We start from the raw sequence: 60,948 nt of genomic DNA on the forward strand, positions 1-60,948 counted from the left end.
CAGCGCCTCACCAGGATGGGCTGTACTCGTAGATTCTTCCTTATGGCGAGGCGCAGGACAAAATAAGTTGCCGGGTGAACACTGTAGCTGCCTACCCAGGGTGCACAGCCCCAGCATGTATAGGCACTTCGTCAGGCATCAGCCTCGTAGTAAGGGGGTAAAGCATAAGACTGATAGATATATTTCTCTTTACCTCCCAGGAGGAGGATAATGCATTAGTTGGCAGATCTACTTAGCGACTGAAAGAACGCAAGTTAGATTCCCGAACCGGTCAGACTTTGGGTCACAGTTCATTTCCCGTTTGTCCTTGTCCAGCCAGCAGTGGGGCCTCACACCGGATACCTTAACTATTACGAGTCGTGTAGTAAGGCAGTGGTTCTTTGCCTGGCACGCGATACATTGACGTTGTGGATGCATTGCTTACTATACTCTTTTTTTTACTCTAACTTAGCCTAAAATTGCCATCTCTACATCCTAAATGCTGAGTTGTAACGATGAACACTGAAATATGATGCTAGCCACGAGGAAGTGCTGTGGAAAGGAAGTATAACCGTAGCAGTGTTTCTTTCTGCCGTTATGCTACGTAAAATGAGCTGGAAGAAGATGAAAATCCATCCAAAGTTACGGTTTTAAAAAATATCTTCATCATCATCATCATCATCATCATCATCATCTCAGAGCCTTGCTACCTCCTAGGAAGCCCCGAGCAAAGGATGGCCATGACAGCAAGCACTTCAAAATTACCTGTATTGCTGAATGTCATTGACGCTAACAAAGAGCCTGCACGTGGTGGCACTGCGCATCCTGGGTGGAGCAGCTGCGGCATCCACCCGGACCTCCTCATATTTCCCTGCTACTCACCATGGAAGCGACCCTTGTCCGACCCTGGTGTGGCGCTGTCTACCACAAAGGGGCGCCGGGTCTACACGCGGTGTCTAATTATACTGTACTGTACCTGCAAGACGGCCACACAGAAGCAGTTGTTTACCTGTGGTCGATGGGTTTGCTCGGCCATACAGATCAGGGTTATGTATTATTTTGCAGATTTTTTGGAGGGCAAATGCTCAGACGAAGTTGCGTCCATGGTGCCACCTCTCCATGCCTTCCCTCGTGCTACACGGGCATCAGGTAGCGCTCATGACTGGAATGTCACTCAGCCATATTGCAGAACTTCTGCCTATCAGAATTCTATCATTCCCCGAACTGCATCTCTCTGGAACTCGCTTCCCCAGAGTTGTTTCCCTCCAAACTTCAACCCACAGCTGTTCAAGCCCAACTGCTACAGATATTTTATGAACAGAGGACACCAGTAATCTGATGTATGGATTATTTTTTTTTATTCATTTGTTTTTCCTTCCTCCGTTCTGTTATTTATAAAAAAAAAAAACAATAACAGCTTGAAATCAGGTTAAGATCATTACTACTATTCTCATCACTGAACCACTTTACTTGTGTGTGTGTGTGTGTGTGTGTGTGTGTGTGTGTGTGTGTGTGTGTGTCAATAATAACATGCACGGGCCTGATGGAATCCCTCTAACCACGTCTAATCTGAACTACTTGCACTGAACCTACCCATATCCAACCTAATTCAACTTCAACTAACCCAGTCCAACCTACCCATATCTAAACTGACCTAATTTAACCCTGTGTCATCTAACCTATCCGTAGCTTGGCCTCACTGAACCCCGCCTAACCTACAATGTCCTAATCCAACTTAAATTATCCCAACCTACCCCAGCTTAACAAAATCTCACATAACCCAGTCTAACCTAAATTAATCCAGACTAACCTAATTTAACGGAGCCTAACCATACCTAAGCCGACCTAATCTCACCCAGTCTCACTTAACCTAACCATACCTAACCTAACCCAACCTAGCCAAGCTTAAAATGACCTAATCCAACCCAACCTAACCCATCTTAACCCAATCTAATATAACCCAACCTAAACATATCTAAATCGACGTATTCCAACCCCAGTCCAACCTAATCCGTCTATACCTAATCGAACTGACCCAACTCAACCAAAAATGGCCTAATCCAACCAAACCCCGCCTAAAGTGACCTGACCTAGCTTGATATTGGCTTTCTGCTTTCCATTGCTTAACCTTTTCGTGCGGTCTGTGAAAGGCTACGGATGTCACACTCAAAGTTTGGCCCGTTCTGAGTACAAGCGGTTTTGTGTGTGTGTGTAGGTGGAGGCGTTCATTTTATGCTATTATTATTATTATTATTTTGTGAAAGGTAAAGTAGTAAAATTTCACACTCTGCTAATAAAACTTTTGAAACGGGGTGTGAGAAAATGTTTTGTGTTCTCACGGGATACGATCTATCAGTAAAGAAGAGAGAAACACTGCGGGGCGCATAGCCTCACTCACCCTCCGACTCCACCCACGCGGGTCCCTCTGTGCAACCCTCCAGGCAGCGACTCTTTCTCCTCTCAGTATCTCCCGACAGGAGTGATGGACCTGGTTCGGCCATGAGTTGCTTGGCTTTCCCCTTGGCCTCCTCCTCCCAGGGTTAACTCTTTCAAAGATTACCCTGTGAGCAGGAGCAGCCTCAGGAAAGCGGATATCGTGCCCATATAGCTGGAGTTGATGCTGATGAATTGTGTGGATAACAGGCCTCGATTCAGTCTCACGGAGTAGTCGCTTGTTACGCACCCGGTTGTACCAGCGATATCCCATGATCCTGCCAAGACACTAGTACCAAAGGAATTAATCTCACATGGGATACGAACATTATACAAACCTGACTTAAAACCAGTACTGTAGAGAAGAACTGGAACTTAGTAGAAATCGACTGTCTGCTGTAATGATTCTTGTGTAGCCTCTCTCTTTCAATCTATCTATAACCAGACACCTTAATCCCGTAAAGGATGACCTCAGAGAAATCGCCTCTATGTCGCCCTGTCCCCTGCCTTTTTGTGTAGTAAGTAGGCATAAATATAAGTCGTCTCCTTCTTGTTCTTCTAGGGCGGTGTCGACAATGCTGATACACCTGAAAGAAAACACAGCGAGTTGGTGAGGACGGTGGCGCAGTCAGCACAACAGCCAGGGATGCGAAAGGAACAGGCAGGGATGAGAAAGGAGCAGCCAGAGGGTAAAAAGGAACAGCCAGGGATGAGGAAGGAGCAGCCAGAGGGTAAAAAGGAACAGCCAGGGAAGAGAACGGACCTGCACCAGCCCAGCATTAACGCGAGAAACCTCTATAAGAAGTCAAGCCTTCGTCTTCTGTGTAAGTAAGTAGTCCCAACCTTTAGTTTGGTTTCACACTGAGATGGAGACCGAGAAAGGGAGGTGTGGAGGCTGAGGAGGCAAATAAACTAAGGGATCGAACTGGTTAGATGGGTTTTGACGGAGGGATGCATTACAAAACGCTGGTACATCTTTTTTAACTGGGCCGTCTCTGGCTTGGCTGTGTCTGAATGGTGACTATGAAGTGACTACGTGTGGGAAAGTGTGCCCATCAGGAGTCGACAGGATTCCATGGGCTTACGTGGTGAATTAATGAGTGTGTAGCCCATTTCCCTGGTCATGCAGGCGATTGGGTCTTCCACTATCATATTTTCTCATATTCCTGGCTTTTTGACCCACCTCGAAATGCCAACGAGACGGAATGATGACGATGATGATGACGGTGATGATAATGATGATGATGATGATGACGGTGATGATGATGATGATGATGATGATGATGATGATGATGATGATGGTGATTTCCTTCTATATTCCTCGCCCAATATTTCATTTAGCCATAATCCTTCCCAACTCAAAGCAGTGACATAAATAGGGAAATGACAGGCGTTTCCTAAGCACGCTCATCTCACACACACACACACACACACACACACACACACTCTCTCTCTCTCTCTCTCTCTAACGACACACCATTTTAAACACCTCCATCCAAGTGTAAAGCGACATTACTGAGAGAGAGAGAGAGAGAGAGAGAGAGAGAGAGAGAGAGAGAGAGAGAGAGAGAGAGAGGTGTTTTGAGATCAATATGAAGGCATGGTGGGTGAAGGGGAGATGTATATTCTCTCTCTCTCTCTCTCTCTCTCTCTCTCTCTCTCTCTCTCTCTCTCTCTCACACACACACACCGAGCAAAATAACACACCCTCTCGCTTCCCTTTCTTAACAGTGTTTTTTTTTAATAGGTAGAACGACGAAGGAAGAAGATAAAATTGGTTCCCATTTATCTCGTTCTAACTGGGAAAAGTAAATCTATTTTATAATTAATTTTGTGTCGTAAGTGAGATTGTTTTTGCTGGAGGAAGAACACATTGGTGGATAGATAGATAGATAGATAGATAGATAGATAGATAGATGACTGGTTGACTGACTGACTGACTGATAGATAGATAGGTAGATAGGTAATTGGGTAGGCAGGTAAGCAGGAAGGTAAATAGCTAGATGCACAGATAGATAGATAGATGGATAGAAAAGAGAGAGAAACGTGAGAATCAGACTTTATACATTTTTCTCTGTGCTGAGGCAGAGAGAGAGAGAGAGAGAGAGAGAGAGAGAGAGAGAGAGAGAGAGACGCATGCGCCTTCCTAACCCCAAGCCCTTCCATGTGTCTTTTAATTAGTTGTCTCTAGTGCAGTTGCTACTCTCTCTCTTCTCTGCCTATCTCTCCATTTGCCTTGCTACCTATCTGATTACCTACCTACCTCTTCATGCTGCCTACCTACCTGACTGTCTGCCTACCTACTCTGCAATCTCTGCCTGCTTCTCTGCCTGTCCTTCATCCTCTGGGCATCTACTTTCTGCCTGCCTGTCTGCCTGTCCTCCACTCTCCGTGCATCTTCTGTCTGCTTGTCTGCTTGTCTGTCTGTCTTTTAATATTATCTCCTCTCTCTCTCTCTCTCTCTCTCTCTCTCTCTCTCTCTCTCTCTCTCTCTCTCTCTCTCTCCATTCGATCAACTCTGAGCATATCAGGACTTGCTTCAGTTACCAGCACTACCCCTACCCCTAGCTGCATACCCTACCTACCTTACCTCTTCTCCACGGTACTACAACTACCCTACGTGCCTTTACATTCTACCGAAGTACTTAGATCAAGGGAACTACAAATACGCTACCGACTTCGCCATTCTACCAAAACTTCACATAGCAGAGATGGCGGACCGAAACAGGAGTCACAAAGCTCGAAAGTACGATAATTTTACATATCTCAAAAGTACGATAATTTTACTTATCTCAAAAGTACGATAATTTTACTTATCTCAAAAGTACGATAATTTTACATAATCTATCTCAAAAGTACGATAATTTTACATATTGTCAATTCACACTAACATCGATAAGATTTTCGTCCTTTTGCAGCCTATTTCCCGTAGCACAGTGGCAGAATAACAAAATACTAAGACTGCATCCTTTCCACTGCACTTCTTCGTGACTAGCTTGATATTCCAGTGTCTTGTTAGGGCATTCAAGATGGAAAGATGGCAATTTTAAGCCTAGTTTAAGTGAACGGAGTATAGAATTTATTTGTTAGTGGTTCTGCGTTTTCTCTACATGCCTCTCCATTGTACCGATTCTCAGTACCTCAGTATCTACCTATAGTAAGTTTGTTATCATATGAAGGAACTGGGTCACTGCCACAACTTTAATATCAAAGTATGGTTGCGTGAAATGCAGACTTATGAGGCAGGAATGAGTCTCCTTGGCCTTGGTGGAGAGATAAATGAGGGAGGAGTTGTGAGTTGGAAGGAGGGCAGGTGGAGGCGATTTGTTTGTGTCCACCCTTTACGGGATTAAAACGTCTAGCAATAAATAGATAGATAGACAGATAGGTAGTTGCTGTTATTGTTATTGCTCCTGTAACCCCATGCTCTTCTAAACGTGAACCCAGTGAACTGCAGACTGAATGTGCTCTCCTGCAGTCCACCATTCTCCTTTAGGGGTACGAGGAGGGAATTGAGGAAAGTTAGTATAGCCGGGCAGTGGAGCCACACAATCACATCGGTGCCACCACATGAAGGCGTCCCTCTCCACCGCCGCGTCACACCCCAGGAGAGAGACGTATTAATTAACAGTGTCTTATGAGCTATGAGGAAAATTCCGCAGATATTTAAAATGCAAAGACAGTGATATGGATGTCGTGAATAAGTAATTTCCTTAACACTTGGGCGTCGCACGAGAGATTGTGTGTGTGTGTGTGTGTGTGTGTGTGTGTGTGTGTGTGTGTGTGAGAGAGAGAGAGAGAGAGAGAGAGAGATCCTGACCTCAGTAAATACCTATAGCGTGGTAGGTCATGTCACTCCCCACCAACTTGCAGAAAAAGAGCAACCTTGACTCCGCATGCGATCTCTCTCTCTCTCTCTCTCTCTCTCTCTCTCTCTCTCTCTCCATTTATATCATTTTTACTGCTCACTCCAAATCAACATCTCTCTCCTGTCTTCATTTCCATTTCCCGTCAGCATCCCTCTACTCCTCAGTCTCACCCCTTTCATGTCCAGCTCTCCAGTGCAAGAGTTAAACGATATTCAAAGTCATTCATGGGCAGTTATTCTCAGTTCAGTTTAACGTGGCATAATTTTACCATCTCTCCATCATGACTGCTGAGTTGTAGCTAGAGAATAACACTAAAATACGATGCTGGTCACGAAGAAGTGCTATGGAAAGGATGCAAGGCCATAGTATGCTTTCAATCCGCATTTGAGCGTGAAATAAGCCGCAAAAGGACGAGAATCTGGGACATGTTTGAGAGAGAGAGAGAGAGAGAGAGAGAGAGAATTTAATACATATGCAGTCGTGTGTAAGGTTCGTGCTTTGTGATTGGCGTAAAACATGCACTCCACGACCACACAAACAGACAGAATAAAAACATTAATTTTCTTTTCCTCGCCACACATGCACACGCTGCTCACACCACCGTTTAATCTGTCCCTCCATGCACTCCCCACCAAAAAAAACACCGCTTAGAATTCACCTGTATCTTGTGTGTGTGTGTGTGTGTGTGTGTGTGTGTGTGTGTGTGTGTGTGTGTGTGTGTGTGTGTGTGTGTGTGTTCCGGGTAAAGGTTTGCTAGGAGACGTAAAGGAAAGCAAAGGGGGCGGGGTCGTAATAGGGAAGGAAGCGTGTGCATTCTGAAAAATAATTGTGGTAGTAGTAGTAGTAATAGCAGCAGCAGCAGTAGTAGTAGAAGTAGTAGTAGTAGTAGTAGTTGACTGTAGAGCGGGGAGGAAACGTTTGTACTCTGAAGGGTGATCATGACAGAGGTAGGAAACGTTTGTACTCTAAAGGATTATTATGAGGATACGTTTACGCTTTGAGGTATGAATTGATCGGGGAAGGAGAATGAGGGGGAAGAGGTAAATGGCAGTACCTGAAAGAGAGAGAGAGAGAGAGAAGGAAGCGTTTGAGGTTTTAGTGAAAGAAGTTGTCGTTTTGCGTGTGTGTGTGTGTGTGTGTGTGTGTGTGTGTGTGTGTGTGTGTGTGTGTGTGTGTAGAATAAGAGGAACTTCAACCCATATATACATTCCTAATCTTCGTACTGGTTTCAGACTGAGTTGTTCCTTGAAATGGCCAACAGACAAGAAGAAACCCAAGGTGGAAAGGAAAAAGTCAGTGTTTTGGAGGAAGTACAATAAGAATAACAGTCAGGAAGCCAGACCCACTGCTGAAGGAGAGGTAAGGGTCATCATCATCATCATCATCATCATCATCATCATCATCATCATTGTTATCATCACCATTACCAAGAACAACACTCCATCCCCACAACACACACACACACACACACACACACACACACACACACACACACTCCCAGGGTAGGTTTCGAACAGGATGCCTTTGACACCACACAACATTGTGACCAAACGCATAATATTCTCAAAAACAGTAGTGATTGAGGGCCGTTTCCACCTCGTCCTCATCCCGCTATTCATTTCAATTCACTTACCATCTTGCATTACATTTGTACACCTTTCTACACCCGTATACAGAGCCCGGGTGAGGACGCGGAGGTACACCTAGAGCTAAGCACCCGTAGTACCAGAACAAACCACTTGGTACGGTACAATTTCAAGGCCCGTGCGTACCAACCTGTCCTTCGGCCTGACCAACTCGTGCACCTTCTGACGCTGCCCTCCGCTGTGGTGCACCGTGACGAACTGTACCTTTATAACCTCACGCACCTCGCCTTTCAAACTCAGCAGCCTAAACAAGAGAAAGGTTGGTGTGGTGGTAGTAGTTGTAGTAGTAATAGTAGTAGTAGTAGCTGCAACCCCTACAGTCCCAGGCTTATCTGAACGTGAAATCTGTGGACTGCAGACGAGGTTGCCTTTCTTCTGCAGTACACAGTCCTTTTTACATTGTGTGTGTGTGTGTGTGTGTGTGTGTGTGTGTGTGTGTGTGTGTGTGTGTGTGTGTGTGTGTGTGTGTGTGTGTGTGTGTGTGTGTGAATAACCAGGCAGCTCCACCGCCTGGTTACATCAGTGTCACCACTTAAAGGTGTCCCTCTCCAACACTTACATGAGATAAGCTGCAAAAGGACGAAAACCTAGACCAAGTTACAGTGATATAAGTATACCCAGAGAGAGAGAGAGAGAGAGAGAGAGAGAGAGAGAGAGAGAGAGAGAGAGAGAGAGAGAGAGAATCGACCTTCCTCATTTTACAGTCTGGCATGAAAGAGTGACGTTCCAAGATGACAGCGAAGATTCAGACGATTTAGAGGGAGAAAAAGGAGGAAGGGTGAGGAGGTTTGATGATGAGGAGGACATTTTGACATCAGAGAGGCTTGCGCTGTTAGACTCCCAGCCCAACCCCTTCAACTTCAGCGAACGAGTCTCCCAAACGGCACGATATAAACTCAAGGTGAGGCTGATGAAGACTTTTTGCATTCTGTGTGTGTGTGTGTGTGTGTGTGTGTGTGTGTGTGTGTGTGTGTGTCTAATCTGTACTAATCCCACCAAACCTACTTATTCCTAACCTTCTTCAATTCGCCTAACCCAACTCAACCTAATCTTACTTACACCCATTTAATGCAACCCAGTCCCACCTAACCTATCCATACCTCTTCTTACTGAACCCCATCTAACCTAGAATGACCTAATGCAACCTAAATTAGCACTAACAACTCTAATTCCCCTTCACTTAGCCCAGTCTAATTCTATAGAGCTTCACATAATCTCACCTGACCTCCCCATACCTAACCTAAATTCCAACCTAACCTAACCTAACCTAACGCAGCCTAACCGTATCTAAAGCGACCTAATCTCACCCAGTCTCACTTAACCGAACCATACCTAATCTAACCCAACCCAGCCAAGCCTAGAATGACCTAATCCAACCAAACCCAACCCAGCCTAACCCAGCCTAATATAACCCAACCTAAACATATCTAAACCAACCTATTCTAACCCAGTCTAACCTAATCCGTCTATACCTAATCCAACTGAACCCAACCCAACCAAAAATTACCTAATCGAACCAAACCGTGCCCAAAGTGACCTAACCTAACTTCATATTGGCTATTCATTCCTTAAGATTCGCTGGACTTGTCTGTGAAAGTCTACGGATGTCACACTCAAAGTTTGGCCGGTTCTGTGTGCAAGTGATGCGTGTGTGTTCTTACCTAATTGTTCTTACCTAATTGTATCTTTACAGGAATGAGTCAAGCTCGTATTGTCCCGTGTTTTAGACCATATTTATCGTACATATCCTTAAATTTGTGAATTGTTTTGGCACACACTATTTCATTCGGTAGTGCATTCCATTGATCAATTGCTCTGTTTGGGAAACTGAATTTCCTTACGTCTTTATCACCTCTCTTCTTATGCAGTTTTTTGCAGTGTCCTCTTGCTGATGCTTCTCCATATGTTAAGTAATCATTTATGTCTATTTTCTCCTTTCCTGATATCACTTATATAGCATTATCATGTCACTTCTTTTCCTTCTCTCTTGTAGTGTTCGTAGATTCAGTTTATTTAGTCTTTCTTCGTAGCTTAGGTCCCTTAAGCTTGGTATCCATCTTGTAGCGGCCCTTTGAACTTTTTCAATCTTGTCTATATGCTTTTTGAGATGAGGACTCCAGACTATTGATGCATATTCCAGGGTTGGTCTAATGAATGATATTATTATCCTTCTTAGCATGTCTTCATTTATGTATGTGAATGCTATTCTCATATTTGCAAGCAGTGTATACATGTTCCGTACCTTCTCGCTGATGTGGTCAGCCGGAGATAGTCTGTTATTGATAATCACACCTAGGTCCTTCTCTCTTTCTGATGTGTATAGGGTTTTATTTCCTAACGTATAATCACAGTCATGTCTTTTTCCACTTTTACCAAACTTGATCACATGACACTTGTCCACATTGAATTCCATTTGCCATGTACTACTCCATTCATGAAGTTAATTTAATTCTTCTTGTAGCTCCCTACAAGAGTCTGTGCTAGTAATTCTCCTTTGTATTTTTGCATCATCTGCAAACATATTCAGATAGCTCTCATTTCCAGTGTTACTGTTTATATCATTTATGTACACTAGAAACATGATTGGTGCCAGCACCGGACCCTGTGGTACTCCACTAGTCACTTTTTTCCATGATGAGTAGTTTCCTCTTAGTACTGTCCTCATTTCTCTTTTTATGAGAAAGTCTTGCATCCAACAAAACAGTTTGCCTCGAATTCCTCCTTGATGGTACAGCTTCCATAAAAGTCTTTGGTGTGGTACTGTGTCAAAAGCTTTCTTGAAATCTAAATAGATACTGTCCACCCATCCTTCCCTTTCCTGTACTGTGTTTGTTACTCTGTCATAGTAGCTCAACAGATTAGTAACACATGATGCGTGTGTGTGTGTGTGTGTGTGTGTGTGTGTGTGTGTGTGTGTGTGTGTGTGTAATCTGCACTAATCCCACCAAACCTACCTATACCTAACCTACTTCAATTCGCCTAACCCAACCCATGTGTGTGTGTGTGTGTGTGTGTGTGTGTGTGTGTGTGTGTGTGTGTGTGTGTGTGTGTGTGTGTGTGTGTGTGTGTGCTACTACTACTACTACTACTACTACTGCCACCACCACCACCACCTCTACTTTTGCAGGATGTGGGTACCCAGACAGAACCCCCTCCCGGCACACACTTCTCCTCCACGGCCTCCTTCAGTAGTATCAGTGACGCTTACGACAGGCTGCAGGAGGGAGGGCAAGAGAGATACCACCTTCTGGATACGCCACCACACACTACAAACACCGTAAGTTACTATAGTGTGTTTATTTTCACCTGACATCTGAGAGATAGAGAGAGAGGATGGAGAGACTAACGAGGAGAGAGTATGTGAGTGAGGTGGAGAGGGGAGAGGGTGTGGGAGGCCAAGGATGAGATGCAGGGATGGAGTGGAGAGGTATATGAGAGAGGGGTGTGTGAGCTGGGAGCAGGGCAGTGAAATGACGTGGGACAGGGCAACATGGAGGCGATTTGTTTGTGGCCACCCCTTATGGGATTAAGGCGTCTGGCAATAGGTAGATAGACAGACAAACCCCTAATCCCCTTTCAGTTCAGTTCATGGCCATGTGTATTCAGACTGCGGGATAAATTTGACTAGTAACCAAGGAGACTCAATCGTACCTCGCAGTATAGGGTTGGAATGAGTCTTCTTGGTTAGCAGTCATAATTACCCTCCATTACAACTACTAATACACCACCAAACGAAGTAAAAGGGGTCAGAGATCTTTGTCAGGTTAGAGGAGTTAGTGTTAGAATGATAGGAATTAGTGTTAGAAATAGTGACGTAGCCGTGAAGGAGATGTGGTTAGCCTTTAGCCACACCCTTGCCACACCACTGGTCCCGTGTTCGAAATTTCAAAATGGGTACGCCTTGCATCAGCGGACCCCTCCAGAATAGGACTCAGCCTCGCATGCTCTCCCCCCTCCACCCCATTTTTGGAGACCTGATTACGCCACTGGTTAATATGAATATTATATGAGACAAATAATAGTTTTACAGGATTATTTTTATAGTCCAGGGACCCCTAATCCATTCGAGAGAAATAAGGTTAGGGTGATGATGTGATGGTGTCAAGATCCATGTATGAGTTCTCGACCGTAAATCGTTCATGCTTGTGACTGAATCTTTTAGGCCACTCCAAGTCTTGAAAGATAGCCAGGTTAGTTGCTGATGGCTCGTGTCCTGTGATTATTAGCTAACCATCGATTGTGGTAGGTGGGGACGCTCACCATCCACTCACTCGATGTAGTGCTGCTCTCGGGTGTCTGCCCATTCCTCTCTTCCAACCTTCTTTCCTTCCATCCTCTTCTGTCTTTCTTTCCTTCATTCTTTCCTTGTTCTTCTGCCGACGGGTGACTTTACACTCACTTTCCTGTCTTTTTTTCCTTCATTGTTTCCTTTTCCTTCTGCCTGTGGGTGACTCTACACTGAGTGACAAGCCAAATGGTTTCCTGTACACCAGGAAACCATTTACTTCGCTGGGTGGTAACCTTATAGCCAGATTTTGGCACCTGGTGGTTTAGTGGGTAATTATTGCGCTCCAGTCGGATTGAGCCGGTGAAGGTTTATATCCAAGGGATGGTTGGGGTTGATTGCTCATGTAATACCACTCAGGGATGAGTGAGGCTGGTCACTCTCATCTTAAATGTCGAGACCAACTGCCGGGCTCCTACGCTCCTCGTGGGGCAATGTAGGATTGGATGATGGATGGATGGATGGATGGTATCGTTACAGCTTATCCTAACAGTAATAATGCTACTCCTTGGCCAGCCTCTGAGTACGGCAAGGGAAGGATATGGTGAAATAGGAGGAAGAGGAGTCAAGGCGTCACTGAAGCTACAGGGTCTCCATCTTGCTGCTCTCATTGTGGAAAGGATGGTCACGCAGAACATCTTTGACCAAATCACACAAGGTACTGCCAGTTGTCACTTTACCTGTCGGAGATTTCTGACGATACTCGGTTCGCCTTACCTTAGCCTAAAATTGTCATCCTTTCATCTTGAATGCTGAATTATAACCATAGATTAACACTAGGATATGATGCCAGTCACGAAGAAGTACTACAGAAAGGATGTAGAGCAACATTATTGTCTTTTTCTCTCACTGAGCTCAGCGAAATAAGTTGCAAAAGGATGAAACCTCAGCCAAGTTAAAGTGAATGACCTGTAGTGAAGAGTGAGACTAGCCTACTTGAAAGATCTGTAAATTACTGCGTAGCCCATTTCATACATTTTCCCCAACTCTTTTCTCCAACTCACACCCCCTTCTCTCCTCTCTCTCATGCTGAACCACGTCATCCCTGAAGACTTCATGTACTGGGAGGACGAGGGAGACGACTACCACCCCGACGAAGGGTCACTGTTGCCACTGTGGAGGTTCCCAAGCGATGCTGCGCGAAATCTGACAGTGACTGAAGTGTGTTGGAATCCACTGCACTGGGACCTGTTTGCCGTCGCTTATACTACTGGTATGTTTTATTATACTTTTAATCTTCATCTGACGGAACTAGACCATTTTCACAAGTCAAATTTTATGTCATGATTGCAAGAAATTCGATGAGCCGTAAGGTGGGAATGAATCTTCCTGGTTACTAATCCAATTTCCCTTAACTTTTAAAAACACTTGGCCATTGACTGGGTTGATTGGTGTGACGGATAGCTGTTAGGTTGGAATAAAGGTGCTATTGTCTTTAATTATTGATTTATTTACTTAGTTGATACGGGTAAAATCATCCATCCCTCTCAGCTTACTACACTGGAATATCTCTTTGCCGTCGCTTACACTACTGGTTTGTGTAATGAGGTTTTATTTTTTCATTCATTATTTACAGGACATAACTTTAAGGTGTTTCAAAGGATTTTTTTCACGTTAAGATGTACTGCAGGTGATGGTGGTGGTGGTGGTGGTGCAGGTGGTGGTGGTTTCGTGTGTCTCTACTCACTGAAGAATCCTGCCGCTCCTGAGAGATCCCTGCCGTCTCCCTGTGGCGTTACAACCGTCCACCTCCACCCAGCAGTAAGGTTCATCACAAATCCCTTCACCTCTAACGGACCTGTTGTTTAACCAGGGATCGCGATAGGGAAGGCAGGCCCCAATTTCTGCCGGACCTTTGTAGCGAGGGCAGGCCTAGATATGCCTTTGTCACCGAGTTACTTACACACTGAGCTATTGTTTAACGTGGGATCGCGATGGGGAAGGCAAGCCTCAAATTCTGCTGGACCCTCTTAGTGTGGATAGGCCTAGAAATGCCCTTGTCACCGAGTTACTTACATACTGAGGGCTGATTAGAAAGTACGCCTGAGCAGTTCTCCTACAGCCTCCAGTACAGTTGCACAGGCATTTCTAGAACCCCTTTGATAATCCCCAGAGGCACTCATTTAGTAGTAGTAATATTTGTAGTAGTAGTAGTAGTAGTAGTTGCAGCAGCAGTAGTAGTAATAGCAGTATTTTGCCCATAGGGTCTAGCAGCAAACGCCTTAGCTTTTCTAGTTTTACGTCATTATTGAAACACTGAACTGGACTAATTATGTGTTGTTTTGTGGTACCATGTTTCAGGTGGTGAATATGGTGGCGTGTGGTTGCAGTGACGGCGCTGTGGTGGTGTACAACGTGTGTTCTCGCACATCACCCATCATCATCACATCAACACCACACGCCGGCAAACACATCATGCCTGTCACTCGGGTATGCTGCCAGACCTTCTTTTACTGCCAGTCACGGTGCTGGGGAGGGCGCCTTCATGTGGTGGCACCGATGTGACCGTATGACTCCACTGCCCAGCTTGACAAACATCTCCCAACTCCGTCCCCATTCCCTAAAGGAGGTTGGTGGACCTCACAGGACGGAGACATCGGCATGCAGTCCACCAGTTCACGTTTAGATGAGCCTCGGATTGCAGCTTCTACCACTACTGGGAATAGGAAGACCTAAGGCTACGTTAGTGTAATCCGATCATTTCAAGGCAGGAGGCCACTCAATGTCTCTGGCAGTTTTATACATGATGAAAAAAGTAACTGAATGGGGAGAGTTTGATTTGTATTTAGAGCTGTGCATGTCTGCTTAAACTGAAATCACTGCGTTGGGCTTATCAAGTATACATATATGAGTTGTGTGTGTGTGTGTGTGTGTGTGTGTGTGTGTGTGTGTGTGTGTGTGTGTGTGTGTGTGTGTGTTTTAGAATGACGATACTAAAACAAACATTTCATCCTTTCCCCAAGAACAGGTCCGCTGGATGGAGAATGAAGTCGGGGGAAATCTAATCGTGTACTCAGTGGGTTTGGATGGTAGAGTGACAGAGTGGCATGTGGTAGGAAACAGTCTTGTGCCACACTTCACGCTTGTCCTCCCACACCTCCACCACACCACCACACCTACCACACACCATGCAGGGTCTGCCTTCTCTCCCCCACATGGTATGGTAACCTTTTTCATTGTTATTTCTTCATATTGCCACAGAGGGACGCCTTTGTGTGGCGCGCCAGTATAATCAGTCTTCTGGAAAATACTACTACTACTACTACTACTACTACCACCACTACTACTACCACACCTCTACCACCTAACCACATTATCCTCCACAAGTGCATCGCATTTACCACAGAGTTACTTACATATTGATGCTGACGTCATTTAGTTTTTTCCTCACTGCCTCTCTTCCTCCACCTACCTTCGACGATCCTTTGACTTACCTGACAAAGTTTCCAATTAAATTCATTCAGGTATTAATGATTATTTCTTTAGTATTTAACAACAGATACATTTTTTATAAATCTAGATATTTTATAATACATTCCAAGCAGATGTATCACAGAAGTAACGATATATTCAGGCCCCTCCCCATAACAAAATCCTGACTATGCACCTGTGGGGCAAGGAGGTTCCCTAACAAGTTTTCCTTAACGATTTATTTTCCAAACCACTCATCAGTATCCTCTGTTTTTTTATTCTTATATATTATTTATGTCAACATAGATGATGAGCATATAACTAACAATCATGGCGCAGAAAGGATCTTGAATTTGGCTCTCTTTTGTATTGTTTTTGTTTTTTTCTCTTGGAAGGAACGGTTTGCGGGCTCCTGGCCTTTGGTTCCTCCTTCCTTGCATTAAAAAAAAAAGAAAAGAAAAGGAAATCACTACTTTTGGTCCTCTTCTCGTTGCAGAGAGAGGGACGTGCCTAGTATTTTCCAGTGACCTGTCCACACTGGTCCTTGGTGCGGATAGCGGTTGGATATACCACTACGCCACGTCCTGCCCTTCACACGCCCTCACTGGCTACCCCGCCCACACCGCCGCTGTCTCCGGCCTGGCCTGGAACCACCACCATCACCAAGTCTTCATATCGTGCTCACTCGATTGGACCGTCAAGCTGTGGCAGTTGGATCGCGAGTAAGTTGATTTTCTCCTTGGTTTGATCTTCCCCTGTCTCTGTTCCTGTAATCCCTGGTTCGTCCGAAACATGAATCCAACAGACTGCAGACCTCATTTACCCATCTTCTGCGGTCCATCATTCTCCATTTGAGGATTAGGGAGTGAGCTGAGGGACGCTTGTAAAATCGAGCAGCGGAACGTCCCAGTTACATCAGTGCCGCCACATGAAGGCGCCCCTCTCCAGCACCCCTCCTATGTCTCCGTGGGAACTGGGGGATTGATTCTTGCACTGTACACAAGCAACCAGTCATATTCCCACACTGAGGTAGAGAAGGGATTTACGAGTACTAAGTTCCCCTTGTCTTGTTTAGGGGCCCATTTCTGACCTTAGATCTTGGTATACACATTTTACTCAGACTCAGCCAAAAACTACCATTTCTCCATCTTCAGTGCACTGGATTCACACTGGGTATGGTGCTAGTCATGAAGAAGTGCTGTAGAAATAAAGTAGAACCGTAGCATTCTCACCTTCGGCTGAGCTGCGTGCAATAAGCGGGGAAAGAACGAATATTTTGGCCAAGTTAACATCAAAGAAGTGTAGTTTGGTAGTGAGTGTGTTTTTGTTTCTGTTCATCCATCTAAATTAACTACCTATCCATCCATGTATATATCTAGCTACCTGTTCATCTTTCTAACAATGTGAATTTTTCCTCTGTCTGTCTGTCTAGCTGTCTATACCTCTTTATCTGTTTCTCTGCCTTGTTATCTCTCCGCATATTCATCTATCCATTTACACATCTGCCTATGAATCTGTGGGCCTGTCTGCCTCTCTAACTAGCTTTAGGAATGTTGGATGGGAGAGGGACACAGGTTAGAGCTGGAATTCTTGTATTTTCTCAAACGTTTCGAGCTACACAGAACACACTCTCTGAAGATGGGTTCTGTGTACCCCGAAATGTTAGAGAAATTAAGAGAATTCAGATTCTAACCTGTGTCTCTCTTCCACCCAACATTTCCACTGTCGTATTGGATCTTCTACATATCTATCTTTGTATCTATCTTTTTCCCAGGTCTCCTTTTATAACCTTAGATCTTGGTAATGCCGTGGCGAGTGTGCAATGGGCTTGGTACAGCAGCAGTGTCTTCGTGGCGGCTACAGAAGAAGGCAGAGTGCATGTGTATGACCTCTTCCACTGCACATCGTACCCGCTGTGTCGTCAGAGAATTTTACACCGTCGGCATATGATGGTCTCCACCCTCGCTATCAATCCGTGCTTTCCTGTTGTGCTGGTTGGTGGTGAGAGGTAAATTAATTAGCGATATTCTGGTCACCGTAAAGAGGCCCAGATTTTCGTCCTTTGGCAGTCTATAAAACGTGGCTCAGTGGCAAAACATGACAGTACTAAGGCTCTACATTCTTCCCATAGCACTTTTTCGTGACTGGCGCTGTATTCTAATGTTTATATCATCTCACAGGTAAGCATTTAACGTGGATAGATGGTAATTTTACCCCTAGTAAAACTGAATAGAATGTAGACGTGACAAGTCTACGTGTCTATCATGAATGCTGTTCTGTATAGCAGAGATTTAAAGTAGAATATGTGGCTAGTCACGAAGAAGTTTTGCAGAGAGGATATTGAATCAGAGTACTCCCATATTCTACCATTAAAACTACTGGAAATAAGCTAGAGATGGACAAACGTTTTCCCTTATTTAAACAGAGTGAACTATACTTTGCCATAATAACAGACATCTGCAATAGTATGTTTTTGGTCAGTGAGTAACAACAGAACACTATCTATCTATCTATTGCCAGACGCCTCAATCCCGTTTGGGGTGGCCACAAACAAATTGCCTCCAAGTCGCCCTGTCCCCCGCCATCTCACTGCCCTGCTCCCAACTCACACCCCCCTCTCTCATATACCTCTCCACCCCATCCCTCCATCTCATCCTTATTAAAATACCAAGTGGACCAAAAAAAAAAATCATTTCGTCTTCTTCCTTTTTCTTTTTTTTTTATTTAGTAAATGTATATTATGACAGAAGAACATAATTCTTCATCAAATACCCCAGACTCCTTAGCAATAACATATGTACTGAATCTAGACCTATTGCATATTGAGTACAGTACAAGGTCCGAGCTATCTCAGTAGAGAGAGGGGGATGAGGGGATTCAAACATTCACTCTTCGTTTATCATTCACAGACTAACAAACACATATTTTTTCTTTCATCACAGGGGCTATGTTCTGGCACTCAAGCTCTCACCAAATTTACGGAAAGTCTACACCACCATCAAGGGCTACGACGAGCTACCCCGACAGGAAATTGAACTGCGCAAGATCGAGAAAATAATTGCTCTCAACGGGGCCAGCGCCGCCTATTTTGAAAATCCCGAAGAAGATAGCGAAGAAGATTCTGACTGTGAATCTGTGTGGTGACTTTTGTCTGCTGCAGAATACGAGTACAATATATGTAAATAAATACTTAGAACACAGTGCTGAAGTGGGGCGCCTTCCCGTAGTGACACTGATATAAATAGGTGACTCTGTTGCTTGCGTTTACAAATGTCCCTAAGTTTTCTCCATATCACCTCTATAGGAGTATCGTGGATTGCCTGAGATAAACAATTTCAGCCAGCAGTCGACTGGGTTCACGTTGCATATGAACCTGGGGCTACAACTACTGCTGCTACTACGGCAACTGTGGATACCCTTTAACTTTTCCATTGTGGTGGTGTACATGGTAGTCCATTTGCAACAGCCTACTCTCTTTCCATTCCGCTAGGCAGTTTCTCGTGCAGTGCGGGGATGGCTTATCAACGCCACGGTGCTCCTCCACATCCTTGTCTCTCTGTCTCTTCATGTAACTCCACATTCACATCAATACCACAATGCTTTTTCATGTCATCGTTTCTCTGTCTGTCTCTCCATGTAGCTCCACATCAACACCACAACGCTCCTTCACTTCCTTATTTATTCGCTTGTCTCTCCACGTAGCTCCACATTCACATCAACAACACAACTCTTCTTCACTTCCCTGCTTCCCTGTCTGTCCCTCCTTGTAATTCCACATTCTCATCAACACCACAACGTTCCTTCGATTCCTCATTTGTCTGCCTGTCTCTCCTTGTAACTCCACATTCACATCAACACCACAACGTTCCTTCAGTTCCTCATTTGTCTGCCTGTCTCTCCATGTAACTCCACGTCCACATCAACACCACAACGTTCCTTCAATTCCTCATTTGTCTGCCTGTCTCTCCATGTAGCTCCACATTCACATCAACACAACGCTCTTTCACTTCCTCATTTGTCTGTCTCTCTTCCCACGTAACCCCATCTAGTTATACCCAACATATGCTTTTGTTGGGGAATTTGTATGTCGAAAATCAGTAAGCTGTATGAGGTATAGTGGGGATTGGTAGAGAATGAAAGGTTGTGCCTCATAAGTGATATTCATTTGCCCTTACCTGCAATAAATTTTGACCTAATTATGTCATGTTTTTCCTATATATTTTTTTCCAGCCAGACAACACCTGCCATTTTACGCTATCTAGGTTACTTTTAATTACTATAGAAACCTATAACTTTACCTACATTTGGCCAAAAACTGCCATCTCGTCGATCTTGAATGCTGAGTAGTGACAAAAGATTAACACTAGAGTATGATGCTAGTCACGAAGAAGAGACTTGGTAGAACTATAGGGCTGGCTTTTTCTGGCACTAAGCTGTGTGAAACGAGCTACAGAAGGACAAAAATCTGAGCCAAGTTTACGTGAAACGACTATTGTTTTCTCGGCCACTTTTTTGTGTTATAAAATTTGCTCCAATCTCAATCTCTCCTCTCCCTTCCCCCAGCAGGTAGAAGGTTAAAGGCGTTGGCCCTCTAAAATGCACTGAAAGAGAGAGAGAGAGAGAGAGAGAGAGAGAGAGAGAGAGAGAGAGAGAGAGAGAGAGAGAGATCTTTTTGGGGGATAGGAAGGGAGTCTGAGGAATGTTTGTATAACTGGGTACTGGAGCAGCTCCTTACATCGGTGCCACCACATGAAGGCGTCCCTCTCCAACACCATGCATACTTGCACACATAATAAAGAGAAAGAAAAATGGTAAATCAATCAACAGGCCTCTAACGAAGCGCTAGTGGAGGGTGGTTTGGTCACGTGGAGAGGATGGAGAATGAGAAACTACGAAGAGTGTGAGCGAAGCAGAGGAGCAAAGGGAGAGGGGAAGACCAAGGTTGAGATGGAGGAACAGAGGGGAGAGACATATTAGAGAGAGGGGTGTGAGTCGGAGGGAGGGCAGCCAAATGGCAGAGGACGGTGCGACATGGGGGCGATTTACTTGTGGCTACCCCTTACGGAATTAAGGCATCATCTTATAGGTAGGCAAAAGATATTTCATGAACAATTGTTATTACCGAAGTCACTCATATCCCTGGTGGCCGATGGGGACGCCCACCATCCACTCACTCATGTAGGCTAGTGCTGCTATCAGGGAACTCTGCACTGAGTTCCTGTTCCCCATGAAACCTTTTACGTCATGGGAGATAACCTTATAACCATATGGCGCATGGTCGTCCAGTGGGTTAATGTGTTCCAACCAGGTGGGATCCGTAAGAATTTCTATTCGAGGACTGGTTAGGGCTCTTTGCTCACATAATGCCACTCAGGGACATTTGAGGCTGGTCGGAGAGAATAGCATAGGGTCTGCCCCCGGGTTCTTAAGCTGGTGATGGAGCAAAAAACAAGTTTAGATAATTATAATACCTGTATTTAAAATGATAATAGTAACTGATGTCTGCGATTAATGACTGTGATTTATACGAGTATACCGTAGTTGAGTCATTGAAGGGCGTAACTAGTCTTCTGCGCCATCTGAGACTTGGGACATTTCTTTCAAATAACTTTGGGATCGCTTCTTATGTGTAAGCTGCATGATGCATTCGTAACTTATTTGGTGACATTGTAGAACTAATCCCAATGTAAAAACTGTCTATTTAACGATATTGATCCGCTCATTTACGGAAGCAGAGACAGTACACGAACGTTTGTTTTGGTCTGCCTGTCAGGGAGGGAGTGTAGTTGGTTGGTAAGTCTTAAGTTAGTGATTTGCTGTGAGAGTAATCCCTTAGGCTGTTCCTTGGGTGTGTCAGGGAACTTGATAGTGCAACAGATATTCGTTGTATATGGTTGGTGAATATACAGCTGCTCTATTGATCTCAACCAAAGTTATCGTCTGTTTGTTTACCTTTGACCAAAAAGAATCCCATATCCTCCTTCAGCCAGTTGTGGGTAAGTTTTAGTCTGATTTGAGGATTTAATTTTGCTGGTAGCCACAGAGACTCTTTCCTACCGCAGAGTAAAGGAGGAAACACTCAGACGAGCCTAAATAAATACACAGGTTAACCCAAATGAGAAAGAAAACACCCACATGAACACAGGTGGAGAAAATAATCTATCTATCTATCAATTGCCAGACGCCATAATCCCGTAAGGGGTGGCCATTTGACTTTGAGTTATTGGTTTTATGGGGAGGGGCACTAACCCTCCACCAACCCACTTGTTGACACGTAAGGAGCATGTATGGGTTGGTTATATGGTTACCACCCAGCGTTGTAAATGGTTTCTTGGCTTACAGGAAGCCATTTGGCTTGTCACTTAATGTAAAGCCACCTGTAAAGGAAAGAAAACCAATAAGAAGTGACAGGAAAGATGGGAGATATAGGAAGAGAGGAGGACAGGAACAGAAAAAGAATGATAAAGGCTAAGGCCTAAGGAAGAAGTAGGCATCACTACATGAAGTGAGTGGATGATGGTCACTACCACCTACCACCAAGAAAATAACCAATTGAATAAAAGTAAATACCCAAATGTAAAACTAATAAGAGAAGTCCGTGAAGCAAATATTGATCGTTAGATATTTCACACTGCATTTTCAGGTGTCAAATGGGGTTGGTGGAGGATTAGTGTCCCTCCCTGTAAAACAATTAACTCTAAGCCCTTGGCCACCCCGTTTGGGATACATGGCGTCTGGCAGTGAATGAATGAATGATGAAATTTACAGGATAAATTCATGATAAAGTTGAAAAGGGATGTTTAATAATGTCCTTATGTTTCAGATAATGTGAAGCAGTACACTAAGCAGACATCAACACCATGCAGCCCATTCCAGTGGTGACCGGCATTTCCCCCATTGAGGGAGTCCCAGGAACTAAGGTTACGATTAGAGGAGAAAATTTAGGCAACCGTCCAGAGGATTTAATTGGTAAGTTATTTTCTGTTGTATAAATAAAGGTATGTAGTGCATACGTACCAATATATGAGACTGTGCAGAGAAAAAGTTAATGTATTAGACTGGATGACACATTTACTCTCGGGGGACAGGGTGGCTAAGTGGTAGGGCGCTTGACTTGAGACCACAAGGTTGAGAGTTCGCGCCCCGCCTGGGTAGCTGCCTTGCCGGGGGAGGTAGTGCTCTCCCATCACCCTAGCAGGGCTATATGATCTAATTAGGGTCTAGCTCGGGGGATTAATCTCTTTTTAATCCTACTTACTCCTCAGGTCTGACAATATGTGGTGTGGACTGCCTGATGACGGCTGAGTGGAAGACCAGCAACAAGATCATTGCTCGCAGTGGTGCTGGCATAGGCAAGGGTGATATTATTGTCACTACCGTCGGAGGAGCACGAGGCACATCCACCGTACAGTTCAGAGGTGAGCAACACTATTTGTAGACACATCAGTATCCCAGCTGTTCATAATAAATTTCAATCACTGTAGAAATATTAACCACAGATTGATTGTGAGAAGTAGAGATGTAATGGTATTGTATTAGGTGAACTTATTTATGAACAGAGAAACATACTAGGCCTCCCTCAACTTTGAACAGTAACTAGCAGAAGAAGTAGGAAGCAGAGAAGGTGAAATATTAGGGAACTTTTGTCCCAACTGTAGTGCATATAAATGATTGGTTTTTAATTCTTGATAGGCTACCAGGAGACAATGGGCCCTTTGAAGGAATCAGCAGTTTGGGTTGATGAAACAATCTTCCTGAACATGGCATTTGGCCGCAAGCGTCCCATGTCCCCTGCCTCAGCCCTGCAGGAGGACCCTCTTGGACTCTCTGTGGAAGGCAATGAGTGAGTATCTGTAGCCTAACATGTTCATTATGGTATGGTATTTATATTTAAATTTTTCTTTCTTTTCATAATCTTTATTATTCACTGCCAAGGTGAACAGAATAATGTGGCAATTTTCAGAGTGTAGTAATTAAAGGTTCTTATGTCCTGAAGGAAATAGATAAATTTGTCATATATATCTGAATATCTGTAGCCAGACACACTTATGGTATCTCAGTAGGAGTGGCCATGAAAAAATTACCTCCTTGCCATCAGGCTGCCTTTCCCTGCATCTCACATTACCTTCACTTATCTCTGCATGCTATCTCACTGCCCTATCACCAGTCTCCCCTTTCCTGTTTCCCCCTCCATATCATTCACATACACTCTCTTAGTCAGTTTCTCAGTCTCCTTTCTTTCAACACTGCCATACCATCTCATGGTAGCTACTTCCTTATAACACTTAGAGAAGGCATCTTCATGTCAGGAATGCCCTTATGTTACTCTGATACATTCCTGTTCCTTTGATGGTCTCTGTGTTGTGATACCATCCTGTTCCATTGATGGCCTCTATGTTGTAATACCTTCCTGTTCCATTGATGGCCTCTATGTTGTGATACCTTCCTGTTCCATTGATGGCCTCTGTGTTGTGATACCATCCTGTTCCATTGATGGCCTCTATGTTGTGATACCTTCCTGTTCCATTGATGGCCTCTGTGTTGTGATACCTTCCTGTTCCATTGATGGCCTCTATGTTGTAATACCTTCCTGTTCCATTGATGGCCTTTATGTTGTGATACCTTCCTGTTCCATTGATGGCCTCTGTGTTGTAATACCTTCCTGTTCCATTGATGGCCTCTATGTTGTGATACCTTCCTGTTCCATTGATGGCCTCTATGTTGTAATACCTTCCTGTTCCATTGATGGCCTCTATGTTGTAATACCTTCCTGTTCCATTGATGGCCTCTATGTTGTATTACCTTCCTGTTCCATTGATGGCCTCTTTGTTGTGATACCTTCCTGTTCCATTGATGGCCTCTCTGCTGTAATACATTCCTGTTCGTTTGATGGCCTCTATGCTGTAATATATTCCTGTTCCTTTGATGGCCTCTATGTTGTAATACCTTCCTGTTCCATTGATGGCCTCTCTGCTGTAATACATTCCTGTTCGTTTGATGGTCTCTATGCTGTAATACATTCCTGTTCCTTTGATGGCCTCTATGTTGTAATACCTTCCTGTTCCATTGATGGCCTCTCTGCTGTAATACATTCCTGTTCGTTTGATGGTCTCTATGCTGTAATACATTCCTGTTCCTTTGATGGCCTCTGTGCTGTAATACATTCCTGTTCCTTTGATGGCCTCTATGCTGCCCTTCTTTGGATGACTAAAGCAGTAACAGATCATGAAAAGTAACAATTTGATACAGTACGGGTATTCTAGTAACACTTTATGCTAGGATGGTTTTCTGTTATGTTACTCTTACTACCACACCATTTTCTTCAGCATAGAAAAGACATCAGCATAGCGAAGGGTTTAAATAAAGTTTGCACTCATTCATTTGTTCAGCCGAAAAGTATTGGAGGAAGACCTAGAGGACATGTTCCCTGGGTACTCGGGTGACCTGTCCTCGTCCAAGTTCAGCCCTGAGTGGTTCCTTTTAGAGCACCACCTCACCACATCCTTTGATGACCTCCGTGCTGGCCTGGCATGTCTCAGGAGAAGGGTTGAGTCACAGAAGGAGGGACAGATTTCATTCCTCAAGGTCAGTGGTGTTGTTTAGTAAGTGGATGCTGTGTAGGTGCTCATATTCTTGTGAAATATTGGTTCCAAGACTTGGTTCTTAACACAGAGAGTTTAGAAATTGAAATTCAGTAACACCTGAGGCCAAATATTGTACCTTTATACCTTTAACCCATAAATTATACGACAGGGAAAGTCTGATGACAATATGTTCCATAGGTAAGCAGCTGGAATATTTTGAAGATCAGTATTTGTGACATTGGTGGTGGGAATAAAGATGTGGTGGGGGTCATGAGGGGGCTGTGGGGAGATGGTGAGAGGTGGGAGTAGAAGGGTTGGGGGTCAGTAGGAGGGAGTGGGAGTTACTAGACAGAGTAGGGAGTGGAAGGAAGGAGGTATGGCCTGACCAGTTAGTCTCAGTCTGCCTCAGTGCAGCTCAGGTCATCAGTCAGTTTTCACATTAATACTGAAAGGCATCAAATGTCTTCCTACAGGCCAATGTTGGATCAGTCATTGAGCAACTGGACACCCTACAGGAGCTTAAGTGCAAGTTTGAGAGTGATATCCAGGAATATGGGCGCAACTCAACCCAGGTGTTGGAGAAGTCTATTATAGGTAAGGTTTCGGATGATTTAATACATACTGGTAGACATACACAGCCTTCCTTGCATATACACATATACACACACTGATTTGTTTATTAACTCATGTGCTTCTTTGCTCAGTTTCCATGTCCTTCCCTCCTCTCCTCTCCTTTCTTCTCTTCTCTTTTCTTCTCTTCTGTTTTCTTTACTTTTTTCCTCTCCTCCCTTCCCTTCCTTTCCTTTTCTTTCCTTTCTTTTCCTTTCCTTCCCTTCCCTTCCCTTCCCTTCCCTTCCCTTCCCCATCTTAATTTCACATCACACTTAGACTATTGGGGAAACATATTTGTCAGATCTAAGTAAAACCATCACTACAGTTACATATTCTTGGAAAAAAGAGTGATGGTGATGATGATAATGATGCAAGAAAGATAGTAATATCAGGCCCCCAATTTTTCCTCATTCTCTTATCATAATTTAAGAATGGCATTCACCAGTCATGGAGGAAGATGATAATTTCATGCCACTGAATTTTCTCGTTTCGCTTTGTAGAATGTAAGAATGAGGCAGACCAGTTGTTTGAGGATGTACTGCAACGCAAGGACCGAGCAGATGGCACACGTAATGCACTCAATGTATTACACCGGTTCCGCTTCCTGCTCTATCTGCCGGTGAACATCGAGAGACACATCCAGCGCGGTGACTATGATGTGGTGATCAACGATTATGCCCGCGCTAAGAGTCTTTTTGGGGATACTCATGTTCCTGTGAGTATACTGTGTTGTTTCTGTACTCTATTCACTTTACTTTGACATAAAATTGCCATCTCTTCCATTCCATGCTAAGCTGTAGGTTGTGATAATTGTAGATTGGACATTGGATGATGAATAGTATGACGTACATAAGTGTGAGTGTTTATGCGTGTTGGATGGAGTCAGGGTTCCGGGGGCTTGATTGGTGGGTGAATGAGAGTGTGGCCCATTTAATTGTGCAAACTTTTGGTTAGTTTTGCCTATCAAGTTTTTTCTTACTCTCTGGATCCTACTTCATCCAGTCTGTAGGTGGGAATAGGAGTCTTGATGATTTTTATGTATACATTAGTTTGTCATTTGAGTTAGGCTGTGCTGACTAATGGTTTATTGTCACATATAGTCCAGAAAATGAAACGTCACTAAGTTTTGTAGTTGTGTTTGCTTGCAGTTGTTCCGTCGATTCTACAGCGAGGTTGAGAAGAGAATAGAGGAGTTGAGAGGAGTGCTGGGGGAGCAGCTTACAAACATGCCATCATCACTAGACCACCAGAAGAAAATTATCAGGTACAGTATTTGCAGCTGTCGTGTAGATACTGGAAAGGGACAGCTTCATTTGGTGGTACCGATATAACTGAAGCACTCCAGTGTACAGCTCTACAAATGTCCCTCATTTCCCTCCTTGAAACCATCTTGCTTTTCTATCCTTGTCTTTGATTCACACTGGGTACTTAGTTGTTGTTTGCCCTATAACAAACAGCCTCAAAGGAGCCAACAGGTCTGTCGATGTGTGCTTCCTTTGTACTTGTCCCCTGAAAGGAGGATGGTGGACTGCTGAAGGAGGGCATCTCCAGTCTGCAGTTCATTGGGTTTGTATTTTAGATGATCCTGGGGGTGACGGCAAATATCTGTTTACTAGTACCACATGTCATGTCACTGACATAAGTGAAAATAAAAGTCCTGCCTGGTACTGTACATTAAAATTCATTTGTCCACTCATAAATACGGTATGATGATATGTTTTCTCATCAAGTGCCTTCATATTGGGGTTGGTCATGGTGCAACTGGTGTTTTCTAAGGTCTGGAAGCTAAACCAAGCGCCAGAGCCAACTAATTACTTCTCAGCAGTTGCTTGAAGCTGTTGAGAACAGACTTGGTTAGTTTCATCTCCCTAGACCCTACCTCACCCCCATCCTTAAGATAAAAAGGGAGTATTGATGGTGGTGTTGTTGATGATATAAACCTCTTCTCTTTAACACTCAGGAACCTACACCACCTAGAGAGCCCCGGAGATCCAGCATGGGAGTGTTTGTCTGCACAACACTCATATATCCTACAGCTGCTCATCTCTGCCCGAGATGCACACCTCAACCGTGAAATGGCTGACCATGATCTAGGGTCTGTGGGTGGAAAAGCCAGTGGTGGTGGTGGTGGTGGAGCAGCACGGCACACAACACCAGCGGCGAAGTATAACAAGATTATGATGTCTTCTGTTGGAGAGTGGCAGGTGTGTTTTCATATGGCTTGTTAACCGATGATCTTAATACGGTACTTTAAATTGACAGGTACCGTAGTGATTTTGAGTGTGGCTTATTCAGTTGGCCTGACTTTAGTTAGTATCTCATTGTATCAAGTTCTTTCTGGCTTTGTGGACCTTACCTCATCAGACTTTGAGATGGGAAAAGAAGTCTGGATGATGATCATGATGAAGATAAACTGACAGGGGATTGAGTTGACTGGATGAAAGACACATAACACCCACTTCAAAGTATGATATTGTATAACGTCTGTGATGTTTTCAGTAAAGGAATGACAAGTGGGTTCTTTATTTTTAGTGTGTTAACTTATGTGGCAATTGTATTTTCAACTGACAAGGGACTAGCTTGATTGGTGAATGACACACAACACCAAATGTAAAGTATTACTGCTTAAGATTATTGGATATTTTGTGGGGGAGTGGCAGGTGTGTGTGTGTGTGTGTGTGTGTTTAAATTATAATGAATAATGGTTTAAATTATACTTTGGTTGTAATTTTAACCCCAGGTGGACTGCAGTCTGCCTTCCTCCTTTTGGGGTATAGGGTTCATTCTCAGTCTTCCCCTCATATACTTCACTCATATACTCCTAGTTAGTCTTTAATCTCCATATCTCATCCCAACCACAGGCAACAGCCCCAGTTCGAGTGTTGATGGTTGAGGAGATTTGTGAACTTCTGTCTAGTAATTTCCCGGACATGTGGAAGTTGAGCCAAGCATATTTTGGTGGTGAACTGCTGCCACCCACTGCACAGATAGACCACCAGAAGAGTACACAGTGTAAGGTGTGTATAGATAGATAGATTGATTGATGGATGGTAAGATTGATATGGTAGGTAATTAGAGAGATAGGTAAGTAGACACATAGACCAGCAGAGGCAGCACAAATGTATGGTGTATTGTGAGTTAGCATCTTGGTCAGAATTCTGTGGTGTGGAAAAGTGACCCAGACAGCCGACAGCTGTGTAATGCAGTGTGTCTGGGTGAGAGTTATATGGAAAAGACTCAGGTAGCTATATAAATCAGTTATAAAGCATTGTTCATTTATTATAAGGGACATTAGTCTCCCAAAAGCAGGGGGTGTACAGTTCCCCCCCCTCTGCCAGCCCAGAGCCATGCCTGGTAGTATAGTTTGTTTTCATCCTACAAAGATGCTCAGTTGTGGTCTAAATTAGCAGACAAAGTTGGCTAGTAAACGTGGAAACTTATTTCTGTCTCATAACTAAGGTTTATGAAATTTCCTGCAATCACATCTTATTATTCAGGTTGTAGGAGTGGCCCAGTTCTGTATTAATTGCAACCCCAGCTCATCTGAACATCAACCTGGCCACAGGTTTTGGAGTTTTTTTCCTGTACCTAAATGACAGAATAAGATGATGCTACAGCTCTGCATCCTTTCCATAGAACATCCTCATGACTAGCATAGTATTCTAGTGTTTATCTGTCATTACAGCTCAGCATTCAAGCTGGAAAGATGCCAGTTTTGTTCCTGAGCTGAAGTCAGAATTGTCAGTTATGTTTAGGATTTACTGTATTTTTCCTTTTGTTTGTTTCTTAATCGACTCCACTATGCTTTCATGTGTCAGCCATGGTCACCTAATAATGGCTGTCCAATCTGCTCTATCTCTAGCAGCTCCCCTGTTCAGTCCCTTATCTCTGAGGTCACTCTTTGACCTCGTCCCAGGTCCTTTTGGGTGTGCCTCTCGCAAGTCAACTCTCAACATTCACACCTTTCACCTATATTGTAATGCTGCCATGATCTTTGTAAGGTAGTCAGTGACTTATCCTTTCCTTTGTTTTTTTCAGGAGATGATTCTGGAGCTGCTTGACGTGTTCAGTGGTGTGATGCGAGGTGCGGTGATGCCATTGTCACTCATCCCATCACAGCCCAAGTTCAGAAACTACCATGTATGGCCAGATGTACCTCTAGACCAGATTACTCCATGGCTGCCGCAGGTAACTTGCCCACATTTCTGAAGCTTCATACCTATAGACATACTGTACATACATACATAAAAGAGGCAGGATAATGATGATGATGATGATGATGATGATCAGATGTTACTGCATTATTACAGGTGTTGCGTCACGTGCGAGGCTGCTTCAGTACACTTCTTACTCTAGATCTGCCAAACGATGCTCTTGATGTCATAAAGGATCTCATATTTGATCTAAGGTAGGTACCATGTGATTTTCCATGTTGGTTTTCTGAACCTTAACTCACCCCATCCGTAAGTATGAATAAATGTCAGGATGTTGATGATGCAGATGATGATGACCATGTAATTGTTGTGAGTACACTTCTTCTTGATACCATCTTAATCTTTTTATGGGGAAAGATAAGCTGTGGTTTGGGGCTATCACTGACAGTACTGTATTTATCATGCTAGTGTTTTGTATTTGTGTATGTGAGAGGGCGATGTGCATTGAAGAGAGGGGAGCCTGATTACAGAGGACAGGATGACATGGAGGCGATTTGTTTGTGGTTACCCCTTACAGGAATAAGGTGCCTTGTGCCAGATAGTTCTGTATTTTACTGAGAACATTGTTGATAGTTCTCCTACTTCAATTCTTTCCCTTTTCCTGTATCTGAATTTTATTCGTTCTAGTTTTTGAGCCGGAAATATGATTCAGATGATGATGATAATGGTAACAGTGATAATGATGATGATGACAAGTCTGTATTATAGTTTGTGTCCTGTTTTCAGAGTTCACTGCTTGACATCACTGTTCCAGCAAACAGTAGAACACGTACGCAGCCTACACACCCGTGAGAAGTGGCAGCTGGAGGTGGATGATGAAAGTGGTGGCTGTACACAACTGGTGAGACATAATATCTTACTGTTGTATAGCAACTACATGTCCTGTGAAATTTTTGAGAACTTTAAGAAGGTGATTCTGTGGCTAATATCAAGCACAAAATGCTATGAATGGATCACCCATTATGGAGATGACCTGACGGGAAAAACTGGTCTCCCTCGTAATTCACGCATAAAGTCATTGATAACTGAAGCTCCAAAATGGTTAAGATGTGACTCTGTGTTGATATGGCCTTTTGTATTCATAATCATCTTTAGATCAGCATCCCAGTTTCTCAAATTTTGCAAGACACTCTGTTTATTTTATCAGTACAAGAGGTCTTTAAGGAAGTAAAGGAACTTTGTGGTGTCGATGTGGGTATGATATGAAAGTGTTGAGAGAAATGCTTTGAGATGGTTTGGTCATGCAGAGAGGATGGAGAATGAGAAACTGATTAGAAGAGTATATGTGAGTGAGGTGGAAGGGAAGAAGAGGAGAAGGAGGAGACCAAGGATGAGATGAAGAGGATGTAAGCCAGAGGGAGAGTAGCCAAATGGCAGAGGACATGGTGACGTGGAGGTGATTTGTTTGTAGCCAGCCCTTATTGGATTAAGGTGACTGGTAATAGATAGGAGAGTTTTTTCCTTATCTAAACTGAGCTTGTGGGGGTAACAAGAATAAAATAAAAATGATGTCATTGTGCTGAAAGGATTAAGTAAACACTTTTCATACTAAATTTAGTTTGTATTTGAATGTTGTAACAGATACTGTCCACCCTCAGCCACACATCTGTGAAAGTGTGATCATCGAGTGTGCGCAGCTGGTGAGAGAGACGGTACTGGAGACCAGCTATCGGGAGACCCCCTTGCTTGACCACCCCACCGTCAGGAAGGATGTCATGACCCTTATCCACAATGTTATCGTGGCATTTGCTCAGGTAGGTGGATAGTGTGGATATCAGATCCCTCAAGCAGTAACTGCCTTGAAGTTTCTGTACTTATTACACATTAATGTGATATCATTTTGACCAGTACTGTATATCTGAACACAAAGTAAAGGAAAATTATTAAAACCATGTTTCAAAGTCTTTGTGACCCTGATGATGACGAGGGTGACTGTCCACCACTGAGTGATAAGAAGCTAAGAATATGCAGAACAATTGTAACATTTTGTCATTCATATCACAGCTGTGTAGGTGAATCTCATGCTACAGTTGCAAGAGATGTCAGGTCTGCATGATTGTGATAATGATGAAGGTGACTGTCTGCCATGACAAGATCCCCTGTATGGAGACTGACAGTAGGTAGTATAAAATGCAATATAGTTTAACATATCATCATTCTAATCATATGTAACTTGACTTCATGTTTCAGTCACTAGAGAAGTTAAGTCTACGAGATCCTGATGATGATGAGGTTGACTGTCCGCCGCTGAGTGACAAGACCCCTGGTGTGGAGGCCCAGCTACTTATCACCCTTAGTAACTGTGCTTTTATGAGACGTGTTGTGCTGCCAAGGCTACTTGATGCACTGGTTAGAGCGTCATACCCAGCACAGGAGGTGAGGAGAAGGAGAAGTGCAGAGAGAGAGAGAGAGAGAAAGAGGGAGGCAAGGAGATTGCCCTAAACTGAAAAAGATTATCTGGGGTTGTGATGGGAAGGTGGATGTGCCAGAAAATATCAGAAGTGTGAATGAGGGCGAGAGGGAGAGGGGAAGACCTGGGATGGGTTGGAAGGATGGGGTGGAGAGGTATATGAATGAAGATGGTGTGAGTTGGAGGGAGGGGAGCATGACGACAGAGAAGACGATGACGTGGAGGCAGTTTGTTCATAGGCACCCCTTGCAGGATTAAGACATCTGGCTATAGCTAGATTATTATTATTACTGTATTATTATTATTATTATTGTTATTATTATTATTATTATTATTATTGTTATTGATTGACTCAGTCAGATAGGTTTGTGTGAAGCTGCAGAATGTGGTGAATGTTTTTGGCGTATCCGGTAGAGCCTGGATTCTAGGGGCTTGAATGATGAGTGAATGGAAGTGTGGCCTATTTGGATTGGACGAGTTTGTGCTGTCTGGACATTGCTACTCCTCACCCTGCCCTTGGGTGGGAAAGGAGATCCAGATGATGATGATGATGATACATTATTATTATTATTATTCGGTGGATGGATTATTATTATCGTTAGTAGTTGTAGTAAGTGGTTCTCTCCCTTCAGGTAAAAGATGCAGTGGAGCAAGCAGACACAACCTACAGTGAACTACAGGACCGCTTGTTTGAGGCCTACCTTGAGGAGCGAGTTGACCCAATCATTGGTGAGCACTTTAGATATCAGGGTGTAAGTTAAGAGTGAGAACAGTGAAAATGCATTTTCTGAGAGGAGCTCGAGGAGCTAACCTGGAGAGACAGACGTATGAGGAGGTGAAGGAGTGCTGTCATGTTGATATGGATGTTCGAGAAAGCATTAGGAGAAGTACTTGAAGATGGTTTGGCCATGTGTACAGGATGGAAAGTGAGAGATTGACTAGGAAAGTGTATGTAAGGTGGAGGGATGAAGAGGAAGGGAAAGACCAAGGATGAGATGGATGGATGGGATGAAGAGGAATGTGATAGAGGGGGTGTGAGATGGAGACAAGAGCCAGATGGCAGAGGACAGGGTGATATAGTGGCAGTTTGTTTGTGGCCATCTCTTATAGGGTTAAGGCAAATGCTTATAGATACATAGCTTGGCAGGTTGGTAGATCACTTCAGACAACTTGAATTATGCTTGTATTTTGCAGGTATGATTGAGAGGTCAATGTATCTTGGTCAGTATGACTGGGGGAAGGTGGAGCATCAACCCACAGATGTTCGTTCATATGTCAAGGAGATTCTCATCAACATCACTCACGTACATGCTGAGGTGAGCTCTGCCGGGGTTGAATTACAGCTTGCCAAAGTTGCCAGTAAAAGTATGACTTAAAGAAAGGAGAATTTTAACTCCATAGACAGTGACATAACTCATTAAAAAAATTACCTCATGAAGTTGCTTAGTGACATGAATTGTTTCATAAAGATACTGTACCTCATAAATTGGCATTTGAAGTTGCATTTTGATGTGACTGTGTCACAGATCCTGGGAAGATGATTTTTGAAAATGTCACTAAACTGCCAGTCAGGCCATCCTCAGAAGTGGTAGTATTGTGTACAGAACAGCCCCTCCTCCCACCAGAATTTATGGCTGTGTGCAAAAGGGTTAACTGCTTCCCTACAAGTGAAATCCTGTAAATTGAATAGAATTGCCTTATGTTAGATTTTTGTTTTGTTTTTTTAAATATAAAGATACCCCATGAAAAATGTGGCTTTTGTATTTCAGGTGGTTGGTGTATGGCCAGGGCTGGTTGGTGGTCTGGTAGGCCGTGTGGTGGAGGGTGTGGGTGAGGAAATGTCACGGCTAATGGTGTGCGTCAGTCAGTGGTCGCGATGGGGTGGGGTACAGGCTCATGTAGACCTGGCTGCCCTGACTACAGTTCTTACCCCACACATGACATCTAATGCAAGGTGAGTTAGAGAAGATTTTTTATGGAAGATGCAGTATATAATCATATTAAGTCCTCTTGTTGACAGGATGGGATGCAGGCTAACATGAAGTTCTCAATAGTACAAGAACAATACAGCCATTACGTGATGTGGTTGGTAGCTGCTCTGTGTACTCTACTTACACCACACATGACACTCGTTGCAAGGTTACTTATAGGACTTTTATGGCAGATTCAAGTATATTAAGCCCTTGTTTTAAGTCACTTTTATTTGCCTGGGGTACAGTAACTCAGTATAAGTCACTGATGGAGTGGAGAGGGTACAGGCATATGCAGACCTGGCTGCCCTGACTACAGTTTTTATGCCACATATGACATCCAGTACAAGGTGAGTTAGGGATCATTTATGGAAGGTTTGGTGCTGCAGAGGGACGCCTTTATGTGGCAGCACCAATATAACCAGGTTGCTCAGATGCACAGTTATACAATTGTCCCTCAACTCCCTCCCTGTCCCTTGAAAAGAGGATAGTCGGCTGCAGAAGGGAAAATTCAGCCTGCAGATGACCAGGTTCATATCCAGATGAACCTGGTGCCACAACAACAGAAGCATAATGATAATGAGGATGGTGGTGGTGGTGGTTTAAAAGATATTATTGATGATGATACTGTTATGATGATGATGATGACTGCTTGACCCACACATGCCACAGTAAAAGAATAATCGCATATTGGCGGTGGTGGTGGTGGTATTAAAGATATTATTGCTGATGATACTGTGATAATGATGATGATGGCTGCTTAACCCATACACACCACAGTAAAAGAATAATCACATATTTTTCAGCGCATCATTTGAGGAAGCCATGGAGACACTGCCAAAACTCTCCCCAGCTGAAGAAAGGTAAAGTCAGTGTTAACTTTAATGTCTGCTCATCTTGAAGTGAGTGGAAGTGAAGGAGCATTGTGGTGTTGCTATGAATGTGTTGGAAAGTATTAGGAGAAGTACCTTTAGATGGATTGGCCATGTGAAGAGAATGGAGACTGAGAGACTGATGAGGAGAGTGTGAAGGAGATGGAGAGGGAAAGCGAAGACTGGAGGTGAGAGTGAGAGATAGGATGAAGAGGTATATGAGAGAGGGGGCCATGAGTAGAAATAAAGGCAGCTTGATGGTGGAGGACAGGGTGACATGGAAATTATTTATTTGTGGGCACCCCTGGGATTAACCCTTTAACCGCGGGTATTGTTTTGGTCTGACTGTCCTCTCCCGCGGGGGTTTCAGCCAAATGTAAACAAACCTTTAAACCTTAATAACTCTGCACAGAATAAAGCTAGAGAAAAAAAATAAGGTACCATTAGAAAGTACTAACCTTCAGCTTTCCATTGATGTAGGTTTCATGACTTTGTTGACTTTCACAGGACGGGCAGTGCCGTTAGAAGTGAGGGGTGTAAAATCACTATTTTTCGCTCACACATCATTACCTTCGCTCATACACCATTACCAAATGCCAACCTCATTCTGATAATAATACTATAAACATATATGAACACTGCACATACGATAAACACCCACTCTGTGTTCACTGAGGCAGGTAAAAGGCACTGTAATTACCTGCACTTCACTGCCACATCAGCGGTGTTGTAATCACTATTTTTCGCTCACACACCATTACCAAATGCCAACCTCATTCTGATAATAATACTATAAACATATATGAACACTGCACATACGATAAACACCCACTCTGTGTTCACTGAGGCAGGTAAAAGGCACTGTAATTGCCTGCACTTCACTGCCACATCAGCGGTGTTGTAATCACTATTTTTCGCTCACACACCATTACCAAATGCCAATCACATTCTGATAATAATACTATAAACATATATGAACACTGCACATACGATAAACACCCACTCTGTGTTCACTGAGACAGGTAAAAGGCACTGTAATTGCCTGCACTTCACTGCCACATCAACATGTGTTGTCACTCACACAGCTGGACAGATACTGATGCGCGCTTGGTCAGGGGTGGGGTGGGGGGCCCAGGGGGGGGAGGTGGGGCCCCAGGGGGGGGGAAGAGGGAGGTGGGGGTCGGCTGGAGTGAAAGAACTTAATAGCTACTCTCCCTTGAAACAATTGGCGCACGGAAAAAATGCGGGGTATTCAAAATATTCACAAACATTCGAGAATGACACCCGCGGTTTGGTCCAGTTTTTGCAACGTCATTCTGGAATGACACCCGCGGTTAAAGGGTTAAGGCATCTGGCTATAGATAGATGGATAGACAGGTGAGTGAGTGGATGTGTAAACCATTTCATTGGACACTCTTTTTATAGACCTCTTGCTTTTATGCTTTCTTACCCCTGTTTTTAGACGCTACTCACCCCACCTGTGTTGTAGTGGGAAGGAGTGTGGTGATGATGATTATGCTGCTGTTGCTGCTGCTAATGATATACTGTCTTTATTTCCTCCTGCTTTTATGCTTTCTTACCCCTGTTTTTAGACGCTACTCACCCATCTGTGTTGTAGTGGGAAGGAGTGTGGTGATGATGATTATGCTGCTGTTGCTGCTGCTAATGATATACTGTCTTTATTTCCCCCCAGAGTGAAGGCTGAGGTTCTGGGTAGTTTCCAGACCAAGATGCGGTTCATGCTGGCATGCTTCTTACAGATGGAACCCACGGTTGACAGTACGGTCACTCACTCCATTGTATAGTGGACTTCATGTTGATGCTGGACTCCATGTACAGTAAATGCCATTTTGATGCATGACTTCATGTATATTCCATGTTGATGAAATCCATGTGGACTCCTTGTTGATCCTGGATTCCATGTTGATGCTGGAGCCCATGGTGGACAGCATACTCACCTACTCCATCGTTTAGTGGACTTCATGTACGATGCTGGACCTGGAAAAGAATTATTATTATTATTATTTTTTTTTTCTGTAGTCTGATGGAAATTGTAGTCCATTTGTTTTCATCTGGCAGGGATTGCTAACCCTTTTCAGCCTAGTTGATGGCCAGATGTAGTCAGATTGGAGGGTGGGTTTAGTAATCATGTAACTCATCTAGCAACCAACGGGACTCATTCATGCATCACAGCTAAGGCTTATCAAATTTAACACAACTATGGCATAGCACTGAGCGTATGATAGTAGCCCAGTTACATCATGTGAAAACAGACAGGTAATAGGGGACTCTTCATAAGCTGAATATATTTGCCTATTACTAGCAAGAATAAGATAAGCTAATTAAAAAAAAAGAATGGGTAAAGGAAGGCATGACTGTAAATAGATGACTCTAGGTGATGTATCACAAGTAAGAGAAAAGAAGATCCTGTGCTGTAATAGTAGTAGTAGTTGCAACCCAAGGCTTATCTGAACATGAACCTGGTGGACTGTATGAGTAGGCTGAAGGATCGAATCCACCCAAGGGTCATTGGTAGACATCAGGAAGGGCATCCGGTCATAAAATGCTACACACTCCAGTCCAAAAGTCCTCTACCCAGGGGCAACACCTTAGCCCTTCGGGGATACCTGGCGTAAAACCAAATTAATTTTTTTTTATGATATAAGCTGCCCTCGTGCAATCCACCACCATCCTTTTGGAAGAGAGAGCTAAGGGATTTTTGTTTAACTGGACAGTGGGACTAGCTAGTTATAGCAGTGCCACTGTGTGAATATTATCCCTCTCCAGCACCTGTCTAGTAACAGCAGAAATGAAATAAATGTGACCTTTCTTGCTGAGGGGCTAATAGAGATGCTTGTTTGTAAATATATTTGTGAATCCAGATGCTGTCACAAGTTAGGAAAAAGTACCATAAATCTTGTAATTATGAGCTAAAGGCACTGTGATGAAGATGTTGTTGTATAGTATTTGACAATTAAAGTATATTTTGTAGGAATTTATTTGATTCAACAGAATGCTGGTTATAGTGTAACTGCATTTGTCGTTAAATAAAGTTGTTGTATAGTATGTAAATATTGTTTGACTGCTTCTGTGGGTCCATCCTACAGGTACAGTACAGAACAGTACATACACTGGGTAGGGAATTGGTTCCTCCATGTGGTAGACAGCACCTCACCAGGTTTGAACTAGGGTCCATACCATGGTGAGATGCCGGGAAATAATTTGGTCCCAGGTGGATGCTTATCTCCACCTAGGGAGCATAGCACCACCACATGTGGACTCCTCGTCAATAACAGCAACCTTGAAATGTAAGATCAGCGCATACCGTACGTTCCCATGTCTTCCTCAGTTTACCTGTCTGTTAACATCCCAGTAGCCTACCTTAGTGCCTTAACACCTGGTCAACCAACTTCCCAGATCCATCCTTTCAATATGTTAAAACCATTTCAATCTACTGTTTCATTCAGTAAAAAACATCACTGTAATGAAGAGTTTAACAAGAAAAGTTTTTGTCAGGGCTGGACCTCGGACAAGGTCATAAAGTGTAAACTCAGGGATAAGGGACTGAATAGTGAGGCTGCCAGAGATTGAGAAGCATGGAGAGCCACCATTAGGTGACTAATGCCAATGCATGCAAGCACTTTGGAGCCTTTATAAACAATAAACTGATGATGGAGAATTTCCAACGGATTGCAGGAACTGTTGGTAAGTAATAGTAGTAACTACTTTGGGCACTTGGTGAAGCTTATGGTTCAAATAGTCATTGGCTGTACTGTACCATGAACAGCACCAATGCAGGGATAAGAGCAAACAATGCATATCTGATTTATTAAAACGTGAGTGAATGGATGGTTGTTAATTTTGCTGAACATTCTCTTAGTTTTCCTTCTTTACTGTTTTCCTTTACCGTTTGCATCCTCAATGTGGAGTGACGAATGAAGAAGTGAAGGAACGCTGTGGGGTGGATGTGGATGTGGTTGAGAAGATTAGGAGAAATACACTGAGGTGGTTTGGACATGTGAAGAGAATGGAGAATGAAAGACTGACTAAGAGGGTGTATGTAGGTGAGGTGGAGGGAGGGAGAGGGAGAGGTAGACCGAGGATGAGGTGGAGGGATGGAGTTGAGAGGTATATGAGGGAGGGGGGTGTGAGTTGAGGGGAGGGTAGTCAAATGGTGGGTGACAGAGCGACTTGGAGGCATTTTGTCTGCAGCCACCCTTTGCGGGATTAGGTCGTCAGCCTATAGATAGATAGATAGAAATCAGATAATGAAGTTGATGATTAAATACAACTGTGGTTAATACTGGAAGACTCAGACCATATACTGTAAAGAAGAAGTGCAGCCCTGAACAATACAGTGGTGAGAGAGAAGGAAGAGGAGTTTGAGAGAGAAGGACTGTATGTGAGGATAAAGTAACAGCAGTTCTGTCATGGTCATATCCTGTTGTGGCTGGGAGCATGCATGGCCTTTGAGAATATTATCTGTTTATCTGGAAATGTCTGTCTGTCTGTGTCAGTTAATCAATCAGTTTATTTGCCATATGTCATTCTCTGTCTGCATTAGTCTGTCTGATTGTCTGTCTATAAATTGTCCTATCTATCAGCTCATCTATCACCAGACTCCTTAATCCCGTAAGGGGTGGCCAACAGCAAATTAGCTCCATATCATTTTGTCCTCCATCAGTGCGCGACGGGGCAGTATGTGATGGGGAATCGTCGAAATATTAATATCACCTCTATCAATAAAAATGTACAGAATGTTTAAAGTTGCTTTAATTTTTAATTAGTAAATCCTCTGACTACTCATTGCTTTATGCTTAGCCTAAATTTTCCTTAGGAATATGAATAAAAATTCGGCTGCAGAAGTCAGCTGATATTTGTGCACATGGAGTCAGCTGTTCAAAGACGTGAATGGGAAGTCAGTGGTAAGGTACGTATTTATCCTTAAAATTCGTGATATGAATGGCTTAACTTTTTTATCTTTTCAGTTATCAAACCTCCGTACTTCTACTACGGCCCGTCTTATAAATTAAGCATGAATTAAGCACCTTCAGCCCGAAATCCATTGCGTTCACGTTTCGTATGAGCCCTGGACCACACTCGCAGGGCCATCACTACACAGGAACAACAGTTGACGCCCTTGTGCACAAATGCAGAGCTTCCTAAAGAATTCTAAAGTGAGTCATCACATACACAGTGGTTTTTTCAGCAAGGGAACATGTATCAACTTCCAGCCATGACAGTTTTATGACTGATGTAGTACCGGTAACCTAGATGGTGGTGATGCTGGTGATGGCGTTGGTAGGTGCAGTTTTAGGCTCATCAGAATCGAACCCAGTGGACTGCTGGCTGAAGTTGCCTCCCACCTGCAGCCCATCATCTGCTGATCTTAGGATGGAGAGGGGACTGGGAACATTTGTATAACTGGATAGCTCCACTGCCCTGTAATATCAGCCAGGACCATGATAAGAAGGCATCTCTCTTCAGTACTGCAATGAAGATGTGGTGGCAAATACTTTAATATGTTTTAAAATCAAATATATTCTGCTGCGTCTGCTATTAGTTACCCTCTTAAATGTGACAATGTATTTTTTGACTTATTCATGTTGCATTTAGATTATTTTATTTATGAGAATTCCCCATTAGCGAAGGAGATAATGTAGACAATATCTGACCTCTCCATTAGAAAAAGTCCCTCTTCTGAGCTGAAGGGTAAGGGTTAAAATGCTAAAATATCAAGCAAGACAATATCATGGTGTTATGGCAACCATCATCCACTCACTTGATGTAGTGCTGCCTACTTCTTCCTTAGCCTTTATCATTCTTTTTCTGTGCCTCCCCTCCTCTCTTCCTATTTCTCGCATCTTTCCTTCTTATTGCTTTTCTTTCCTTTACAGGTGGCTTTACATTGAGTGACAAGCCAAATGGTTTCCTGTAAGCCAAGAAACCATTTACAACGCTGGGTGGTAACCATATAACCAAACCATACGTGCTCCCTACGTGTGAACAAATGGGTTGGTGGAGGGTTAGTGCCCCTCCCCTTAAAACAAATAACTCAAAGTCAAATGGCCACCCCTTAAGGGATTATGGTGTCTGGCAATAGATAGATATATGTATGACAGGTCAGTACAAAAGAAGTGCTGTGATGCTTCCCTGACCAATAAAACCATGATGCTTCTGAGGGGATAGAAAGAATAACAAAAAATTACTTCAGCACATTCAAATGGTTAATTCATTTTATTCCAGGATAAGAGATCAAGATGTCAGCACTGAGAACAACAGGAAGGATGTTAAACACTTACATCAGACTGCAACATCCAGCCATGGTCAGGGTAACAGGCATTGTGCTCAACAATAAGGTAAAGGTGATTTATTATTCTGTAGTTTGTTTTCATCTGATAGAACTGGGCCATTCCCTTAATGAACACATATATCAAACTGCCACACACAGCCATGGTCAGGTCAGCAGGCCGTGAGGATAAAGCAGCCCTGAGGTGTTCCTGTTACGGCCACCACCTTTGCAATGGATCGTAAGAGGGCACAAGACGTCAGATGTGATGATGATGATGATAATACCTGTATATCTCAGACTTTGTAATGGTTATATGTTATGAATTGTTTTAATTTCATAATGATACAATATTCTTCACTTTAACTTGACCTAGAATATGATGTTTGTCACATAGAAGTTTTATGGAAAGGATGGGAAGCTGTAGTACCCTTTTGTCTTTTCCTGCCACTGAGCTATGGGGAAATAGCTATAAAAAGATGCAGACTTAGGCTGAGTTAAGATACAGGAACTTTAATAAATGTACTGTAAAACCTCATTAAGGTGCAATAATTGATGGTGGAAGGGTGTCTGTCATAATAGTTTGTTCGTCATTATCGTGTAGGAAATTTAAAATATGGTACCAGAGTTAGCTCTTGACGTGAACACCAATACACTTTTCACTGCAGTATTTAAAGTGCATACTATCTATCTATCTATTGCCAGATGTCTCAATCCCGTTTGGGGTGGCCACAAACAAATCGCCTCCAAGTCTCCCTGTCCCCCGCCATTTCACTGCCCTGCTCCCAACTCACACCCCCCCTCTCTCATATACCTCTCCACCCCATCCCTCCATCTCATCCTCGGCCTCCCCTTCCCTCTTCCCCCCTCCACCTCACTCACATACTCTCTCTTCGTCAGTCTTTCACGGTGTTTTATTCAGTTGGCAACCAAAGAAGGATCAATTAAACAAACAGTACCCTTAAGGTTTGCCCCATAGTTGGTGCGTTGTTTAGAGCTTTGTTTACTCACTTCCTAACAGAAATCCACCTTAAGAGATCCATGTAAAAGGCATTTTTGCACTTACAGATATTACAGTCAAATCAGAGATGTGGCCTTCAAACTGTGATGTCGGGAAGAGAACATGGTTATCCTGTCTGTAGTAACTGTGGTCGCCTGAAATCAAATGTCCCCCACACTGGCATACAGACATCAAGAAGGGGACTGTGGGGATGGCTTAATGCAATCTTCAACAGGTAAGTGTTAATTATATTTTACTGTAGTGTAATATATCCAGGAAAGCTGTCAATAATAGGAGTCAGTCAGTCAATGATGATATGCCTCCACTTAAAAGGATCCCCATTTTGAGGTAGAAGCTAAGCCGAGTGTCAGGACCAGCTAATTGCTTTCCAACTGTTGCTGGAAACTGCTGGGAAAAGAGAATATGAGAGGTATAGTAAGAGTTCAAGAGTGTGAGGGTCTCAACTTGGACATTAACTCTTTGTACTGGTAGGTTAAATGTTTCCTGCCTGAAAGTGATGAGTGTATGGTTAGTTACCAAACTTAGCTACATTTATACTAGTACTCCAAGGGTTGGTTAGAGCTGTTAGGTGTGTCACTGTTGGCCATTTGTACTATTGCCAGACATTTATTCAGCAACACTCCTTTGCCTTCAGGGTAGATGAGAGCCGAATCAAGGAGGTAGGACCAGACCGGGCATGTGCAGAGTGGCTGTTGCGTTGTGGTGCTTTCGTGAAGTGGCAGAACCGTGAGGCATGGACCACTGACTACAACAGCCTGCCTCCCGCCGGTGGTCGTAGCCTTAAGATAGAGGAGGTCGATGCTACAGACTCAGCCATCATGCACATTGGCTTCCCCCACTTTAGTACGGTACTCAGTTTGTTTCGTTTTTATTTTGAGTGGCTTTGTAGTTGGACTTTAGTAGTAGTTGTCGTTGTCCTGAGTTCATTTGAATGTTGAACCTGATGGACTGTAGGCTGAAGTTTCCCCCTTTCCTGCAGCCGACCATCCTCCTTGTGGAAGACAGGGAGGGAGTTGCAGAACATGTATATAACTGGGTAGCAGACCACCCAGTAATGTCAGTGCTACTACATGAAGGCATCCCTCTTCAGCACATTCATAATCACATTATTTCGTAGGGGAAACTGAAGTCCTGTCTTGAACCTCATATTGATTCATATAAATAGATCCAGAGTACAGTACTTTGCACCTGTTGCTGAATCCTTCCCACGCCATTGGATAGTGTTGATTGATTCCAGGGGCTTGAATGGTGAGTGAATGAGAGTTTAGCCTAGCAGATATTTGGTTAGGATTTCCGTTTATCACATTTTGAGTTACTTGAGAGGAGCATGTGGAGTGACATGGAGGGACAGGTTGACGAATGAAGAAGTGAAGGAACGTTGTGGGGTAGATGTGGATGTGGTTGAAAAGATTAGGAGAAATACACTGAGGTGGTTTGGACATGTGGAGAGGATGGAGAATGAAAGACTGACTAAGAGGGTGTATGTAGGTGAGGTGGAGGGAGGGAGAGGGAGAGGTAGACCGAGGATGAGGTGGAGGGATGGAGTTGAGAGGTATATGAGGGAGGGGGGGGTGAGTTGGGGGGAGGGGAGTCAAATGGTGGGTGACAGAGTGACTTGGAGGCGTTTTGTCTGCGGCCACCCTTTGCGGGATTAGGGCGTCGGGCTATAGATAGATAGATAGATAGACATTTTTCTTTCACTTTGAACTCTTCCTCACCCCATCTTTAGGTGGGAGAAGAGGTCTGGGTGATGTTGATGGTGGTGTTGTTGATTATTATTATTATTATTATTATTAATACATATCTACTTTTGCCCTAACCAGGAGGATGCAAACACATTCGACGCATGGTGTTCCATAAGGCTTCGTACCTGGACGACACAGGGCTGAGTCAGTTACCCCTTGTACGCGCCACTCTGACCCACCTCCAGATATCATCATGCGGCAACGTTACTATGGATGGACTCAGGCACATCAAGAAACTGGAGTGAGTTCATAGGATGATTTAAAGTAAGACAGGTGCTGGAGAGGGATCCTTCATGTGGTAGCATTAGTATAATCTAGATGGCACAATCTCATATGCACCTATGCTGTACAGTTGTGAGTCCCAGGCAGTAATGAAAGCGAATATTCATAGGTTCAAACATACAACAGTGACAGTGATTAGGTGGATGTGTAGTGTGACCTTGAATATGAAACCTAGGGGAGACTATGACTGCTGTTGATGAGAGGAAGGATGGAACTTGAATGTGTTAGCTTTGTGATGAGGAGGGGTTGATTGCAATGGTTTGGCCTTGTTGAGAGGATGGAGGATGACAGTTGAATGTGGAAGGTGAGAAGTGTGAATGATGGGGGTAGGGTTGTAAGAGGTATACCAAAAAAGACCTGGGATGAGGTCATAGAGTGTGACCTTGGGACAATGGGACTGAATAGGGAGGCTGCCAGAGATCAAGCAGCATGGAGAGCCATTATGTACTAAATACAGGTAATCGTTTCCTTCTCCCCAACAGAAATCTACAGTACCTCTTGCTGTATGACCTGCCTGAGATAAAGAACAAGGAGGAGGTTGTCAAGGAGTTAGGAGCAGCTCTGCCCAATTGTGAGATCTCCTTCCCATATGCACAACCTGAAGATGATCCTAACCTTCAGACCAAGAAGGAATAGTATTGAGACTCAGAGTGGTGGATGTAGGGAGTATCAAGAAGCAGCAGCTGCCAGGATACCAGTGATTGGAGTAGGTATCAGACAGGAGTAGCGATAATGGTGGGAGTAGGAGCACTATGAGGGAGTACCAACCGGGGTAAAAGTGGTAGGAGGAAGGATTGTCAAGTAGCTGCAAGGTTAGAGATGGTAGGAGTGAGGAATGGTAATGGGAAGGCATTCTCTGTGCTACTGTATGGTAATGTTTCCAGTTCTGTTACACATCCAGAAACCCCAGTGTGATCATTACTAGATTCTCCACTATGATTCACAGCATCTTCTGAATATGTTATTTCTTCCCCAATTAATGGTGGCTGAAATGTTTCAGACCAGTGACTGGAAAATGCCTGAGTCAGTTTTATCAGATGAAGTACCTTTTAAATATTGTTAGGAACTTTGTTCTGTATTATTTTTGTTGACATGCTGTCCTTATACATATCAACAATCATTGTACTTCCAGTCTCCGGTTTCTGATTCAAAACCTTTCATGCATGACTCAGAGTCCTCAGTGTCATTGATTCCTTCAAATTCACAAAATGAAAAGCCTTCTGGCAACTCACCTTTGCCCAAGCCTGGAGTGGATTCCAAATCAAGTTCACTAAGTAAGTCAAAGAAACTTTTATATTTCTGGTTTTCTTTACACGAGTTAGTCTGTAACACTAATAATGGTTCTGACACTTCAGCTGGAGATGAAGATTATCTGTGGAAAATCTTTGGTAACAAAATAGTTGGATGTGCAAGACTTTCTCAAGACTTCATGTTGTTTATCAGTATCCAGTAAACTTGCTGTATTTGACAAAGCATCTAAGAAGACAGTGACCAGCCTCACTCATCTCTGAGTGGCATTATGTGAGCAATAAACCGCAACTACCCCTCGGATATAAACCTTCACTGGCTCAATCCGATTGGATCACAATAATTACCCACTAAACCACCAGGCGCCAAAATTTGGTTATATGGTTACCACCCAGCATAGTAAATGGTTTCCTGGTGTACAGGAAACCATTTGGCTTGTCACTCAGTGTAGAGTCACCCACAGGCAGAAGGAAGAGGAAAGAATGAAGGAATGAAAGACAGAAGAGGGAGTGTAGTCACCCGCAGGCAGAAAGATGAGGAAAGAATGAAGGAAAGAAAGACAGAAGAGGATGGAAGGAAAGAAGGATGGAGGAGAGGACAGGGCAGACACCCGAGAGCAGCACTACATTGAGTGGGTGGATGGTGGGTGCCCCCACTACCACACATATCTATCTATCTATCTATCTATCTATCTATATATATATATATATATTGTAATGCAAGTCTTTCAGAATAAAATGCAGTAAACCTGCATCTTATTTCTTTGCTCCTTGTAGGTCATAAGGCAATAGATGGTTGGCTGTCATGGACCCTGGGAGGCGCTACCATAAGAATGAAGTGTGGCTACCATCTTCATAATTACCCAGGTTGTTCTCATCCGGCAGAAATGGACCACTCCTTGAACTCAAAAGCTATGGGTTTACGATGGAAGTGCTGAGAGGTAGGGTGGGACTGGAGTGTATTGGTTTTGTGATTAGGAGAGGTAGACTGTGGTGGTTTGGGCATGTGGAGAGGATGGGGGATGATAACTGGGTGCGGAAAGTGAGAAGCGCTAATATTTGGGGTGGGGTTGCGAGGGGTTGAGCGAAAAACACATGGGATAGGGAGGCTGCCATGGATCGAGCAGCATGGAGAGCTGCCATTAGGTGACCAAGGCCGATGCATGCAAGCATGTTGGAGCCTTCAAAAACGAATACGTAGTTCATGTGTGAAAGTTGATGAGCTTTAGTAATGAGGTAATGATTAGCCCTCATCTCTGACTGTACTTGGCCATGAACTAAGCTGAAAGGAGTTATGAATCTCTGACAGGGTAGAGTAAGTGTGTTGTAGCCACACAGTCATTACTCTTAGGCGCATCACTCAGCCACAGGTAACTCTATTTATGTTCTAATTCTGGAAGGAGTGACCAGAAACAAAATAATCAGTGTTTTCCCCTCCTCCACCATCAGACTCCAGTAATATAGGTAAGTGCAAAAGGGATGGGCACAGATAAGGCTCTTGGATGCTAGACTCACAAAATGCACTCTCTCTCTCTCTCTCTCTCTCTCTCTCAGCATATTTTTTTTATTCCGATTCTCCTTACACGATCACAGATACCCCCCTCCCTCTAACACCCTCACGGCAATGACATTTTTTTTCTATGCCGACAAATATTTGACGTACAGAAAGCATCGGGGTACATATAAATAGTGTGTCTGTCTGTTTATCTATTTATCTATCTGTCTACCTGTCATCTGTTTATCTATCTGTCTACCTGTCTATCCATTTACCTGTCTAGCTACTTGTCTATCTGTCTGCTATTACTGTTAACATATGCACATTTTGAGGATAGCAGATTAATCGTCTTGCAACATCATGGGCCTTATTTCGGATATTATCGGACCTCTCCTGGGCGATATTTTATTATTACTGTTACCTAAAGGGGGCTCATACTTAAAGGGTTAATACTACGGCAAATATACGAGATACTGATGGATAATATTCGTATAAGCTTGAATCTTTTGACTGTCTGGACTCTACCGCACCCCATCTTGCAATAGGAAAGATCTGAATAATTTTGATGATGCGATAGTTTGGTGGCTTAACCGTTCCTGGCGACGTATTGCAACTTCCTTTACCTTCCCTCCCACCCTGAGCGTCTCTGCCCCCTCTCCCCATCAACTCCCTCCCCGACCCTCCTTCCCATCCCCACCTGGCCTGCCTACCGCTTGTCTCAGGGAGCCTGGGGATGGTCTGGACAGTCTGGTTCAGTTGCAGATGTTACGTGAGATGGCAAGGTCGTGTTTTTGTGACTCTACGCATTCTTTAGCTGACTCCCAAGACTAATGTTATATTGAACTTAGGTAATTCATACATTTTAGGCTGTCACACAATGAACTACCAGTGACTAGATGAATTTTCGGTGTTGTGAAAAACTAACACAATGCTTGAAAAAGCTTGAGACGACTAGAACGTCATGAAACTTAGCGTTATATATTTTTTCCCTCAAACTTGGCCTAAAACTGCCATTTTCCTATCTTGGAAGCAGAGTTGTACCAGCGTTAATACTAGAATGTGGTACTGATCACGAAGGAGTGCTGTGGAAAGGACGCAGAGCCGTAGTACTGCCATAATCTGCCAACGAGCTACATGAAATTAGCTGCAAAAGGATAAAAATCTGGGCCAAGTTAAGGTGAAAGAACTACGGCAATTATGCTGTTAAAGAAGCTTAAAGTTGTAGTGGTACTTCTCTCATTTATATTTCTTTTACTTGTGAACGTTAATTTGAGTTGGAGTAGTTGGTTGGGGTATTACAAAGAACGCTTTATAAGTGGCGAGGGAGAAGCAGGAGAAGTGAGAAAAGATGCATTGAAAAATTACGAAAAAGAACTTATGAAGCCTGAAAACGATAGTTATAACCTCATCAAAAAGATTTCAGTGATTTCAACGCATGAAATACAGATCCAGAGTAACTCACGAAGTGACAGCGCCAGGCAAAATTCGTCAGAGACATCAGACACCAAGATAATATCACATTCAGCAGACAGAACCCATCCAAAACTATTAATTAAGTCGCAGTCAGATTCAAGAAATGAGGTGGAAAAGAAATCTGAAACTCATGAACCTCGAAAACCGTTCTCAGACCCACCACACACCAGTATAAAACCTGTGGATGTCGTGTTCCCCAGCACAACGAACTGCACAAGGAGGGATTTCCATAAGATGATGAATACGACCAACGGACCGCCTAATCCAACCAGAGACGTGTATCCTTGTAAGTTATGGAGAGAGATTGGGCCGAGGGCGAAGTGGCCTGCAGTTTTCCCACCAACTAACGGGTCCATTCTGAGAAACATGGAAATTCGACATGAAGATCCAGAGGTAAGCCATGAGAATCCTTTTTAAACACTTGACTCTCTCTCTCTCTCTCTCTCTCTCTCTCAAATAAATCAATAACACGTGATTCATACATATGCGATATCCACAGGGAAAGAGGAAATACAAATATCCCAAGTTCATTCGTGTATTCACATCTATGTGGACATGAAGGAGCGTTGTGGTGCTGTGGCTGTGGAGTTACGTGGAAAGACAGACAGACAGGAAGCACACAGATAAGCAGTTCATGCAACTAATGTTGGAAAATACACTAATAAACAGATAATGTGCAAGGGAAGGAGAATACCGCTGTTGAGATGCGAGCAAAGATAATAACCTACAGAATTTAGGACGCGGTCAAGGTCCCGTTAGCCTCGCAGCGTTGCCACATCATGGTTCTGTTTGGCGTATATTACCTGGTGCTGGAGATGGACGCCTTCATGTGGTGACACTGTTATGACTGGCAGGTGGAACCACTTGCTACTACACATGTCGCTCCCGTTCCCTCCCTGATGGTTGACTTCGGAAGACGGCCTCGTATCATTGTCCAGTATTTTGAACTATCAATTTATCTGTCCACGGGTACAGGCCCGTAAAGGATGGCCACAGACAAATCGCCTCCATATCGCCCTGTCCTCTGCCATTTGGTTGCCCTTCCTCCACTTCCACCTCACACTCACCCTCTCCTACATATCTTTCCACTCCATCCCTCCACCTCATCCCCGGTCTGCCCCTACCCCTCTCATCCTCCATTCACTCTCAAACACTTCAAGTCAGTGTCTGATTCGAAAGATCCTTCCTACGTTAAATCGACATGGAAGTGATGGAGCTTTGTAGAACTGATGTGGCTGTGAAGAGACAGACAAATGAGGAAGTGAAGGAGCGCTGAGGTGTTGATGTGGATGTGGAGTTACGTAGAGAGACAACAGACAAATGAGGAAGTGATGAGGCGTTGTGGTATTGATGTGGATGTGAAGAGACAGACAAATGAGGAAGTGAAGGAGCGCTGAGGTGTTGATGTGGATGTGGAGTTACGTATAGAGACAGACAGACGAGGAAGCAATGAGGCGTTGTGGTATTGATGCGGATGTGGAGCTACGTGGAGAGACAACAAATACGGAAGTGAAGGAGCGTTGTGGATGTGGAGTTACGTGGAGAGACAGACAGACGAATTAGGAAATGATGTGGAGTTGTGATGTTGACGTGGATGTACTAGAAAGCATTGGGAGAAATACTTTGAAGTGGTTCAGCCATGTGGAGAGGATGGCGAATGAGAGACTGGCAAAATGAGAGGATGTGAGTTAGGTGGAGAGGGGGAGCAAGACGAGGAGACGAGGATGACATGAAAGGATGGGGCGGAGAGGTAGATGAGAGCAAGGATTCTCTCTCTTATCCTTGGATGAGAGTGCGTGTGTGTGAGTTGGGGAGTGGCATGGAGGTGATTCATTTGTGGTAACCGGTATTAAGGAGGCAGACTGATAGATGGATAGGTAGATAGACGGGTGGATAGATAGATACATAGATAGATAGAAGGTAAGCTAAACGATAGACACTCCAGGAGGATGATATTTGGGTGTGAGTTACGTGGGAAGTGTGAATGTGAGAAGAGAATGTTTGGATTCTCTTCCGTTCACTCTCACCCTTTCCCGCGCCCCCTCCCTCCCCTATGAAGACCAGTTTTCGTGTTTGTTTCTTTTTTTTACTCGTTGGAGCCGCATAATCATCTTACACACACACACACACACACACACACACACACACACACACACACACACAAAAGTTCAAAGGGCCGCTACAAGATGGATACCAAGCTTAAGGGACGTAAGCTACGAAGAAAGACTAAATAAACTGAATCTACCAACACTACAGGAGAGAAGGAAAAGAGGTGACATGATAATGCTATATAAGTGCATATCAGGAAAGGAGAAAATAGACATAAATGATTACTTAACATATGGAGAAGCATCAGCAAGAGGACACTGCAAAAAACTGCATAAGAAGAGAGGTGATAAAGACGTAAGGAAATTCAGTTTCCCAAACAGAGCAATTGATCAATGGAATGCACTACCGAATGAAATAGTGTGTGTCAAAACAATTCACAAATTTAAGGATATGTACGATAAATATGGTTTAAGACACGGGACAGTACGAGCTTGACTCATTCCTGTAAAGATACAATTAGGTAAGAACAATTAGGTAAGAACACGTTGTACTGTAGTTCTGTCACCTTAACTTGGTCCAAAATTTTTTCCTTTTGTAGTTCATTCCGTAGCTCGATGGCAGAAAAAAAACATTGTGGCTCCACATCCTTTAAACAGCACATCTTCATGACTAGTGTTGCATTCGTGTGTCAATCTCTTGGTATTCAGATTACGAGAGTGGACCGGTTCCGTCAGATAAAAACAGGCCAACTGTAACTATTTTTTCACCTCGAGAGCGATGCCCTGATGCACATATGAGGATACAGAGAGATGAAGTTTTACGTCGTGAGTGATCCAGTTCTTTCAGGTGAATACAAACCAACGAAAGTCTGAGCTAAACTGCTACTACTACTACTACTGTTACTACTACTACTGCTACTACTACTGCTGCTACTGCTATTTTACCCCTACAGATCGACGCCCTGATGCACGCCCACATGAAGATTCAAGAGGACAGAGTTTCCCGCCTCAAGTCCACCTGCTTAAGCCACCCCGATGCAGCTGTTCCTCAGACGTTCCACCTCGTATGGGACACCTCAAGGGATCCCCCGCTGGTGTACTGCCCAATATATAAGGTTAGTAGTAGTAGTAGTATAAGTAGTAGTAGTAGTAAGGGGAGGAGCAGGAGGAGCGATGGTGGTTAGCAGTAGCAGTAGTAGTAGTAGCAATTAATCTGTCAACTCTCTTTATGCCATATATCACATACGTACACAGAAAATTCAATATCAGCAAGTAATACACCGTGCACTATACTCCAGGTCGCCTCTACTACATGGACTGCGTATTTCCTTCGTCTTGCACACGTTAATGATGACAATCCAGCTCTCTCTCAGTACAAACCCAAATCTAGAGACAAGAAAAAGTATATGGTAAGTAGTGCTGAAGTTGAGAGTGAGAGAGGGAGTGGCTGTGAGGTGAAGCTAGGATTCCAGGGGCTTGAATGGTGGGTGGATGAATGTGTGGCCCTTCCCGTGTTGACAAAACCCAGCTGTCTCTCTATCCTGACTCCAGAGACAAGAAGGTTATGGTTAGTAATTATCTCTCAAAGTTTAATATTGTTTGGGAGAGAGGGAGAGAGAGAGAGAGAGAGAGAGAGAGAGAGAGAGAGAGGTGTACCTGTGAGATATAAACCAGGATTCCAGGGGCTTGAATGATGAGTAAATAAGTACGTGGCCCATTTCATTAGGCATGAAATTTTTTTTGCTAGACACGAAGCAGCGATATGGGGACGATGTAGAGCCGTAGTATTAATATTTTTTTTATTGAGCTACGTGAAATAAACTGTTAAAATAAGGGAGCTACGGAGTGGATAAATTAAACTGTTCCCGCCATTAATAATCTTTTTCAGCCCAGATTTGGTGGGGGTCATCGACGAATGGCTAAGGAGTACCCCGCCCCGAAGTCCAACGAGGCGAAACGCAAGGTGTTCAAACGTGCCCTTAGGTTCCTCGTTGTACGACACCCATTCTCGAGGTATGAGGTGGATAGATAGATAGATAGGTAGATAGATAGATAGAATGGTTGATTGTTCACTGATTGCTACATAGACAGATGGGCAGGCAGATCACCCTAAAGAATCATCATCATCATTATCATCAGTGTGTGTGTGGGTGTGTTTCAGATCATACGAAAGAATCGTCGTTTTGTGTGTGTGTGTGTGTGTGTGTGTGTGTGTGTGTGATCGTGATGCTATGTTTTTAATCACTAAGCCTGATCTAGACTTGTGTTCCATTCTACATTCAGGAACGCAGTCAGGATTTTGTTATTGGGGGGGGGGGAGGGGGCTGAATTTTCGTTTTCGTTAAAGATACACCTTCTCGGAAAATATTATAACAGTATCTAGCTTATTATTATTTTTTTACGTATCTTTATTTATTTCATTTATTGAGGTTCCATTATGCATCTCCGCGGCGCTCGATCACCAGCATCCTTTCTTCAGGTTTTTCTTGGTCTGCTTCATGCGACCCTACACAACGATCACACCCCTCTCCCCCTGCATCCTGTTGCCATCCTCCATCCCTTCTACATTCTCTAACCATCTCAGTCTACCCCTTCACATTACGGCACTAGTACGTTAACGTCTCACCAGTGCTCTCAACTCTTCATTCGCAGTCCTATCCTCCTCTGGACGCACTACTCACCATATCCTCAGCGTCTTACTTCTCTCCTCTTTAGGTTACTGTCTGCATATAGAGACAAGATAGAAACTAGGAAGCCCAAGCCATTCCAACCATACTTCCTTGACCTCCAGCGCGCCATCATACAGAAATACCGCCGCACGGACACTCAAAATGCATCCCTGACACCAACGTTCCCCGAGTTCGTGGATTATGTCATTGATTCCACGGCGAATTTGACCACCATGAAGGACTGGCATAAGGTGAGCAGAGACTATACTTGGTGTTGTTGGTGGTGGTGTTGCTTCTCCCCTGCCTGTTTGGCCGAGCAGACCCGTCAACCAAGGTAAGAAACTTCTGTGGAGTCGCCCTACAGTTACAGCACAATACACCGTGTAGGGATCTGCTGCCTCCTGGTGGTAGAGTGTGCCTTACTAGGTCCTGAGAGAGAATGAATATAAATAACTGTCTACCATCCTCCTTTTGAGAGATAGGGAGGGATTTGGGGGATGTTTGCATGACTGAGCAGCGGACAGTGCTACCACGTGCAGGCGTCCCTCTGAGTACTAGACAGGGAGGTGAAACTGGTATATGTGAGTGAAGTTTAAGGTGGGAGAAGGCGTGGTAGGCCACGGAGGTGGATGAATATGGAAAATGTGTAGTAGCAGTAGTAGTAATGGTAGTAGTAAGAAATGCTGTTGTTGTTATTGTAGCACAGGTTCATCTAAAACGTGAACCTGGTGGACTGCAGGCTTGAGCTGCCCTTCCCCTGAAATTTACCATCTTCTTTTGGGGAAGTAAGGAAGCAGTGGAGGGACGTTTGTATAATCAGACCTGCAAACCGCCCAGTTATATCGGTCCCACCACATGAAGGCGTCCCTCTCCAGCACCAGATGAGTATGAGGAAATGGGGTGTGGCGGGTGATGAAGGTAAGGAGTTTGTTGTTGAATTCTACATAACTCATTTGACTTTTCAGGTGGTATGCTGGACGCCATATTGGGTGCAGTGTGGCGTTTGTGGTTCCGATTTCCAAGTAGTCATCAAACTGGAGACTATGGCTGAAGAGGAGCAGTTTTTAGCTCACCTGGCGGACCTGAAGGAGATCCAGAACCATCATGAGTGGCGCAACGTCAAGAAGTACAGGTCTCCCTCGGTAAAGGTTCTCCCGGATTATTACAAAACACTGACAGAGCACCAAGTTAGGATGCTGTACGAGCGGTATAAGCTGGACTTTGAGCTGTTTGACTATGACATTGCAGAATACCTTGATTATGTAAAGCAAGGCAGGTGACTGGAAAAATGATACAATGGGTATAAGCCAGAGAGAGGGCAGCCAGATGGCAGAGGAAAGGACGACATGAAGGCATTTATGGGCACCCCTTCTGGAATTACGGAGTCTGGTAGTAGCTATATAGACAGATGGATGAATAGATAGATAGAAGAGGTTACTGGAAATATAGTACACTTACTCTTCTACTTTTGAACGTAATATATATTAAGAGCCTGATGGAGTACCGGCTTAGGGTGCTGTACGAGCAATATAAGCTGGACTTGCTGTTTGGCAACGACATTGTGGAATATCTTGATTATGTAATGCAAGGTAAGTGATTTGAAACAATACATGGTATAAACGGATGGAGAGTGAAAGACTGATTGGGAGAGTGTACGTGAGGTGGAGACCGAGGATGAGGTGGAGGGATGGAGTAGAGAGGTATATGAGAAAGGGAGGTATGAACTGGGGATAGGGCAGCGAAATGACCGGGACAGAGCGACATGGAGGCGATTCGATTGTGGGAGTCTTCCGGGATTCAGGCGTCTGGCTAATGACGATAAATGAATATTATGGAACAGAGTAAGGATGTTCTATGAGCGATATAAACTGGATTTTTATTTTTTTTTATTTATTACGACTAGAATATCTTGCTTACGTAAAGCAGAATAACTAGGAGGATGTATGTGAGTGAGGTGGGGGTGAGGGAGACCGAGAATGAAATGGAAGGATGGTGAGGAGAGGTATATGAGAGAGGGGGAGGTGTAAGTTGAAGATACGTCGCCTTGATGGCAGAGGACAGAACGGCATGGAGTGGCCACCATTCCCGATTGTGGCTATAAACAGAGACAGAAAGAAAAATTATCTACAAATACAGTTCATTTTGCCCTGTACTTTCAAACGTAATTGTATATTCTAAGTACCTGACAGCGCACTAGTATATATGAGAGGTAGAAACTGAACTTTGAGCTGCTTCACGACATTATGTAAGGCAGGAAATGTAAATAAAGTACTTGCAGCAGTTACCCTTCCATTTCGATTATGTGCTTTTTAATTCCTTGCTTTTTTGCAGACGATTTCGTTTAATCCACTGTCGTTTATGTTGTTGCTTAACTCCGGTCTTTCTGGCTGAGCAAACCCGGTAACCACAGGTAACTACGAAGCGTCCTTTGTCACCCAGAGTATGGCATTATGTTGGACCAGACACTACCCTACACACTCTCACATTACCCTACATACCCTCGGTCCCTCACACTACCCCACACACCTTCACACTACCCTACATACCCTCGGTCCCTCACACTACCCCACACACCTTCACACTACCCTACATACTCCCACATTACCCCACACACCCTCACACTATCTTCGTCATCGTGACCAGCATTTTATTCTAGTGTCACTCTGCTTTCAACATGGAGAAATGATGATTGTAGGCCAAGTCAGAATGTTATGGAAATGCTATATGAATAAAGCTTTATTTTATTTTACCATTAATGAACGGGCAATCGGCTTAATGGGACAACTAATGTCAGTAGTATACGATCGCACTGACTAAAATCTTTGTTTGGGGTAATCAGTACAATTTGGGTAAGTTTGAAAAGGTTTGAACTACGAGATGGTTATGGGGTAGTACCAAGGGGAGACCATGAGGCGAGAGAAGAGAGCGAGCGATCGGGACAAGACGGACATACATCCCCAACCACCACTCGCCCCTCTTGCCCTCACCAGAATTGACTAGAGGAGTACATCGCCCTGCCACATTACCCCCCACCGGGTCAAGCGCTCAACAGAATCGGAGCAGAATCTGTGTGCCGGCAGACTCCTCAAGTAGGACTCTGATGCCACCCACCGTGCTCTTTGGGGAAGGGACGCCCACTGTGTTCCCTTCACCTACTGCCTCCAGCAGGACCGCGACGACGCCCACTGTGCTCACTGGGGAGGGAACGCCCACTGTGCTTCCCTGACCTGCAGCCCCCACCCTGAGCAGGACCGTGGCGATGCTCACCGTGCTTGCCGGGGAGAGGACACCCACTGTGCTCCTCTCGCCTGCAGTCCCAGTGCGTAATAGAACCGCTGCTGCACCCACTGTGCCAGTTGGGGAGGCGCCGTCCACCGTGCAGACCTTACCTGTGAGGCCCAGGACAGCAGGGGAAGGAGAAACCTTTGGGCACATCACAGGGGGCAGAGCAGGCTCCCCAGCGGAGTCCCTGCTGGAAGAGGTCTGGAGTGGCCATATAGTGAGTCTTGAGGTATACACTCATTACCACCAGCGCCCCTGAGTCACCAGTCACTGTCGCACTCCCGAAGGAGGTGAGACCACAGACACCAGACGAAGAGGAATGCCCCCAGAACTCCCGGCTGAGACCTCCCTAGACAAGCCGGCAAACCGTCCTCCACTAAGGGAAGTGCACCTACTGGACCCGTTCGGCCCCAGCCCCTAGGGCCAACACACCGACGGAGGCCCCGCCAGTGAAAGGCCTCGCTCTAAGCCACCCAGCAGCCCTTGCCACTATCATGAGTAAAATAGTGGTCCCGCGCCCCTTCAGAGAGCACACACCTGACGAGGTACTTCCCACACCTGGGCGCCACCTGCAATTATCTTACCAGCCCACTAGTCTCAGATTCAGATCCCTTTAATTCATATAGTGTGTGTAATGTATCATAATATACTGTGTCAAGTCATTGTATTCTTTGTGGGTAAGAAATTGTTTTGGAAGGAGGTAAAGAAAGTAAGGCAGTGTGAAAGGGGAAATAGTAGGGGAGTGAAAGATAGGTATAATAGATTGTTGGTGGAGAAGAGAGAGAAACTGAGGAGATGGAAGGAGCACTTTGAGGATTTGTTGAATGTAGAGAGTGAGAGCAGTGCGAGTATAAGTGGTTGGGGAATGGCTGGGAGAAGAGGAGATGAGAGGAGGGAGGAAGAGATCAGTAGGGCGGAAGTAGTGGAAGCGATGAAGAAGATCAAGATGGGAAAGGCCCCAGGAATTGATGGAGTGTGTGGTGAAATGCTGAGGTATGGGGGTGAGATTGTTGTGGAGTGGATATGGAAGTTGTGTAGATTGGCTTGGGAAGAGGGAAGGGTTCCAGAGGACTGGAAATCAGGTATAATTGTTCCTTTATACAAAGGAAAAGGGGAGAGAGAAGTATGTGGTAACCATAGGGGTATTTGCCTACTTAGTGGGACTGGTAAAATATATGGTAGAATACTCATTGATAGGGTTAGGCATATGACAGAGGAGCTAGTTGGAGAAGAACAAGGGGGATTTAGGAAGGGAAAAGGGTGTGTAGATCAGATATTTGTTCTAAGATGTTTAGTGGAGAAGTATCTAGAGAAGGGAAGGAAAGTGTATGCTGCCTTCATGGACTTGGAGAAAGCTTATGGAAGAATAGATAGGCAAGGTATGTGGAAGGTATTAAGAATATATGGAGTGGAGGAGAAATTGTTGAATGCTGTGAAGAGTATGTACGAGGGAGCTAGGGCTGCGGTGCGAGTGGATGGTGAGCTGAGTGAGTTCTTTGCTCTCAATGTGGGACTGAAACAGGGTTGTGTGATGTCTCCATGGCTGTTTAATATATACATGGATGGGGTTGTAAAGGAGGTGCAGGGTAGGGCAGTGGATGTGGGGGTGGCTCTAATGAATGAGGGTGAGATTTGGAAGCTTTCTTTCACTCCTCATTAGACACACATCAGCTATGGAAAGGATGTAGATCAGTAGTATAGTCTTCTTCTGCCACTGAGCTACGTGAAATAAGCTGCAAAAGGACGAAAATCTGGGCCAAGTTAAGGTGAAAGGAGTATAGTCACGAAGAAGTGCTATGGAAAGGATGTAGAGCCGTAGTATTGTCTTTTTCTGCCACTGAGCTACGTGAAATATGCTGCAAAAGGACGAAAATCTGGGCCAAGTTAAGGTGAAAGGAGTATAGCATTCGTTCGTGCATGAAAAAGTCTTGCTAAATCTTTCTCAGACATCCATCAAAACATTACTATTTTCTTCCATTTTAAAGCTAACTCTCCCATTCCTTTATCCTTGTCATTGATCAACTCTTGTCGGGTAAGGAAGCCCCCTAATACCTCTTCCTTGGCGATTTATTTTTGGATGTGGCTATGGTTACTAACCATTTGTTCGTTATTTATGCAGAGTATGACGATGTTTGAAGGATTAGGAAGGAAAGAAGGAAGTAGGGTGAAAGGAAGGAAAGATGGAGATAGGGTGAAAGGAAGGAAGCAAAGAGGACAGGGTGAAAGGAAGGAAACAAAGAAGGAACTAGGGTGAAAGGAAAGGAGAAAAGAAGGAAGATAGGATGAAAGGAAGGAAGGAAAGATAGAGTGGAAGGAAGCAAGGAAAGAAGGACGATAGGGTGAAAGGAAGGAAAGAAAGAAGGAAGATAGGGTGAAAGGAAGGAAGGAAAGACGATTGAGTAAAAGGAAGGAAGGAAAGAAGAAGATACGGTGAAAGGGAAGTAGGAAGATTGGGTGAAAGACAGGAAGGAAAGATGACAGGGTGAAAGAAAGGAAGGTAAGAAGGAAGATAGGGTGAAAGGAAGGAAGGTAGGGTGAAAAGAAGGAAGATAGTGGAAAAGAAATGAAGGAAAGAAGGAAGATAAGGTGAAAGAAAGGAAGGAAAGGTGATTGGATGACAGAAAGGAAGGAAAATGAAAAATGGAAGAAGGAAAGGCAGGAGCAATCATTGTCTACACTGCTTTCAAAACTGATGTACAGAATGCAGACCACAATGAACAGTGAGAACAACAAATTATGAATATAATAGACCGGGTTTTAAAAAATAATAAATTAATATATTTTACTAGCACACAAACCCTACCGTTACCGTTCAGATTTTTAATATTAATATCTCGTTCATGATAATAATAATGATAATAATAATAATAATAATAATAATAACAATAATAATAAAAATAATATGAACCACATTGGCAAGGCTTGTATAGATGAGCTGCGTTAATTCCACCTTACGAAAGATTAATTCGTTAACGTAGAACGAAAGAATAGCAATAGCCATGTAAAAATAATTATACTTATTTGAGATAATATTTAGAATTGATTTATTTTAATATATTTCCTGCAATTGAAACCCAGTAATAAATATTGATAATGTAAAGACGCCGAGCATCACAACATGGCGTCTGTGAGGTGGAGGCTTTGGAAGTTAATTTGATATATTTGTGACTCTGACGGCTTGAATTTTGAAAGTAAGTATTGCCATAGTATTTTTATATAATCCAGATTAATTGTAGAGTGTAAAAGTGCAGGCAGGTAGTTGGTAAATGGTATATATAAGTGATGCTGTGACGGGAGGCTGGATCCAAGGCATAGATGTTAGCCAGATTTATTGGTTATATGGAAGCTGGGGATATACTGTGAGGTGTAGAATGAGAGACTGACTAGGAGAGTGTGTGTGAGTGAGGTGGAAGGCAGGGGGAGGGGTAGACTGAGGATGAGGTGGAGGGGATGGTGGATAAGGGGCAGAATAAGACAATGGTACAGCTCTATATCCTTCCCTCAGCACTGCTTCGTGACTAGCACCATTTCCAGTGTTACTCTCTTGTTATAGCATAGTATTTAAGATGGGGAAGTGCAGGTACTATGCCAGGTTGAAGGTAACACAGTATAGAATGGGGGAAATCCTCATTAGTATTGGTTTTAGAGAAAAAATTGAAATGACACATCTGTTGAACACCATTAATAATATGCTTCTTATTGATTGCAAACAATTATAAATATTGTTTTTTTGTCTTTTGTTTTTTTTTCAATAAACCATAACATAATTGTCATTGTGATAGCTTTAAAAGGCTATGTAAATGCATAATATTGGAAGTATCAAGTACACCAGCTTGCCAGTTTCACATGCCCACCATCGCAAGTGGCCAATCATGTTAAACTTTCTGGTTGATTTGGCTTCAGTGCCACACCTTCAGTAATTGTGTGGCGCCAGCAGGGTAGAAGGAGCTGGTTTGGGCATGTGGAGAGACTGGAGGAGGACAACATGGTGTGGAGGGTGAGAGGTGTGAATGTTGAGGGTAGGGTTGCAAGCGGCAGAGAAACATATTTGGGACAGGGTTATCGAGTGTGACCTCAGGGATAAGGGACTGAATAGGGAGGCTGCCAGAGAT

General features: G+C 43.8%; 4 protein-coding genes across 5 annotated transcripts in view; all 4 read left to right on the forward strand.

Annotated features, from left to right (window-relative positions):
* The window catches only part of LOC145409943 (dynein intermediate chain 2, ciliary-like), a 19,140-nt gene extending 373 nt beyond the window's left edge, over nucleotides 1-18,767 (forward strand). Inside the window, exons 2-13 of the mRNA XM_080280203.1 lie at nucleotides 2,975-3,236; nucleotides 7,543-7,640; nucleotides 7,958-8,186; nucleotides 8,746-8,828; nucleotides 12,729-12,870; nucleotides 13,264-13,425; nucleotides 13,843-13,973; nucleotides 14,514-14,642; nucleotides 15,181-15,370; nucleotides 16,120-16,345; nucleotides 17,398-17,631; nucleotides 18,566-18,767. Coding sequence (XP_080136329.1) covers nucleotides 2,975-3,236; nucleotides 7,543-7,640; nucleotides 7,958-8,186; nucleotides 8,746-8,828; nucleotides 12,729-12,870; nucleotides 13,264-13,425; nucleotides 13,843-13,973; nucleotides 14,514-14,642; nucleotides 15,181-15,370; nucleotides 16,120-16,345; nucleotides 17,398-17,631; nucleotides 18,566-18,767 — 2,088 coding nt within the window. The remainder of the gene's footprint in view (nucleotides 1-2,974; nucleotides 3,237-7,542; nucleotides 7,641-7,957; nucleotides 8,187-8,745; nucleotides 8,829-12,728; nucleotides 12,871-13,263; nucleotides 13,426-13,842; nucleotides 13,974-14,513; nucleotides 14,643-15,180; nucleotides 15,371-16,119; nucleotides 16,346-17,397; nucleotides 17,632-18,565) is intronic.
* Nucleotides 18,768-21,395: 2,628 nt separating this feature from the next.
* Nucleotides 21,396-37,290, forward strand: Sec5 (exocyst complex component secretory 5). The gene is made up of 20 exons (XM_080280152.1): nucleotides 21,396-21,416; nucleotides 22,447-22,592; nucleotides 22,889-23,041; nucleotides 23,316-23,466; nucleotides 25,013-25,208; nucleotides 25,681-25,801; nucleotides 26,320-26,534; nucleotides 26,968-27,083; nucleotides 27,780-28,023; nucleotides 28,681-28,836; nucleotides 29,858-30,007; nucleotides 30,130-30,227; nucleotides 30,760-30,874; nucleotides 31,632-31,787; nucleotides 32,224-32,409; nucleotides 33,076-33,172; nucleotides 33,638-33,759; nucleotides 34,213-34,397; nucleotides 35,220-35,276; nucleotides 36,979-37,290. Exons 2-20 carry the CDS (start codon nucleotides 22,484-22,486, stop codon nucleotides 37,088-37,090), a joined length of 2,739 nt encoding a protein of 912 aa, XP_080136278.1. The 5' UTR covers nucleotides 21,396-21,416; nucleotides 22,447-22,483; the 3' UTR covers nucleotides 37,091-37,290.
* Nucleotides 37,291-40,175: 2,885 nt separating this feature from the next.
* On the forward strand, nucleotides 40,176-46,615 carry LOC145409784 (ATP synthase subunit s, mitochondrial). 2 transcript variants are annotated; one of them, XM_080280089.1, is made up of 6 exons: nucleotides 40,176-40,215; nucleotides 41,532-41,644; nucleotides 42,643-42,809; nucleotides 43,230-43,438; nucleotides 44,419-44,581; nucleotides 45,105-46,615. In XM_080280089.1, exons 2-6 carry the CDS (start codon nucleotides 41,546-41,548, stop codon nucleotides 45,256-45,258), a joined length of 792 nt encoding a protein of 263 aa, XP_080136215.1. In that variant the 5' UTR covers nucleotides 40,176-40,215; nucleotides 41,532-41,545; the 3' UTR covers nucleotides 45,259-46,615. The 2 variants fall into 2 exon arrangements, with proteins under 2 accessions (XP_080136215.1, XP_080136216.1); XM_080280090.1 differs by lacking the exon at nucleotides 41,532-41,644 and having other exon boundaries at nucleotides 40,190-40,210.
* Nucleotides 46,616-49,109: 2,494 nt separating this feature from the next.
* LOC145409791 (carbohydrate sulfotransferase 11-like) lies at nucleotides 49,110-55,563 on the forward strand. The gene is made up of 6 exons (XM_080280098.1): nucleotides 49,110-49,230; nucleotides 51,839-52,000; nucleotides 52,184-52,294; nucleotides 52,774-52,898; nucleotides 53,601-53,805; nucleotides 54,520-55,563. The coding sequence occupies exons 1-6, from the start codon at nucleotides 49,204-49,206 to the stop codon at nucleotides 54,832-54,834; spliced, it is 945 nt and encodes a 314-aa protein (XP_080136224.1). The 5' UTR covers nucleotides 49,110-49,203; the 3' UTR covers nucleotides 54,835-55,563.
* Nucleotides 55,564-60,948: the final 5,385 nt, after the last annotated feature.

Source organism: Coenobita brevimanus, chromosome 83, assembly GCF_032717465.1.
Source record: "Coenobita brevimanus isolate Jiangsu-jjx chromosome 83, ASM3271746v2, whole genome shotgun sequence".
Lineage (NCBI taxonomy): Eukaryota > Metazoa > Arthropoda > Malacostraca > Decapoda > Coenobitidae > Coenobita > Coenobita brevimanus.

Coding starts and splice junctions, on each gene's coding strand:
- Sec5 (XM_080280152.1), top strand. CDS start 22,484: ATGCAGCCCATTCCAGTGGTGACCGGCATTTCCCCCATTGAGGGAGTC. Junction 27,084..27,779: donor CACCAGAAGAAAATTATCAG/GTACAGTATTTG, acceptor TTTAACACTCAG/GAACCTACACCACCTAGAGA. Junction 34,398..35,219: donor CACATGACATCTAATGCAAG/GTGAGTTAGAGA, acceptor CATATTTTTCAG/CGCATCATTTGAGGAAGCCA.
- LOC145409784 (XM_080280089.1), top strand. CDS start 41,546: ATGTCAGCACTGAGAACAACAGGAAGGATGTTAAACACTTACATCAGA. Junction 41,645..42,642: donor GCATTGTGCTCAACAATAAG/GTAAAGGTGATT, acceptor TTGCACTTACAG/ATATTACAGTCAAATCAGAG. Junction 43,439..44,418: donor CATTGGCTTCCCCCACTTTA/GTACGGTACTCA, acceptor TGCCCTAACCAG/GAGGATGCAAACACATTCGA.
- LOC145409791 (XM_080280098.1), top strand. CDS start 49,204: ATGGAAATTCGACATGAAGATCCAGAG. Junction 52,295..52,773: donor GAGACAAGAAAAAGTATATG/GTAAGTAGTGCT, acceptor AATCTTTTTCAG/CCCAGATTTGGTGGGGGTCA. Junction 52,899..53,600: donor GTACGACACCCATTCTCGAG/GTATGAGGTGGA, acceptor TCTCCTCTTTAG/GTTACTGTCTGCATATAGAG.